The following is a 72,089-nucleotide window of genomic DNA, read 5'->3' as shown; positions in this document are numbered from 1 at the left end:
ATAAGGAGTTCATGATCTGAGCCACAGTTAGCTCCTGGTCTTGTTTTTGCTGACTCTCCATCTTTGGGTGCAAAGAATATAATCAATCTGATTTTGGTGTTGACCACCTGCTGATGTCCACGTGTAGACTCTTCTCTTGTGTTGTTGGAAGAGTGTATTTGTGACCACTTAAGGTCACAAAGCTACTAAATTGCAGCACTGGGGCTGAAGCCCTGGGCAGCTGCTGCCCAAGCACGTATCTAAGTATGCTATACCTATGGTGGGGAGAAGGCAATGGCACCCCACTCCAGTACTCTTGCCTGGAAAATCCCATGGACGGAGGAGCCTGGTGGGCAGCAGTCCATGGGGTCGCTAGGAGTTGGACATGACTGAGCGACTTCACATTCATTTTCACTTTCATAAATTGGAGAAGGAAATGGCAACCCACTCCAGTAATCTTGTCTGGAAAATCCCAGGGATGGGGGAGCCTGGTGGGCTGCCATCTATGGGGTCACACAGAGTCGGACACGACTGAAGTGACTTAGCAGCAGCAGCAGTAACATACCTATGGTGATAAAACTTCTTGTCCAAACTGAGACATTTTTGAGAGTGAAGGATCTCTAAAAATAGCTATAATTTTTGAAATATTAAGTTTTTTCACCAAATCGGGTTTAATTATCTACTGTGCAAAACTTACAGTCAAAAGTAAAATCCTTTGTTAAAAAATGAAAATTAAATCTACTTGTATATATTAAAGCAAGATATAAGTTACTTATATTGATTGTCTGAATATTTAAAAGTCACATAAGTAGAGTAATTTTTATTGGTACATATTCACATAGTCTGATCAGTTTCTTAGTCCTGCCTTTTACAGTGAATCATTAATACATCTTTGCGAAAAATGTATCTTTTTCAATATGGTATTCTTATTTTTAAATTTTTAAAATAAAATTGTCTGGAATAATTTTCAACCTTGAATTTGATGGCTAAGAAACTTCAAATTGTTCATGTCTTCAACTGGCACATTTCTGTAAACCACCCTATTTTTCTTTCTTTAACATATCATCTATTTATTCATTTTTGACCACACCATACAGCTTGTAGGGGCTTAGTTCCCCAACTAGGGATGAAACCCATGCCCCCTGTAGTGAAAGAGCTGAGTCTTAACCACTGAACCAGCAGGGAAATCTCTGCCTACTTTATTTTATTTTTTATTGAAGTATAGTTGATTTACAATATTATATTAGTTTCAAGTGTACAGCACACATAGTGATTCAGTATTTTTATAGGCTATACTCCACTAAAAGCTATTACAAAATAATGGCTATATTTCCCTGTGCTGTACAGTATATCCTTGTTGCTTACCTACTTTATATACAATCGTTTGTGTCTCTTAATCCCATCTCTCTCTTGCCCCTCCCCACCTCGGCTCTCCACTGGTTGGTTTTCTGTATCCATGAGTCTGTTTCTGTTTTGCCATATATATTCATTTATTTTTTACTTTCTGCATATAAGTGATATCATATAGTATTTATCTTTGTCTGAGTTATTTCACTAAGCATAATAATCTCTAGGTTCATCCATGTTGCTGCAAATGGCAGAATTTCATTCTTTTTATGGCTGAATAATATGACCTGCCTCTTGAGAAACCTATATGCAGGTCAGGAAGCAACAGTTAGAACTGGACATGGAACAACAGACTGGTTCCAAATAGGAAAAGGAGTACGTCAAGGCTGTATATTGTCACCCTGCTTATTTAACTTATATGCAGAGTACATCATGAGAAACACTGGGCTGGATTAAGCACAAGCTGGAATCAAGATTGTTGGGAGAAATCTCAATAACCTCAGATATGCAGATGACACCACCCTTATGGCAGAAAGTGAAGAGGAACTAAAAAGCCTCTTGATGAAAGTGAAAGAGAGAGTGAAAAAGTTGGCTTAAAGCTCAACATTCAGAAAATGAAGATCATGGCATCTAGTCCCATCACTTCATGGGAAATAGATGGGGAAACAGTGGAAACAGTGTCAGACTTTATTTTGGGGGGCTCCAAAATCACTGCAGATAGTGACTGCAGCCATGAAATTAAAAGACGCTTGCTCCTTGGAAGGAAAGTCATGACCAACCTAAACAGCATATATTAAAATGAAGAGACATTACTTAGCCAACAAAGGTCTATCTAGTCAAGGCTATGGTTTTCCCAGTAGTCATGTATGGATGTGAGAGTTGGACTATAAAGAAAGCTGAGCGCCAAAGAATTGATGCTTTTGAACTGTGGTGTTGGAGAAGATTCTTGAGAGTCCCTTGGACTGCAAGGAGATCCAACCAGTCCATCCTAAAGGGAGTCAGTCCTGAATATTCATTGGAAGAACTGATGCTGAAGCTGAAAGTCTAGTACTTTGGCCACCTGATGCGAAGAACTGACTCATTGGAAAAGACTCTGATGCTGGGAAAGATTGAAGGCAGGAGGAGAAGGGGACGACAGAGGATGAGATGGTTGGATGGCATCACCGACTCAATGGACATGAGTTTGAGTAAACTCCGGGAGTTGGTGATGGACAAGGAGGCTGGTGTGCTGTGGTCCATGAGGTTGCAAAGAGCCGGACATGAATGAGTGACTGAACTGAACTGAACTGAACTGATTTGCTGAGAGCTTCAAAAGCCAAAGGGATTTTTTTAGGACTCTATTTGTTGAATATTTGTATTAAACATTTCCAACTAATGTTGAGTAAAATAACCCCAAGTTCAGAGAACTCATTATAAAAAGCTCAGTACCACTGTAGGACACTTAGGTCGACTAATACAGGGTTTTCAAAAGCACAAACATTTCTAACACCTGACTGATGATGGAGGGCAAACAGAAAAAGCACATGCTGAGTTTGTCTTTCTTATTTTGGATATTCAGCATAAATTTTGTCACATACAAAAATAATAGTTCAGACCCTAATTGCGTTTATAGGAAAAATATATTTGTGAATTTGACACTATATAATCTCTTTCAATAAGCATCCAAACAGCTACTTTGGAGGCAGTCATCAATTGTATGTGAACTACAACCATCCCAAGGATCTTCCCGCTCTACAGATTTCTTAATCAAGTCAGAACACTATTTTTTACCATGACAATTTCCTCTGTTAAAATTTATGCTCATCTTATCACCAAAGAAACAAAAGTAATTTTATCTTCAATGTTAAACTGAACTTAAAATAGTATTTACAATGCCAGCAAATGTTTCACCTTCATCACAATTTACTTCCAAAACTGTTATTTGGGAAATTCCCTTGGTGGTCCAGTGGTTAGGACTCAGCACTTTTCACTGCCAAGGCCCAGGTTCAATCGCTGGCTGGGCAACTAAGATCCCATAAGCTGTGCAGCACAGCTAAAAAAGTGAAAAAGGCAAAATTGTTATTTGATTGCATGTGTTGGATGAAATAACTGAACCATTATTAATTTGAATAATTAAGAGAAGCTTCTCTTCTATTTGAAGCACCTGAAGGCACTAGTATAAAGTTGGCGTCATGGAACCATTCGTTTGGCTAATTCAGGCAACACCTTCATGGCTACTGTTTCACTTTTCATATGTGCACAAGGACATTTAGAGTAAAAAGTAAGCAAAATCATTTTAGGACAACCACTTGATATACTTGACAAGTCACACTGCACAGAGTTACATGTAAACCTTCTATACCCGAACATGGAAATCCTTGAGCCCTTCTGGAGTAGATGGTGATTCTTCTTCAGCAGATAGATGTCTTCTGGTTTCTGTGCGGTCAGTTACATCACTGTGGCCTCCATGAATAGTAAACAACAAAAGACATTACGTGTGAGCTACATATATGTCATCAACTTCAGTGCCTAGATTTTTATAAACACATGCTTTCATTTACTTGTGCTCCTTACTTCTAAGAGGATTTATTGCAAAATAGAAAAGCATTATCAATCAATAAAATATAGTTGTAGATTTCTACTGTGTAGAAATTATACAACCACAGTTGCAAGACTATTCAGACTGTTTGGAAGGACTGCTAGCTTCTGTTCCCGACACATCTTTCCCGTAGACCTAACCTTAATTTCCCACATCTCCCATTGACCCTTCTAACTAGAGACCTGACAGCTTCTACCACTCATATCTGGAACTCACAGGCAAGAAAACAACTGGCCAGTGTGCAGGTGGCGGGCAGCGGAACAGTGTCAAATCTGTCCTCCAACACCACCTGAAACCTGACATTGATAGCGGTCCCTGGCTGCCGTGATCTGAGCACATTTCCTTTTATCCCTCATGGGAAGGTTAACTATGTTTGTCTGAAAAGGGTTAGAAAAGGAGATGGATTATCACTGGTTGTTGTTCAGATATGCAGGGTTCTCAAACTGAAACTTGCAGAAGCAGTGTGGGCTGCTTTCGCCTTATGGGATGCTCCACACTCTCTGTGGAGTGTGCTTCTCTCTAAATAAATCCATTTCTTACCTATCACTTTGTCTCTGGCTGAATTCTTTCTTTGATGAGACATCAAGAACCTGAGAGTCCTGAGACAGGTGTGTGATCTCCATTAAAAGACTGTGGTGCTCCAGGGGCTAAGACTGTGCTCCCAATGCAGGGGACCTGGGTTCGATCCCTGGTCAGGGAAATAGATCCCATATACCACAACTAAGGACCCAGTTCAGTTGCTCAGTCATGTCCGACTCTTTGCAACCCCATGAATCACAGCACGCCAGGCCTCCCTGTCCATCACCAACTCCCGGAGTTTACCCAAACTCATGTCCATCAAGTCAGTGATGCCATCCAGCCATCTCATCCTCTGTCATCCCCTTCTCCTCCTGCCCCCAATCCCTCCCAGCATCAGGGTCTTTTCCAATGAGTCAACTCTTCGCATCAGATGGCCAAAGTACTGCAGTTTCAGCTTCAGCATCAGTCCTTCCAATGAACACCCAGGACCAATCTCCTTTAGGATGGACCGGTTGGATCTCCTTGCAGTCCAAGGGACTCTCAAGAGTCTTTTCCAACACCACAGTTCAAAAGCATCAATCCTTCGGTGCTCAGCTTTCTTCACAGTCCAACTCTCACATCCATACATGACCACAGGAAAAACCATAGCCTTGACTAGACGGACCTTGTTGGCAAAGTAATGTCTCTGCTTTTCAATATGCTATCTAGGTTGGTCATAACTTTCCTTCCAAGGAGTAAGCGTCTTTTAATTTCATGGCTGCAGTCACCATCTGCAGTGATTTTGGAGCCCAGAAAAGTAAAGTCAGCCACTGGTTCCACATCTATTTGTCGTGAAGTGATGGGACCAGATGCCATGATCTTCGTTTTCTGAATGTTGAGCTTTAAGCCAACTTTTTCACTCTCCTCTTTTATTTTCATCAGGAGGCTTTTTTAACTAAGGACTGGCACAGCCTAATTAATTAATTGATTGATTTTTTAAAAAAGCAGCAGCAGCAATATGGATGCCTATTAAACACGCTGATCCTGGATCTAACCTGAGAGATTCTAATCGGCTACAACAGTGTAGTGACCTGAATCTGGGAATTTAAGAAGCATCCCAAGCCATGAGAAACATTGTTATGAAGCCAGATTGATCTCCTGAGCAGCCCTGAGCTAAGAGTTACTCTGCCTCTAGCCCCTGGGCTTCCATGATAGCTCAGTTGGTAAAAAGTCTGCCTGCAATGCAGGAGACCCCTGTTCGATTCCTGGGCTTCTCTTGTGACTCAGCTGGTAAAGAATCCGTCTGCATTGCGGGAGACCTGGGTTTAATCCCTGGGTTGGGAAGATCCCCTGGAGAAGGGAAAGGCAACCCACTTCTGTATTCTGGCCTTGAGAATTCCATGGACTTATAGTCCATGCGGTCACAAAGAGTCAGACACAACCACGTGACTTTTATTTTCAGCCCCTGACCTCCTCTCATTCTAACTTCTGGTTTCCATGCTACAGAAAAGCCTACCAATCACATGGGGCCCATTTGGCAATAGCCTGCTCTCCTTTCCTCTTGGGAGAGCAAACTCTGCTCTTACATGTACAAGTGTCTGGAGCACAGACATTTCAACTCACTTTTCCTACTATCAAGGGAGGACTGCCAAGTCCTCTATCAAGCGAGCACTACCAATCTTCTTCCTTATCATGTTGAGATATGCTGGAATTCAGTCAGCAATTTGGTGTGTGTTTCTGCATCATTGGTTTACCCCCTAATCTGACTCCCGTTCAAGGAAGGACCTGATGCCCAGCTGTGGAGAATGTGCTCAGATCCCAGCGGTCAGCCTAGCCACTTTGGGGTCCGCTTCCACGTCAGGTCTCAAGGTCATGGGGGTAGCCTACTTCAGATGACTGAGAGAGAGGCAGATAAAGGCCTGGCCTTGTCAGCCCATCAGGGACAGTCTACCGGGCAATACTTGCTCCAGACCTCCCTGTGGGGTTTTCCACGGTTTGTAAGGCTGATACCACTGTTCCACGTTCCCCTCTGTCCAATCCTGCCTCCACGCTGCCCTTTCACAGATATTGATCTCTAAACATCTTGCACCCCCAATTCTACTTCAGCATCTGCTTCCGGAAAACCCAAGCCATGACACCCCATTTCTTGCCCTCACAGCAACTACACTAAAGTACATAAAGTCTAGGGCAGCACTTCAGTGCAAATGTAGATGATTCCCAGCAGTTCAGCACCAGGTGGCACACCCTGGGTCCCCCGGACGAGGCTTCCCTGTGTCCTGGCCCTTAGCCACGAGAAAGGCCGCAGACATTGCCTTGAAGGATGTGAAGCAGGGAAAGCTTCATGGAGTGGGCTGAATCTCAGGTGAACATTTCAAATCAGGGAGAGAAAAGAGGGAAGAGAACTAGCACCCACTGAGTATCTCTTTCATCTAGGGCTCTCTGCTAGCAACTTATTTTATTTCATTAATGAGGTACTCACAATACTATGGGGTAGGTAGTTCCCCCACCAGTAATAACAAAATAATAGGTATTTTGATCGAGGGAGTGCAGGACTTAAGAGTACCTGTCAGGTACATCAGATACTCTTCTGAGCCTTCACATTTCACTGTTATCTCATGCATGCCTTACGGGTCTTCAAGGCCTTGGAAGCTTTCAGATTTTGAAGACATTCCTTGGACTCCCAGCCTCTAGTACCAGAGTTCCATGGATTTCACTTCAGATCAACTTTTGTGATAGTCATTCTCCCAGCAATTCTGCAGGAATTTACTATGAGGAAGTGGTCCAGATTTGAGGCCCCTCTAGACTCGGGGCTCCAACTGAATGATGCCGCTGTCTGCTCCTCTTCTGCTGACCCTGATTCACTCAGGACTCTGTGAAGGAGTTGAGGCTTAGAGAAAATTAGGGACTCACTTCTGCGAGTACAGCTAGCAAGTAGCAGAGTTTGAGTTCAGACCTTGTTCAGCCTCACTCCTTAGCCTGATTCCTGACTCGTGTACCATCATCGCCTACTGGTCTGTGATATTTTCTTTTCTTTCTGTTCTTATTTGGTTTGGAGGCACACTGGCTTGGTGTTTTCTTAGCTGTCACAACCATTGTAAATAAAACACTAATGAAATAGCCTCCTCTGGGGAAAAAAAAAAGCTGCAAATAAAACCATGTGCTCACAATATTGTAAAGCAATTATCCTTCAATTAAAAATAAATGTTAAAAATCTGCTTATATTTACAGAAATCTAAAGCTTTAAAATAAGTAACAATTAACTCACCGAAAAGGGCAATCAATATAAATTTTTAAACCACTCAGTGACATAAATAAAAGAAATATATTTTTGCATTTTATCAGTTTCAAGCATATCTCATTTTATTGTACTTTTCACATATGGTGTTTTATTGGGGTTTTTTTGTTTTGTTTTACAAATTGAAGGTCTGTGGCAACCCTACATCAGGAAATTTATCAGTGCCATTTTTCCAACAGTAATTACTCACTTTGTGTTTTGTCACGTTTTGGCAGTTGTCACAATATTTCCATTTTTTTCATTATTATTGTATTTGTTACAGTGACATATGATCAGTGATCTTTGACATTCCTATTGTAATTGCTTGGGGGCACCACAACAGTACCCATATAGGACAGAGAACTTAATGGATTGTTGAAATGACAACAAAGGATTTAGAATTTTGTATAAATTTAGTTAATAAAGCAGCAGGGTTTGAGAGGACTGACTCTGTGGACAAACAATGTCATCTGCCATTTTAGTAAATAAAGGATGTTGTGGCCACAAAACCATCAGTCACTGCAGCTGCCCCCCACAACACACCCTGAGGGGATTCAGGATGGAGAAAAACTGGATACTGGTCCTAGATAGTTGCAGTTCCCATCAAAGGAATAATTTCAATGACTCTTGAATTTTCCAATAGATAGAAAAGCACTAAAATCATTCACTGGAGAGACCCAGTTTTTGGTGATTAGGAGTAATATCTTTTTCTGTTCCAACTACATGTTTTGTTTTGTTTTTCCCAGCAAAAACTCATATGGCTCCTCCCTTACCTCTTTAGAACAGTCCCTCAGAGCTATCTGAGAGGCTGTATCCTGGGCTATAGTCCTCAGTAAGTCTGCTGAATAAAACATAATTAATAAATAAATTTATTTATTTATAAATAAATATAAATAAATAAATAAAATAAATAAAAATAAAACTTTCAGATTGTGCTTTTTTTTTCTCAGTCGACAACTCCAATTCTGAAAGTTTTTTTTTTTAATTTTATTTTATTTTTAAACTTTACATAATTGTATTAGTTTTGCCAAATATCAAAATGAATCCGCCACAGGTATACATGTGTTCCCCATCCTGAACCCCCCTCCCTCCTCCCTCCCCATACCATCCCTCTGGGTCGTCCCAGTGCACTAGCCCCAAGCATCCAGTGTCGTGCATCGAACCTGGACTGGCAACTCGTTTCATACATGATTTTTTACGTTTCAATGCCACTCTCCCAAATCTTCCCACCCTCTCCTTCTCCCATAGAGTCCATAAGACTGTTCTATACATCAGTGTCTCTTTTGCTGTCTCGTACACAGGGTTATTGTTACCATCTTTCTAAATTCCATATATATGCGTTATTATACTGTATTGGTGTTTTTCCTTCTGGCTTACTTCACTCTGTATAATAGGCTCCAATTTCATCCACCTCATTAGAACATGTGGGTAAAATGCTATCAGTATATTACATGCTGTACAATATATTACCTGCAATACAGAATCATTCATGACAGGAAGAGTCCATTGACTTGGCAAACTTCATTTTTGTCTTATTTTAAGAAATTGCCACAGCCACCCCAGGCTTCGGCAAACACCACCCTGATCAGTCAGCAGTCATCAACATGGAAGGAAGACCCTCCAGCAGCAAAGACATTACCTCTTGCTGAAAGACATTACAACTTGCTGAAAGTTCTGATGATGGTTAGCATTTTTTAGCAACAAAGTAATTTTAAATAATGTATGTACATTGTTTTTTTCAGACAGAATGCGGCTGCACACTTAAGAGACTACAATATAATGTAAACAGAACTTTAATATGAACTGGGAAACCAAAGCATTCATGTCCCTCACTGTGTTGCCCTGGTCTGGAACTGAACCCCCTATATCTCCAAGGTATGCCCATACTTATATAGTATTGCTTAGCATTTATTAGTTAATCCACTGTGTTTCTTTTAAACAGCTTTACTGAAACACACTTGACATTCAACGGCAAAGAGTCCACTGCACTGAGGTACTTTCACTTTCAAACTACATACATTTGGTGTTTTGGCCACTGTTAAGACCCCATGCTTCCACTGCAAGGGTGTGTGTATGTGTTCTCAGTCCTCTGTGGCTCTTTGCGACCCCATGGACCGTTCCTCTGTCCACGGAATTTTCCAGGCAAGGGTACTGGAGTGGGTTGCCATTTCCTACTCCAGGGGTGGAGGAAATGGGTTCAATCCCTGGTAAGATCCCACATGCCATGCCACAGTGAAAGTCGCTCAGTTGTGTCTGACCCTTTGTGACCCCATGGACTGTGGTTCACTAGGTTCTTCTGTCCATGGAATTCTTCAGGCAAGAATACTGGAATGGGTTGCCATTCCCGTCTCCATGGGATCTTCCCGAACCAGGGCTCAAACCCAGGGCTCCTGCATTGCAGTCGGATTTTTTTTTTACCAACTGAACTGCAGAGCCAGAAACCAAACCAAATCAAAGAAAAAAGTATACATAGTTAAAAATGTACTGTTTGATGGGCTTTGACACAGGCACATTTACAAACCAGTTGTGGTGTCTTTCTAAGTCACGTGTAGCCAACCCAGCAGAGGCAGCAGGCTTTGGTGCAGATTCTTGCAGCCATAAAAAATACCAGGTGACTAAGTGCGCCAGAAAAAGACGTCAAAGCACCTACTGTCAGCGAACTTCTGAAAGCACCAACTTTAGAACCGTACTTTATTGTTCTTTTCTCCGAGAGGTCGTGATTACCTGCTAAGAATTACAGGCTACTCTTGGCGCCAAAGCCAAGACTAAAGCAGTATCACACTGCAAAAACAAACTGCGTTTAAAGGCCTCCAAAGGTAGAATGGTCCTGGAGGAATGCCTGGAAAGCGACAAAGCCTCCGGAGTCACTAGCTCAAAGTACAATTGTCGCTTTGCTGAGCAAGGTCGCCTTGACCGCTGGCAGCAAGCACGGCCGCCCACAGCTGCAGCCGGCCCTCCGAAGGTACCAAACGCAGGAGACACAAAAAGCCAATGTTTCGCCCAGATCGATGTGTTCCACCCGAAACGCTGACCCACGTGTCCAGAGGCGCGCCTAGCTGGCCCAGATCCCCCTCCTTCTGCCACCCTTCCCGCTCCGGCCCTCGGCGTGCCCGCCGAGATCCAAAGCATAGAATCCCACGCTCCCCGCTCGTGTAACACCACCAAGAGGGGGTGGAGTAGGAAGAGAGCCAACCACTTCTTAAGTTTCGTTTTTATTAAAAACTTCACGTGACTGCCCGACTCTTGACTCAGCGATTTCTCCAAACCGCCTCCTTTAATGTATTGGTTTGTCGTCACCGCCTTCACCTTTTTTTTATATAGTCCTACCTGCCAGTTTTGAATTTCTACAGGGAATTCTCCCATTCGGTACAAAGAACAAATAACTCACGGGTTAAATTCCTTTCACCAATTCATTTCAAGCCGGTAAAATGATGAGATAGGGGTTTTAAATAATCACTTAACATAGTTTCCTCCCTCATTTTCCACGGAAGCAACTGCCACGCATTTTCTTGAAAATATATTAAAAGGTGTTGATTTTTTCCCCCGGTTCCTCTCCCATAGTTACTGAATTATTATAGATTTATTTTTAAGCAAATAGGGGAATTAGCTGAAGACGATAAACGGATGTCCTGAAATTCCGACCCCCCTCCACAGGCACACCCCACCAGTGACAATTCTGAAAAGTTTTGCAAATTGAATTTTTAGAACTCAAACCTTGATTTTTGCTTTTAAAGGTTTACTTTAATCTCTGTGATAAAAATACTACACTTATTATAGAAAATATGGACAGTCAGACAACTCAAAAGACAAAATACTACACTTATTATAGAAAATATGGACAATCAGACAACTCAAAAGACAAAAAGGAAGTTGTTTACAATCTCAACATTCAAACAATCCCTGTTAATAATTTGATGTCTCTCCTTCCAGGCTTTTTACTATGGATTAAAAAATCATTATAATGATGGAATTTTGTTTCCAATTTATGTTCCCTCGTAACAAGGCTTGCATTTCCCCACTGTATGAAGAACATAACTTTTAATGATCCTTGGATAATCCCTTGTATGAATGTGACACGGTTCACTTAATCCTCCATTTTGAGACATTCAAGTCCAACATTTTCAATTGAGCAAACTATTTGAAATAGCCCTGTGGTAAAATCATCCTGTGAACTGAGGCATCCTTTGAAATGCAAATAGCCACTCCCAGGTCAAGTAAGTGTAAGGGCAGAAAATTTCTCTTCCCTTCTCGATTCTTTCGCTGAGTTGACATAAGACAAGTTAACAGGAGAAAAACAATTTAAATTACGTTTACTTACATATATACAGAAGCCCCACAGAGAAAATGAGGAGTCAGCAGCAGTCAGGTACTTGAGGTTTCTGAACATTCCAAAGCTGAGAAGGGGGTAGGGCTCTGGGGCTTCAAAGGAAAGGAAAACCATTCACAGGGAGATGGGAAGAGGAAATGTTTGGTAAACAAATGTTTGCCAGGACAGTAAAGGAAGTCTTTCTGATATAATAAAAGTTCTCTCTGTTAATAGCTCTCTTCCTGGTGCAGGCTGCCTACCTCAATTCTTCCAGGGAGTTAAGGGGGAGGGGAAGAGCTTTTCCTAAATCTGTTGGGGTTTGCCACAGTGGTACATTTCAGGGTGGTGTGTTGTACTCCCTGCTCATGAAGTTTCTCAGTTCTCATTTATTTGGTTTGTTTGAGGTAATACAGGCTTCCCAGGTGGCACAGTGGTTAAGAATTCGCCTGCAAGGCAGGAGATATGGGTTCGATCCCTGGGTCAGGAAGATCCCCAGGAGGAGGGCATGACAACCCGTTTCGGTATTCTTGTCTGGAGAATTCCGTGGACAGAAAAGCCTGGAGGGCTACAGTCCATAGGGGTGCAAAAGAGTCGGACACGATTTAGCGGCCAAACAACAAGCTAATATAGGGGCTGTTGTATGAGTTTTCTGTGTCTGCTTTAATGGATCACCACAGACTTGGTGACTTCAAACAACACAAACTTATCGTACAGTTCTGGAGGTCAGAAGTCCAAAAATCGAGATGTCACCAGGGCTGGATTCCTTCAGGAGACTCAAGGGGAGATTAGTTTCCTTGCCTTTTCTTTTTTTAAAAAAAGTATTTTAGTTTATTAATGTTTTTGCCTGCTCTGTGAAGCATTCAGGATCTTAGTTCCTTTACCAGGGGTGGAACCTGTGCCCCCTGCAGTGGAAGCAAGGAGTCTTAACCCCCGGGCCACCAGGGAGGTCTCTCCTGCCTTTTCTAGTTTCTACAGGCTGCCAGCATTCCTTATCACATAACATCACTGTCTTTTGTATTTTCATACATTTGTAAATTCCCTCCTCTAACAACAACTGAGGCACAAGGAATTTCAGGAAGCTGTGGGATCCAAGATGATAGTGCCTAAAGTCATTTTACCTAACTTTTCTTTTAATGCTGAAATGCATTCTTACATTGCCTGGATAAATACTCCTTCAGCTTCTTTGTAAACACTTCCCGTGACTCTGAACAAGTCACTATGAGTTATTTCTTTTTAAGGTCTTATTGTTAGAAAGTCTTCCTTCCTACTGACCTGAATTCTGGCTCCTTGTGACTTCAAGCTACTCTTCCTAGTTTCTCTCCAGAGTTCTACAGGACACTGCCCGCCCTCTTCCTTGTGCTCATCCTGTAGGACTTTAGAGACAGCTGCCCTGTTAGGACTTCGATTCTCCAGCCTGAGCAAGTCCCCAAGGGGAGATTTCTCAGTTCCTTTCCATTCTGGTCTCCCTTTCCTAGAGGCTCTCTAGTTTAATGTCCTGAAACTGTGGTACCCAGAACAGAAATCTTTTTTTTTTTTTGGCTGTGCCAGGTCTTAGGTGGGGTATGTGGGATCTAGTTTCCTAACTAGCAATCGAACCTGTCCCCCTGCATTGAGAGCATGGAGTCTTTGCCACTGGAGCACCAGGGACTGGATCTATGGCTCCAGGGCAAAGGGCACTGGAATATTATCGCCTTTGACTCAAGTTTTCTACCTAAGTGATCCAAGCTTGCACTTGATGCTTTTTTTTTTTTTTTTTTTGACTCACACTGTTGACTCACATTGAGTTTGTCTGTAATAAGAACCTGCAGATCTTTTTCATGTAAGTGTTCACCAAGTAGGGTCTCTTCCATCCTGTATTTGTGAAACAGATTAAAAACAAACATATGAAAAGTAAAGTATCTCTGTTTAATTTCACCTCACTGGTTTGGACCCATTATTTCAGCCTAGACCAAGTCCCTTGAGGAGTGTGCCTGCTGCTGCTGCTAAGTCACTTCAGTCGTGTCCGACTCTGTGCAACCCCATAGACAGCAGCCCACCAGGCCCCGCCATCCCTGCTACTAGGGTGTTTATCCTTAGCACTGCCCGCAGTGCTCAACAGGGTGCTGCAGTCATCTACCTTCCTTGTCTGAACACTAATGGTATCTGTAAACTATTGGAATGTTCAGCGCTGAATAAAAGGCACCTTGTTAGAAATATTGATTCATTTCAATCTCAGTCATCAGAATAGCTCAATCTCCTAGACTGGGATCATTTGCAAAGTTTCAGTCAGTTCAGTTCAGTCGCTCAGTCGTGTCCGACTCTTTCCGACCCCATGAATCATGGCACGCCAGGCCTCCCTGTCCATCACCAACTCCCGGTTCACTCAAACTCATGTCCATCGAGTCCATGATGCCATCCAGCCATCTCATCCTCTGTCATCCCCTTCTCCTCCTGCCCCCAATCCCTCCCAGCATCAGAGTCTTTTCCAATGAGTCAACTCTTCGCATGAGGTGGCCAAACTACTGGAGTTTCAGCTTTAGCATCATTCCTTCCAAAGAAATCCCAGGGCTGATCTCCTTCAGAATGGACTGGTTGGATCTCCTTGCAGTCCAAGGGACTCTCAAGAGTCTTCTCCAACACCACGGTTCAAAAGCATCAATTCTTCGGCGCTCAGCTTTCTTTGCAGTCCAACTCTCACATCAATACATGACCACAGGGAAAACCATAGCCTTGACTAGACGGACCTTTGTTGGCAAAGTAGTGTCTCTGTTTTGAATATGCTATCTAGGTTGGTAATAACTTTTCTCCCAAGGAGTAAGCGCCTTTTAATTTCATGGCTGCAGTCACCATCTGCAGTGATTTTGGAGCCCCCCAAAATAAAGTCTGACACTGTTTCCACTGTTTCCCCATCTATTTCCCATGAAGTGATGGGACCGGATGCCATGATCTTTGTTTTCTGAATGTTCAGCTTTAAGCCAACTTTTTCACTCTCCACTTTCACTTTCATCAAAAGGCTTTTTAGTTCCTCTTTACTTTCTGCCATAAGGGTGGTGTCATCTGCATATCTCAGGTTATTGATATTTCTCCCCGCACCCGCGCTCTTTGCAAAGTTTATGACCACTTAATTTTAGGGAAAATGTTTATATCGTTTAAAAAAATTTTTTTTTTCTTTTCCATACTTACAGTCAATTCTAATGCATTGGAAATTAACGTTGTCCTTCATTGTGAGTCATTAGTTTAACAATGAACAAATCTTTTTTTTTTCTTTTCTTTAGGGCAGAGAACCATAATTGCTTTTCCCGTATCTGGCTTATAACAGCTACAGATTCATTTTCTGCCAAAAGTATGTTTTTAAGCAAGTAAATTGACCACAGACTTTCCTAGATATATTTTCATTTAGAACAGAGTTTCTCAAAGTGTATCCCACAGACCTAGTACACCTGAATAACCTGGCTATTTTCTAAAAATGCAGGTCCCTGGGCCCCAACCAGACTCTTAGATTCTCTGGTAGTGAGGCTCAGAAAGTATCATTCGACATTAAGCACAGAATATTCTTATGGACACTAGAGTTTAAGAACCCTGCTTTAGGACTTCCACGAAGTGATCTAGAGCAGTGGGTCTGAACCCAAGCCATACAAGATAATTATGCAGAAATTGAAAGTCTCTCAGTGTCTGACTCTTTGTGACACCGTGGACTATACAGTCCATGGAATTCTCCAGGCCAGAGTACTGGAGTGGGTTGCCTTTCCCTTCTCCAGGGGAGCTTCCTGACTCAGGAGACAGGGGTCTCTCCTGCATTGCAGATGGATTCTTTACCAGCTGAGCCACCAGAGACCTCTTAAAACCTCTGCTATACAGATCACACCTGGTATGAAGTCAGAATCTCTCAGGAGGGACCCTGGCATTTATATGTTTTTAAAAGTTCCTGGTTTTTCAGGTAGTTATGTATGGATGTGAGAGTTGGACTATAAAGAAAGCTGAGTGCCAAAGAATTGATGCTTTTGAACTGTGGTGTTGGAGAAGACCTTTGAGAGTCCCTTGGACTGAAAGGAGAAACCAGGCAATCCTAAAGAAAATCAGTCCTGAATATTCATTGGAAGGACTGATGTTGAAGCTGAAAGTCCAATACTTTGGCCACCTGCTGCAAAGAACTGACTCATTGGAAAAGACCCCGATGCTGGGAAAGATTGAAGGCAGGAGAAGAAGGGGGCGCCAGAGGATGAGATGGTTGGATGGCATCACTGACTCAATGGACATAAGTTTGAGCAAGCTCTGGGAGTTGGTTATGGACAGGGAAGCCTGGTGTGATGCAGTCCATGGGGTTGCAAATAGTCAGACATGACTGAACGACTGAACTGAACTGAACTGGAAAGTTCCTGAAGTGATTCTAATGTGCAGTCATTGTTGAGAAACACTGATTTTTTTGAAGTACAGCTGACTGAGAAACACTGATTTATATGTTCCACAGTATAGTTTTTTTCACGTCTTCAGGTTAAAATCTATGTTTTATATACAAACTTGTATACCTAAAGTTCTTTTTTCTTTTTTAAAAAGTTGTATTGAAGTATAGTTGATTTACAATATTGTGTTAATTTCTGCTGTCCAGCACAGTGTTTCAATTATACATGTATATCCATTCTTTTGCATATTCTTGTCCACGATGATTTATCACAGGATACTGAATATACTTCTGTGCCATACGGTAGGATCTTGTTGTTTATCCATCCTATATATACTAGCTTGCATCTGCTACTCCCAAACTCCCCATCATCCCTGCCCCGCCCCATCCCTCTCTCCATTGGGAGCCACTAGTCTCTTTATGTCTGTGAATCTGTTTCATTCCACAAGATAGATTTCAGGGTTAAATAATATTTAAAAACTTGTGAAATCTCAAAACAAAAACCCTTTGAGCTCATAAAATGTCACCCGCTTACTTTGGACTTTGAATTACTTGTGCTGGAGTCAAAAAAGAACTTGTCTCTGTGAGGAGATATACAAGGTGCCTCTTATTCAACACTAAACATTCCAGTAGTTTACAGACACCATTATTATTCAGACAAGGAAGGTTGATGATTACAGCACCCTGTCAAGCACTGTGGGCAGTGCTGGGGATAAACACTCTAGCAGAAGGTATGCTCCTCAAGGGACTCAGTCTAGCTGTAGAATCAAAATGAACCTAGGAGGGACTTTCCTGGTGGTCCAATGGTTAAGACTCCGCACTTCTAATGCCAGGGGCATGAGTTTAATTCCTGGTAGGGGAAATAAGATCCCACAACCCATGTGGTGCAGCCAAAAAAAAAAGAGCCTGGAAAAAGAGTGAAGAGCAGCTATACAACACCTCATCGCAATGAAGTACCAAACTGCAGAACATATGTTAAATGCTAGTTTAGAAGCTCAGCAGAGAAGGAGGATTTGAGCTGCATCCTGCAAACATTTCAGGATTTGGATTGTTGGTGGGACACATGGACAGCTTCCTGGATGCAGGGTATTATAAGTTCAGATGACTTCAAGTGCCAGGCAACAAAGTTCTCCAACAGTGACTTAAGGTCATTTGGACTTTTATTATCCCATTTAACAAGAAGTTGGGGAGTGGACAGTTCCAGGATTTGTATAGCAACTCAACCATATCATCAATATTTTGTTCTTTTTTCTCTGACATCCTCAGATGTCTCCCCTCATGGTTCCAAGATAGCTGCCACAGCACCAGATGTCATATCCTAAGTCTGCTACTTAAGAGGTTGATGGAGTCCTTTTCCACATTTATCTCATTTTGGAAGAAGAAAGGGCTCTCCCAGAAGTGCCCTCAGAGTCCTCCTCGTGTCTCATTAGCCAGAACTAGGTTACTTAATTATCCCTATATCCATCGTTAGCAAAGGCTTATATCAATGATTTAGAGCGATTGTGATTCACCTCTTGGAGATGTGCATATTGTCACCTGTAACATAATCAAGGTTCTGTCACTTAGGAACTAGGGGGAATGACTCTTTGGTAGGCAATAGGCCATGCCTGTGTCAAGTGGGATGTCAATGAAAACTTATGCAGCAATAAGGAGACCAACCAGCCAGAGCAGATAATGTATAACGTATAGATAAGATTGGCTTGGTAGAGAGGAAGTAAATTTTGAATGCCTTAAAAGCCAAGCAGAAAAATCTAGGGTTAATATAGTTGGAAAGAGAGCTAGTAAAGGGTTTTGAGGAGGAAGAGTATATGATAAGAGCAGTCTTTGAAGGAGATCAACGTGACATTTGTGTGCAGGAACGGCTGGAGTCAGGGAGACCATCTAGGCAATGAGGGCCTGGTCTAGGGTGGGAATAGAAAGCTAAGGATGGATTCAAGAGAAATAGTGAAAGAAACATCAACAGAATTTGGTGAGTGGCTAGTTTGGGGTATGGAGGAGCTGGATTAAAGATAATGTCAAGATATTAAAAAGAATGTGTAGGGACTTCCTTTGTGGTTAAGACTCCACTCCATGCCTCTGCTGTCGGGGAAAGGGGGCACAAATTCAACCCATTGTTGGGGAACTGAGATCCTGTGCCTTGCAGCGCTGCCAAAAAATAAATAAATTTTTAAAATCGCATTAAAAAATAAAAACCATGTCTAGAAATCTTTGTGAGGACAAAGGGACTGAGGAACAAGAGAAATGATTAATTTGGTTTAGGAGAAATGAAGTTTGCGGTGACCATGAGCTGTGTAAATGGGTATGACCAATGGGCAAATGGATTTTCAAAGATCAGAAATAGGACCTAGTGTTAGAGATTTTGCACAGCAGTGTAATTGATAGAAACAGCGACACTGGAGCTAGACAGCTAGTGCTGGTGGTGGTTTAGTTGCTCAGTTGTGTCCAACTCTTTATGACTCCGTGGACTGAGGCCTGTCAGGCTCCTCTGTCCATGGGATGTTCCAGGCAAGAACACTGCAGTGGGTTGCTATTTTTTTCTCTAGGGAATCTTCCCAACCCAGGAATTGAACTTGGGTCTCCTGCACTGCTGGCAGATTCTTTACTGACTGAACCATCAGGGAAGACTGCTAGGTTTTGCACTTAATAGATACGTTGTCATAGGCAGTGCTATGATTTAATGTCTGTGTCCCCCACTAAATTCATATGTTGACGCATTAATGCCCAATGTAACGATGTTCGGAGGTAGAGCCTATGGGAGGTTATTAGGTCATGAGGGTGGAGCTTTCATGAATGGGATTAGTGCCTTATGAAGAGAAACATTAGACAGATGATGTCTCTACCATGGGAGGGCACAGAAAAAAGGTAGCTGTCAGCCAGCTCTGACTGTCACCAGACACTGAATCTGCCAGCACCTTGATCTTGGACTTCCCAGCCTCCAGAATTATGAGAAAGAAATATTTGTTGCTTACGCCACCCAGTCCATGGTGATTTGTTACAGGAGCCTGAGCTGACAAAGACAGGCAAGTTATTTAGCCTTTTTGTGCTTCTGTTTCCTTATCTGTAAAACAGAGACATTACCTACTTCATAGAGTTGTTGTGAGAATTACATATGATAAAGGCTTACAACAGTCCTTGGCATATAGGATGTGCAGCTGTTAGTATTTTTTTTGGTGTCACCAGCTTAGAGGTGACCCTAGAGGCCTGCCATGGGTGTGCTCTTCAAGTCTTCTCGTTTCCACTGTTCTTTTTAGAACAAAAGATACCAGAATCCTTCATTATCAGACAGGCTTATCTTGGAAACCCAGAAAGAACCCTGGGTTTTATTTATTTATTTGGCTGCACTGCGTCTCAGTTGCAGTAATATGAACTCGTAATTGTAGCACATGCGATCTATTAATAGTTCCCTGACCAGGGATCGAACCTGGGCCCCCTGCACTGGGAGCTTGGAGTCTTAGCCACTGGACCACCAGGGAGGTCCCAGAACCTAGGACTTTAGACTTTTATAGCTGAGAGTGATCATGGTGATTTTCCAGTCCAATGTTTCCTATAAATTTTTTAGCCAGGGAGCCCTTTGTTCAAAAGTTTCCCACAAATTCCACCATCTAAAGGAGAAAACTGGAGCCATTCCTGTTGGTGTGGGTAGGACATCCAGCATGCCTACTCTGAGATATGTCCTCTGAGCCTGTGGACTCCCTGGAATGCACTTTGGGAAACTCTGTTGTTGTTCAAACCCTAAGCAGCAGAGGAAAGTGTGATTAAGTGGGCCAAAGAGATAAGGTGCCTGAACAGGCCACAGAACGAGTAGCGGCCAAACTGGGCTCAGGAAGCAGCTTTCCTGGGTTTTATGTTGAGGAGCATGAGCGAGTATTAGGTACTAGCCCTGTGCTGGATGCCTCTAGATGGTCAGTATCACCATTCTGGTTCGCAGGGCTTCAGGTGGATATGCCTACCCCTGGAAGCCATCCTGGCTCACAGAAATCACTAAGTCTGGGGAGAAAGGGTGGGGAAATACGGATGGAAGGAAACGGATGAAATCAAGTGAAGTGAACTCATTTTTCTTGACTCCTATTACATCCCTAATGAAGGAGTTGGCCAGATGGACTGTTCCTCAAAGCCCATTGTAAAAGCAGCAAGGACTTCAATGAACAGTCAGCCAGAAAAAGGAATAAATAACATCTGGAAGGGTGAAGTTGCGGAGGGGTGGGTGGTGGGATGAATCGGGAGATTGGAACGGACATATATACACAACTATGTATAAAACATTGGCTTCCCTAGTGGCGCAGACGGTAAAGAATCTGCCTACAATGCAAGAGACCCGGGTTCGATCCCTGGGTGGGGAAGATCCCCTGGAGAAGGGAATGGCAATCCATTCCAGTATTCTTGCCTAGAGAATTCCATGGACAGACCATGGGGTCACAAAGAGTCAGACATGATTGAGTGACTAACACACACATGTATAAAACAGACAACAAGAACCTACTGTAAAAGAAAAAAAAAAAGAACCTACTGTATAGCACAGGGAACTCTACTCAATGCTCTGTGGTGACCTAAATGGGAAGGAAATGTAAAAAAAGAGGGGGTATATATATATACTTATAGCTGATTCACTTTGCTGTATAGCAGAAACTAACACAGCATTGTAAGGCAACTATGCTCCAATAAAAATTAATAATAAAAAAAGAATGAAGTTGCTAGGAAACTTACATATTTCAATTCACAAGAGTGCTAAAGTCTCCATGTAATAAATTCTGGAACTGAACAGGGCCCTCAGCATTTTCCTGGCCTTTCTCACTGACATGAAAATTTAACGAAGGGGGCCTTTTAGAGCACAGAGTTTGAGCCAACGGAGAATAGAGCACTAGGCAAGAAATACAGAGCTAAGACTTCTTCTCTCAGCTCTGCTGCCTATTTGGCCAAGTAACTCGACCTCCCTGGGCAAAATGAAGGGGTTGAAGCAGACAAGAGCTCTTATGATTTTAAATGACTGTCGTTCACCATCAGGAGCCTGCAGTTAGGGGCTGCCATCTTATGCCAAAGAGCTGGCAGCAGCCTTCTCGGTTACACTTGAAGCCCCGGGTGACTGTCACCATCAACAGTGTCATAACGGAGGGGGGTGGTAAGAATCTCTGGTTCTGAACCCTCTCCTCCAAACCCTGACTGCAAAGGAAGGGAGTGAGATGACATGATTGCTTGAGCAGCACACCATCTCACAGTTCCATGGGTCCTGATGTTCTGGGTTCCCTCTCCTTCATAATCTACTGAGTGCAAAGAGAATCTGGAGATTCCAGTGAAGAGCTAAGCGAGGAATGTATGAGTGTGTGTGTGAGAAAGAGAGAGAGACTCAGATAAAAAAAGAGAGTGCAACATAGAGACACATAGACAAAGAGAAAATGAGAAAGTGGTAGAAGGGGAAGTAAGAAGTGAGTTCACAGTCAGCTGGCTGGCCTAGTGGAAAGAAGGCATGTATGTGGCCACTTTCCCTGACGTGATGCAGATGGAAGAAACTTGGGAAATACCCTGCTGGGGAGACCATTCCACCAGCTCACCACCTAGGTCCTGCGATCTCCAAAAGCCAGAGCCTATTCTTAGATCTGCCATTCATTTGTGAATTCAACAAGCATTTACTGAGCACTTACTACGAACATAAGATTGGTGGAAAAAATGGCCATGTCTTCTGCCCTAAAGAAGCCTGAAGGCTCCTGTGGAGTCTAGGCCAGTGAACAGTCAATTAGAGTGTGCTGGATGTTATGATGAGGGAAGTGCAGGGTTTTAGGGAAGCAGTCAGTGGAACCCCCTTAATTCAGCCTTGACTGGTTAATGATTTCTTGGGAGAGGCTCATGTCACCTGAAAGAGAAGCAGAAGCCAGACTAGTGTTGCAGGAGGTAGGAGGAGAAGGAATGTTCTAGGCAGAAGTCAGATCACAGGTTATTTAATTTTCTTCTTTGTATTTAGCGGTATGTCAGAAATGTTCTTCATTGGCTATGTGTTCATTTATATAGAAAGAATTTTAGGGACTTCCCTGGTGGTTCAGTGGCAAAGACTCCAGGATCCCCAGGCAGGGGGCCTGGGTTCCATCCGTGGTCAGAGATCTAGATCCCACATGCCACAGCTAAAGATCCTACATGCAGCAACCAAGACCTGGTGCAGCCAAATTAATAAATATTAAAAAAACATTTAAATATGAAGGAAAGCAATGGCCCTCCCTCAAGCAGTGAGCACCACTGCCAACTTCTTTAGGTCTGTGACACACTGGCAGAGAAAGGAATGCGACAATCGCTACCACTAATAACAGTGACAGCAGTGTTTGTTGAGTGCACTACACGTCCGCGTTTTCCCCGTACCTCATGCAATCCTTACCATAATCCTACGTGATAAATATTCCTATCATTACCTCCATTTTAGGGATGTGGGAACTGAGGCCCAGAGGTCACACAGTTAGTAAGTAGCAGAGGAAGGACTCAAATCGTGGCAGTCCAATGCCAGAGCCAGCACTCAACCACTACACTATCCCAGCCCTCTCTAAATAATGAAGGTGACGTACACAAGAGACTGATTTGTATTTAAAGTTGGCCCTCTTCTAAGAAGCAACTTCCTGCCACCAGCTGAGTATGTTCCTTCTCCTCCAAGTCAGGAGCGGGTGTGTGAAGGGGAAGACCAGATGCACACAGAGCATGGACTGACCTTCCCAAGTTTGCATGATAATCTGATGGCTGAAAAGGGTGCCAAAAATCCACTTCAGCATCACAACGGTGGACCCCATTCCGCTCTGGCCACACTAGCAATGCTTAGCTCATGACAAGTTTCCACTTTGGAAAACAGCATAAAACTTAGGCTTATGAAAACACATAACCCTAAATGATTTATTCAAATTCCCTTATTATTCATGGTGGGCTTCCCTGGTAGCTCAGACGGTAAAGAATCTGCTTGCGGTGCAGGAGACCCAGGTTCAATCCCTGGGTTGGGAAGACCCCCTGGAGAAGGGAACAGCTACCACTCCAGTTTTGTGGCCTGGAGAATTCCATGGACTGTATAGTCCATGGGGTCGCAAAGAATCGGACGGGATTGAGAGACTTTCACTTTCTTGTGATGCAATTCCTATGCTAACCACAGGGTGGTGCTGCAGACAGATCTTGGGATTTGTTTGGGGGAACGGGTTTAACAATTTTTGGGTTTTTATACATCGAGATACAGCTACACAGTGAAAGCTAATTAGAAGAATGAGGTCAAGATATATGACTTTTAAGGACCATCTTCAAAATATGCCACTAAGTGAGAAAAGCAAGTCACTAAACAATATGAAGAGTATGCTTGTAATTATGAAAAATTTAAAATGTAAATATATATGCAGGTACGTGCATCATTTTTTCCTGAGAGTTTAAAAAAATGGATTCTTACCAGTTATTACTTTGAGGAGTGGGGCTAGAGTCCAGGGGAAGGTGAAAGTGCACTTCTTTTCAGTTTTATAAGTTAAAAAATTATTTGATTTTTAAAAATGATTTGCACTCACTAATTTAAAACCCATCGTTACAAAAACAATCTGATTACTATAAAAACTGAAATACTGCAGGAGTTAACAGAAGTCCCTTCTCTTCCGCCTTTAACCCCATTCCCCAGAGGACAGGTGACCTCTGTTTGGTTTCTGGATCAGCAGCATCAGAACCACATGAGAAGTTGCCAGAAATGCAGATTCTCAGGCCCCACCCCAGACTTGCTCGAACTCCACAGTGGGGCCCAGTAATCTGTGTTTCCAAAAGACTTTTTGGTGATTGTGATACACTCTCCAAGTTGAGAGCCATTAGCAGGAGAAGGCAATGGCACCCCACTCCAGTACTCTTGCCTGAAAAACCCCATGGACGGAGGAGCCTGGTGGGCTACAGTCCATGGGGTCGCTAAGAGTTGGACACGACTGAGCGACTTCACTTTCACTTTTCACTTTCATGCATTGGAGAAGGAAATGGCAAGCCACTCCAGTGTTCTTGCCTGGAGAATCCCAGGGACGGGGGAGCCTGGTGGGCTGCTGTCTATGGGGTCGCTCAGAGTCGGACACGACTGAAGCGACTTAGCAGCAGCAGCAGCAGGTTAGACCAGCTCTTTGGCGGGCAGGTGGAGAAGAATGCTGCTGCAGAAACGAATAACTCCAATGGCCTGCTTCCACTCGCCCAGTGCACTTTAGGTTGAGGTTGGCAGCCCTTTGAGTCCACTGTGACCTCTCTGTTGGGGCTGAGTGATGACCATCTTGTCACAGTTTGGAGGGGAAAGGAAAAGAGGAGTGGAGTAGAAACTTAAAAAAAAAAGGGGGGGTAAGGAAAGGGGGAAAATGGCAGAGAAAGAATGCAAATAAAATAATTACATGATTTGGAGGCAAAAATATGTTGCCCGCCATTTCACTAAACAAAGAATGTCCCCCCCCCCCACCCCATCAAGCCATCAGCCACTGCAGTGCACCTGCCCAAAGGGATTCAGGATGGAGAAAAACAGGATACTGCTCCTAAATCCTTAAGATGCATATCTAAGGAATAATTTCAATGAGCCTAGATTCTTGCATCTTCACATGCAGAGAAAAGCAGTAAAATCATTAACTTGAGATGTTTTCTGTGATTAGCAGTAATTTTTTTTGATGTTCAATTACTTGTTTCTTTTCCAGCAAAAACTCCTGGCTCCTGCCTTACCTCTTTGGAACAGTTCCTCAGCGCTATTTGAGAGGCTGTCTCATGGGCTATAGACCAGTAAGTTTCTCGAATAAAACCTAACTTTTAGACGGTGTTTTTCTTTAGTCAACAGATGGCAGGGAGATGAGATTAGAGCCTCAGGGCTGCTCATTCATTCATTTAATAAGCTTTATCATTTTTCTATTCTAAATCTATATATTGATGTTCATTTCCTCCCTCGGACCGATACATTTCATTGTCATCATTTACCAGATCTTAGAGGGTCATTGTCTCTTCCACCCTTCGGTGTGTCCACTTTTCGGGGAAGTGTTTACCAGCGATTCCTTGCTCTCAAAGCTGCTCAGAAAGAGTCAGAATCTACCTGGGGTGGTGTGGGGCTGGGGATAGGGGTGGGGGAAGGGGACTGAGGAGTTTTGCGCAGGCAGGTGGGCACGGGGTCCCCTAAGAGAGGAAGTGCATGTGAAAGCGCTCCCTTTCCTGGCAACAACAATCAAGTCCACAGCTGGGAAGCTCAGATGCCAGGGGAATCTCATAAAGTTCTTCAAACCACCGACCCCAGTCCCACTTAGGAATCCGCCTCTCCTGCAGAAGAGTCAGGGGCAAGTTCCTTCAACTGGCTAGGTGATGGGAGACAGTGCAGAAAAAAGCGAGTAGTTCTCGCGGCATCTCCGAGCGCGGAGACATTCAACAACTGCGTTTGAGTTGTTACATTAAATTAAGTTGTTAAATTAAACAAAGGTTTGAGAATTTTGAGCCTGTGTCCTCTGACAAAATAACCCAACCTTTACTCACCAATCCCCCACCCGCCATCCTCCAACAACAACAACAAAACACAAACACCGTTCTGTCTCCTGAAGAAGGCTGTCCCGGTCAAGAAACCAGCGTTTGTTTTGCGAGAATGGTGGTGATGGGGGCGGGGTGGGGGGTGGGTGGCGGATTTAGCTTGTAAGGCCGCTGATATCTCTCTCTGTTCCATTTTTTCATTTGATTGACATCTGCAAGAAGTTCAGTACAATTGGTTAAACGGAATTCTTGACTCAATGGGGCACTTTGTTTTCTTATATCTTATACAAATGAGCATTTACTTTCATAGAATCCTAGACTTGTAAAGCTGGGATTACCTGACAGTTCATCTCTGGCCGATTAATACTGTCTTGGGGAGTTCTAAGAAAAATACAGTGCCCAGGCCCCAGGCCTTATCTACTGAATCAGAGAATCTCAAGGGGTGGGACCGAGGGGCATCTCTAGTTTTTAAGCCCTACCAGTGATCCCAGAGTGCAGCCGGCGCTGAGAAACAGCTCTAGTCACACATTTCTATTTTATGGATGTAGAAGCTCAAAGAGATGAAGTGAAGGTCATGATGTCAGTCAGAGGTATCTCACGCCCAGCTCTTCTGAATGTCCGCCCACTGTTCTTTCCACTATGCTGTTTTATCTCTTCTTAGCATTTCGCTGAACATGAAATTTAGGCAGTTTATAGTTGAGGAAGAAGGGACAGAGTCCCTTCATTAAGGATTGAGCCGGGTGGGGTGGGGGGCAGTATGCTTCCCTGGAGGTCCAGGAGTTAAGATTCCATGCTTCCACTGCAGGGCTCACGGGTTCGATACCTGGTCGGGGAACTAAGATTCTGCATGCCTGCATGCCATGTGGCACAGCCAAAATAAATAAATAAAAATAATGGGGGGGGGGCGCACTTCTGAGCGCTCAACTCAGCTGCAGGTTATCCAGGACAGAGCTGCTTCCCAGCCTTATCAATGGGGCAGTCAGTTTCACTCATGACAGAACACATTCAGTGTTCTCACTTTCAGGAATTAATCACATTCAAGCGAAGGACAGTGGGGGAATAGATCTTAATATTGGAGCAGGGGTGGGTGTTAGGGTGAGAAGTCATAGGTCCTACTTGCTAAGCTGCTAAGTCGCTTCAGTCGTGCCCGACTCTGTGCGACCCCATAGACGGTAGCCCACCAGGCTCCCCTGTCCCTGGGATTCTCCAGGCAAGAACACTGGAGTGGGTTGCCATTTCCTCCTCCAATGCATGAAAGTGAAAAGTGAAAGTGAAGTCGCTCAGTCGTGTCCGACTCTCAGCGATCCCATGGACTACAGCCTACCAGGCTCCTCAGTCCATGGGATTTTCCAGGCAAGAGTACTGGAGTGGGGTGCCATTGCCTTCTCCAGTCCTACTTAAGAAATAGTAAAAACTACCAACTTCCTCAGAAAAATACACATATGTAAATTTTGCCTGTAATTTTGGGGGATTCACAGACACCTATCCCCGACCCCTAGTTCATCCATTGGAACGAGATTAAGATCTCCTGGGACTAGATGATTTTGAAGCTCTATTTTCTGATACTTGAAATGTAGTCTGGGAACCATAGGAATCAGAATCACTTGGAGTTCTTGTTAAAACAAAAGAACTGATTCCTAGGAGTGCCACAGACCTACTGTTTCAGAATCTCTGGGGAATGACGTGAGGATTCTGCTTGTTTTTAAAAATCCCCAGATGACACTTTTGGAAACTAACATTTGAGAATCAACACTTTGTCCCAATTTGAGATCTTTATAGTTTTTGAATGCTTTCATTTGTTGAAGAGTTTAGGTTTCATCTGTTCAATTGTCAACTATACCAAATAATGTGTTTAGAGTGAATTCTAATTAAAGAATATTAACATGTGTATAGATACAGGAAAAACAGCTTGTTGGATGGACAGGTAGATAATGGTGTCTCTTTCTGTGTGCTCGGAATATGGATGATCCTTTCTTCCCTTGTCCTATTTCTCTCTTCCTCATTGTCTTTCTTTCTATATTTAAATAAGACTCTTCCTCTTTCTGAGTTCAGTTTCCCCATCTGAAAAACAGGGTGTTGTAACTAGGTGAACTTCAAGGCCTGCTCTGGCGTTCACTGACTCCATATCACCCTCTAGCTCCCTTGTCCTTTTAATGACATGAGCTGCATAGGCAACAGTGTTTGGAGAATAATCATGTTTTATTTCTGTAGGTATAACGTTGCAATACCTAGCAACCATTTTAACTCCAGCAAAAGTATTCTCAAGGAGTCAGAACTGAAATAATCTATACTATCTACACCCCCCAAAAAAGTTCGTCTCTCTTTAAAAACCTCAGAAAGGGCCGTCCGCGCGCATCTCTTAGGAGCATAAAAATGACTGTGAACCAAAAAGCCAGGGCGTGGTCACCCCGCCCACTGGGCCCAAGCGTCACCACCCCTAGGGCCGCTTTCAAGCGCGCTGATTGGCTGAGGGCAAGAAAGAGCCCCGCCCCTGGTCTTATGACCCGCGCTGAAAGCGCCGAGTCCTGGCTTTTGCAGCGTTGTGGTCGGTGGTCATCGGCCCTCCTATCAGGTTTCCGCGAGCCTTTTCCCTGCTGTCGCTGCTCTTGTCGCCGCCGCCTGCTCTCCGGGATCATGGTGTGCTTCCGCCTCGCCCCGGTTCCGGGCTCTGGGTTCCTTCTCCTCTGCCTCGTCCTGGGTGAGTTGTCGGGCCCTTCTGCTTAGTCCCTGATCCTGGGCCCGGGGCTCCCAGTTTAGAGGCAGTAACCTGAAAGACTGGTCCGGGGGGGAGGGGGTTGAGAGGCTGAACGACAGACACTGGGCGTTGGCGCTGGCCCGAGGTGATGAGCAGTGACCTAGCGAAGGCCCGACCGAGGGATGGCGAGGGACAAGGGCCCATGAGAATAAAAAAGAGCAAGGGGTCCGGGTGGACGCCGAGGGAGTAGGTAGGGAAGAGCAGCAGAGGTGGAAAGAGTAACTTGGGGGAGATGCTAAGGAGAGGTGAGCGTGGGAGGGCGGTACGTGCGGATTCTGGGGTGGCACGGACAATTAGAGTCCTGGTCCTAGGATCAAGGAAGAGTTTTGAAGATGGTGGGAACCTGTGGGGCGGGAGAGAAAACTGAGGAGGGAAGGGGACTGCCTGCGTGGAGAAGCTTGGGTTAAGGAGGGGGGGCAGATAGGGGGAGATTCTGAGGGGCAGTGAGAGGCTTGGTGGGGTAGAAGTTTAACGCTGTGGAGGAAGGGTGATTCAAGAGATCATAAATTGGGGTTTGGTACTTGGAGTGTTGATGGGGAAGGGGGAGCTAAGGTGGCTGGGGCAATTTCCAGACGAGAAAACTTGTACCCAACCTCTGGAGACTAAAAGGGATGAATACAAACTTCGGTGGGGAGTGAATATCTGACTTGGAGGTGCTGAGGACATAGTTGTTTATCTTTTTTTAAACCAGTTTTGTTACTTCCTTCCAGCTAGACTGATTAAAAAAAGGTACCCATATACTGAGGTTTTGGGGGTGGTGTATCTGAGTCTTTTATGCTGCCACTTTGCGTTCAGAAGCTCCTTTTCTTCTCTCTCACACAACTGGCCTGTTACCGCCTGGTTTTCGGAGAAGGAGGGCAGGTCATTTTCTAAGGATCGGGTTTTTGCTAGGTCCTGGCTGCTGGCGCTCTGAGCGCCCCGCGCCCCACCTCCACCCCCACCCCCACCCTTCCACCCGCAAGCTTTAGGTCCCCGAGGCCTTTAAATACCTGAGAGGTGAACTTTGGCCAGAATGTTTCTTCCTGTCCTGATAAATTCTGAGCTTGTTTACTACCTGACCCTTGCCATTTGTGACCTAATAAAAGACCGGAAGGCGCAGACTCAGGTGGGAATAGAGAAGAAATAGATACAGTAGGGGCCCGGGAGGGGCAGTGAGAGGCACACATTTTGTAATTCACATTTCAGTAGAAGAATGAAGTCAACACGTGGAATGGGGGATTCTCACCCAGGGGGCATTTAGCAATGTCTGGAGACATTTTGGGTTGTCATCACTGGGGATTGCTTTTGGCATCTAGTGGGAAGAGGCCAGTGGTGTGTCTAAACATCCCACAAGGCACAGGACAGCACTCCCCCACCCCCGCCCCCATAAAGAATTACCCATCTCAGAATGTCAGTAGTGCCAAAAGATGATGAATCTGGCTCCAGAGCCATGGAGTTGGAAGGGGTCTGGATCATCTAGTGATTCTTAAGGATCTTTGAGGGTGGAGTTAGGGGGAAGTTCCTGTCAGATGAAAACTATCTCCAGACTGAAATTAAGATATTTGTCTTTTTCACACTTATCCTCTCCTCAGTACGGTGGAGTTTTCCAGAAGCTGTAGAATGTGTGATGACATCACCACTCTCATGGGTCTGATGTGTTTTAGTCCCTTTTTTAGTTTTAATTTGTAGTACAGCAAGTAGCAGTGGATATAAGTCACATAAACAAAGCCCTTTGAGGTCCTCAGTGGATAAGAGAGTAAAGGGGCCCTGATGCCAGAAGGGAATCTAGCTGTGCATTTAGTGCAGGAAAGCCTCTAGCCCTTTTGAAAGGGGCCGTGGAGCTTTGCTCAAATGTAATGTGCCGCCTTGACTCCCCTGTGAAGCACTTGGGGAGGCCAGATGACCCTGTGAGAGGATTGTTTACAGTGAGAAGCACCTTATCAGTGACTAGAACACATCTGACCAAGGCATCTGGTAATCAGTAGTTCTCTGCCAATTGGATCAGCACAAACAACACTTTTATTGTGCAGAGAAAGGGGGAAAAATTCATTGTCTTGTTGGCTTGCTTGTCATTTTTTTTCCTTTTAATGAAAGCTTTTTTGTGTGTTCTTTTTACAAAACCAGTGCTTGCTCATTGCAGAAAATAAACAGGCGAAAAGAAGCACGTTAAAAAAGCCATCAGCTCATCTGCTAGTTTGCCATTTATTGTTTGGGACTAACATCCTCTTGGAAGATTTTCAGACTCCTGTGTGTGTTTAAGAATTTAGCAATTCTTCAGTTGCTTGGTGGATTTTGCACCTTACCTTTATGTATCAAAATGGATACCAATAATAGTTTTTTGGAAAGTCAGTGAAGTATCTGCTGTGAAATTCAGGCTGTTCCTGAGCACTGCAGAGGGTCCCAGGGAGGAGGATTTGTTCCTGGATTTATGACCTTATGAACTGGTAGTGCACTGGTTTCACTTGGTAATTTTATAACTCTCTCCCAGCTCTACCAGGTAGCTCTTTAAAAATAGATGGCTTTAGAGTAAGTATAGAAAGGAATTCTTAGAGCCTGTGTGTTGGCCTTTTTCACAAAGATTAAATTATGCTAGTATTTATTGGAATGAATTAGACCTGCCTACTCTTGCCTGGAGAATCCCATGGACGGAGGAGCCTGGTGGGCTGAAGTCCATGGGGTCGCTAAGAGTTGGACATGACTGAGCGACTTCACTTTCACTTCTCACTTTCATGCATTGGAGAAGGAAATGGCAACCCACTCCAGTGTTCTTGCCTGGAGAATCCCAGGGACGGGGGAGCCTGGTGGGCTACTGTCTATGGGGTCGCACAGAGTCGGACACGACTGAAGCGACTCAGCAGCAGCAGCAGAGAGCGTCTGAAGAAAAGCTACCTAGAGGCGTTAGAGTAGTGGATGAAAAACTTTTCCTAGCATCATTGCTTATGTTTCCCCTGTGACATTATAGATTTCAGAGTTCTGTGGTTACTGATTCCCATAACTAATCTGACTTCTAGTTTTTATACGGTGGAGGCTATTCTGGGTGGGGGAAAACCTGATAGAAATTTCCCAAGTGTGTACTTCACTGGTAGAGCAGTCGCTCCTTCCCACAGTTGTTGATGGAAGCCACTAGGCGAAAGGTTCCTGCTCTCAGGGAGCTTACCTCTTAGTGGGGGAAGACAGCCCCTCAGGTCAAGAACAGAATTGCAGAGTGCCATAAGCAGGTGAAGGCAATGAGGCACGATATGAGGAAGAAGAAAGAGCCGGTAGGGAGGGAGTGGTGGGGTTGACCCTCTTTGACATTTGTGGTCAGAAGGCCTTCATTGTTGGGTGACATTTGAACAGAGACTTGAAGGAGGCCAGCCCACGTGACTTACTTGGAGGAATAGGAGTCAGTCTTATCTTGCCCAAATGCCTAGGTTGTTAGGCTAGCCTGTTTTCCACCCTTTTATTCCCCTTCCCCCTAGCCCCCCTACCTCACTAGGCAAATCTCTGTGGATTTATTTAGTCTCTGTGTGGAGACTGTCTGCTGTACCGTTAACTTCCCATTGCCTCCCTGGCACAGGGCCTGGGGGCACGGGGTTAACTCAGTAGGCTTTTGTTGAAGGTCTTCGTTGGTGAGCGCTGGGGAGACATCGGTGAACTAGATTAAGTTGGTTACCTTTTTCTTCTGTGAACCTTACATTGGGTTTTGCAAGATGGAGAACTTTAAGATCAGTGCTAAGCTGTACAGATGATTATAAACCAACTGATTAAAGTATAATCCCATATAATAATGCTGGTATCTTACCTGTTGTTCACTCGCTAAGTTGTGTCTGACTCTTTTTTTGACCCATGGATTGTAGCCTGCCAGGCTCCTCTGTCCAGGGGATTTCCAGATAAGAATGCTGGAGTGGGTTGCCATTTTTTCCTCCAGCTCCAGGGTATCTTTCCAACCCTGGGATTGAACACTCGTCTCCTGTGTTGGCAGGATTCTTTACCGCTAGGCCACCAGGGAAGCCCCATCTTACCTATATCCCTTCACATAAACCTAAACAGTAGTGAAGGTTCACCTGGGGAACCAGAACATCCTGGATGAGGAGAATAAATAAAATTTTCACAAAGAACCAGTTTATCTCTCTCGGAGGTGATTGAAAAGTGAGATTTTTCTGTAGCCTTACCACTGATAACTTTGGTTCACTGTTCTTCTGAAACTATTCTGGTTTTAATAAAGATACTCGAAAGGACAGGCTTATTATTCATCTGTTGTTCATTGGTTATCACATCTGATAGGATTTATAGATATTCACGTATTTCCCGTGAGTGCAGCTTTCTTCCACTGGATCCTTGAGTGGAATTTGTGATGAAGGATTATTTCACAGTATTATAGCTGAATTCAGTGATCCTTGGTGCAAGAAGACTGCTCTTCCTCCTGTAGTGATGAAAGCATTTCTATCATAATTTCAGATTAAAGTGAACAGAGATCCTGTCAGCTCCCAAAGTGTACTTTATAAGTACTTGTTGGTATCCTGCCTTGCATTGAAAAAGAATTCTGGAGGTCTGCCCAACACCACTCAGCAATAAGCACTTTCCATTAGTTGAATGGAAATCTTTTATTTCCTTACCCACTCTCTGACCTTAAAACAATATTTCATAGCTTGAAATCTTTTTTTTTTTTTTTAATTTTTAAGAGATTTACCAGAAATCCAGAGTATCAGGAACTACCACGTGGTAATTGTTACTTACATTAGGAACTGAGGAACAGTTGATTTGACTTGGTTGACTCAACAAACCTATGAGTTGAAAACAAAGTGTAAATAGATACTGTATGCCTATGTCCTGGTTTTTTTTCGTGTTTTTGTTTTTAAGATCCTTTGCTCAACCTCATTCTGAATTGATATCAGAGTTTGAGGACAAGAGTCCATCACTTAATACAATGAAAGTAGACAAACTGAAAATTTGGGAAGGGATCCCTTTAGGTGCTGTGCTTCTTAGAAGGGGAAAAAAAAAACTTTTAAGTTGGAATCTCTTAACTTGCATGGCAAAGGTCTTTTTGCTCTGAAGGGCTCTCGTGCTTTCGAAGAATGTGTTAGAGAAATACACTGTACAATTCTTAGCAAGGTTGACTTGCCCAGAATGTCACAACCAGTGTTTAAATTGGACTGCCTGATTTGAATTCTAGCTCTTCAGCTCCAGTGATGGGTCTCTTTAATTGTCTCATTATACTATTGCCTCTTAGATAATTGTTTTTCATTGGTTTTGTTTTACTACTGTTATAATGTTCCCCCCCCCACCCCCATATTGTTTACAAATGTATATTTTTCAACCACACTTTGGATCAAAAAGACTTAGGAAAACCTAGCCACATTTTGCTGTGTGTCATGCTTAGAGACCAGAGTTCTGAGTCCTAAAAGAACCTATAAATGCTTTCTTTGGAAACAAGAGGATATTTGCATTTGGGAAAGTTGATTTTGCCTCTCCCCCCCAGCCCCTTTGGAGAGTAAACTCAGGTCTATAATTACACACTCCAGGATATATTCAGCTGTGTTTTTTAGTGTCATAAAGTCTTTGACAAAAATGGCTGGCTAGTCTAAAATCAGACACTTCGATAGGATGCAAGTGGCTTGCTGAAGATTTTTTTTAACCAAAATGTAAATGTTTCATCTATAAACTTCTGGGAAAAGCAGTATTCCTAGCTTAAATCCATGTCAAAATGTATTGTGGAAAAAACCGACATGGGGGTTGAGGGGAGTATCCAGAAGACTGATGGGTTGGGTTCATGATTTGGAAGAGGTGAAGGCTTAGACTTCCTGTAATTAGATTAAGCTGTGTTCCAGGTCCTGATTGCATGGTATTTTCACCTGGATATAATCAATCAGTATTTATTGACAATGTAATATATTCAGCACTACTAGGGATGGGGGGAGATGGAAGTAATAGATATAGTCTCCCCTTCCCTGACACCTGTGATGGATGACATTCATAAAAAAGACACACTCCTAGGGGCTGTGCATAGATAAGATCATCTGCCTAAGGGAGAATATTAGAATTCAAATGAGTAGCAGAGACCTTATCAAAAGCGAATCTTGAATCTATTCGTGTGTATCATTCATTCACGGTCTTTGGTACTTTTTGTATTAGCTAACAACTTATTTGCTGTATACTATAATTCACCCTGGCACCTCAGTTTCTTGTGAAGTTACAGTTGAAAACTGTTGTTTTGGAGCTTACAGTAATAGAGACAGGATTAACAGGCATAAAGGAAGTGAATAATTCAGGGTAGTATAAAGTATATGGAAGTGTGGCAATACGCACTGTGACTGCTCCTTGAGGGCTGTTACAGTCAGGAAATCTTTAAGGAGAGAATGGTGGCTGAAAAACGGACAGCCTATCAGTCTGGGTTCTTAATTCTAAACAACAGAAATTAAATCTCATCAATTTTTAAGCAGAAAAGGAATTTCTTAAAAAGATATTGGGACATGTGCATACACTTAGACCCTGCAGTTTCATTCCTAAACATACACCCAATAGACACACCACACACACCTGTGTTCACTGATGCGTCCATTTGTAAAAGAACCAAACTGGAAACTCGCCCAATGTCCATAAGCAGTAGCATAGACATGCAGTGGAGTACTGACCTAATGCAGGAAGGCTGTACATACAGAATTAGAAATGACAAACGGCAACTACGCTCAACACCGTGGGTGAATCTCGAAAGACATAATGTTGCATAAAAGAAGCCAGATACAACAGAAAGTATAGTGAATGATTTCATTTACATCAGGTTGAACAACAGGCAAAAGTAAACTGTGCTGTTTGTTAGAAGTCAGGTTGTTGGCTGCCCTTGGAAGGGAATTGGTAACTGGAAGGGGAAGCGAGGGAACTTTCGGGGGAGCACTTGGAATGTTCTGCGTCCTGACACAAGTGGGTTCAGTTTGTGAAAATGCTTCAAGCACTTGCAATCCCTTCTGTATGTATGCTGTATACACTTTTCGGTATGTATGTTACACATCACACATTAAAAAAAAACTCACGTTGTGAGAAAGGTACAGTGGATTACTCAGAATTGAAGCCAAGTTCAGTGTCCCAACTCATGCCACTGAGCTGCACTGCCGCCGCCAGGCATTAAGCAGCAACATGCCCTGCTGGCTGGCCCCTGCGCATTTTCAGCTGTTACAGTGGGGGGAGGTGGGATTGGCCAGAAATTGTTTTTAAAAAAGGGCGGGGGTGTTGTAGATTTGGGGACAGCCAGAAATAGTGAAATCCCCTCCCAGGGAAACAAGTCTGTTTCAGATGGTAGGAACAGTAGAAGCCTGGGACAGAGGTTGACTGGAGCGCGGTAAATGGGTCCAGTGGAACGAGTTCAGCCGGATGGCAGGGTGTGTTCTGGGAACACGGCCTTGAGAGAAGTTGAGGAATAGGGTGGGGCAAGATTAAAGATTACTTTGAAAGTCAGGCAGAGGAATTAAATTCTAGCATGGGTATTTTGGAGCCCGTAAAAGGTTTTGAACAAGACAGTATCCTGAGAGGGAGAGGCGTTTAAGGACCATGAATCTGACAGCACCTCTAGGGGCTGCTAGGACGCATCTGTAGTAAGTTAGGGGTATGCTGGTGGGTTTGGAGTAGAAACTAAAGGCAGAGATTGGATTTCAGAGGGAATTGGAAGGGAAAAAAATCAATAGGACTCAACAAAGAGAATGAAGGAGAAGCCAATTCCCAAAACCTTTTGAGCCTGAGTGTCTGGACAGGGTGCTGCCTTTCCTTTCAAGCCAGTGAGGCTGAGAAGTGGGGAACGAGTTTGGTGATGGACAGAGAAGCGTGGTGTGCTGCAGTCCATGGGATCACAAAGAGTTGGACACAACTGAGCAACTGACATCAAAACTAACATCAAAACAGCCTACCCACCTACCCAAGGGCCCAGCACATTCTGTTCTCTGACTTCACAACCCAGCACCCTGGGAGAACTGTGCTTTCAGAGGGCTTCTTCCACCCCCAGCTGCCCAGGGGCCACTTTTACTCAATGCCTGTGACCTCAAACTCGACAGTTCCAAAACATCCATCACCAACTCCTGGAGCTTGCTCCGACTCGATGGACATACAGATGGACTAACGTCCATCGAGTCGGTGATGCCGTCCAACCATCTCATCCTCTGTCGTTTTGATGTTAATGTAGCGGCAAATACAGACAACTGCCTTTGCTTTCTGTTCCAGAGAGCCGAGTCCTCCACCCTTGATACTGATCTTTTGATACTGAGTGCTTTTTCACGTAGTTTTGTTTGCTACTCTGATTTCTTTGGAAAGAAAATGATTAACACATGGCAGGCTTTTTTGGTTGTTTCTTTTGAATGTTTTGGTGTGTTTTTTTTAATGAGTTTATTCAGAATCAACAAAGAATTTAAAAAAAAATTTATTTTTGGCTGTCTGGGTCTTTTTTGCTTTGCGTGGGCTTCTAGTTGCAATGAGTGGGGGCTACTCTCTAGTTGCGGCGCTCGGGCTTCTCATTGTGGTGGCTTCTCTGGTTGCGGAGCACCGGTCCTAGGGCTTGCAGGCTTCCGTAATTGTGGCACACGGGCTTAGTGGTCCTGCAGCATGTGGGATCTTTCCAGACCAGGGACCAAACCCATGTCCCCTGCATTGGCAGGCAGATTCTTAGCCGCTGCACCCCTAGGGAAGTCCTGAATACTTTGAATACAAGGAGAATGTGTTAAAATGGGGGACTTTAAACAGACCAAGAGAATGTGTATGGAAAGCAGGCTTCCAGCTGATCAGAATTCTGAGCTGCAGTTCTCACCACTACTGCAGGGTAGCCTTGGATCAGTGATGGTAGCTCCATTCCAGATTGTTCTGAGAAAAGAATGGCTGTAAAACCTACTTAGGCCTCACAGGTCTTTTGGAGCCTGTAGCCAGTACATTTAGGTATTGTCAGTGACCACGAGCTTAGGCGTATCAGATTCAGGCTTGGCGAGGCAGCTTGGTCTCCAGAGCATGACGCGGGCTTTGTGTACAGCTTGAAAGCTGTTGCTGAGGCACGCCTTCTTGGTATTCCTCTCGGGACTCGATTCTCTCTAGTTTAGAGCGTGTCCCCACTTGTAGGTGACGCTGGCATGCTTGGGTATCATTCAGGCTGTACAGCTATCTCAACAGGAAACAGTGCACCCCTTGGTGAGACAGTGAAGAAAATCCTTACATGGTGGTCCCTCATTTATGCTGCTGGTGTGTTTTCTGGCATATCGTGTTTTGAGTCTTTGGGCTCTTCAATGTAATAGGTGATGTCCCCCATTTAACCTAGTGTAGAAGATCAGAGTCGAGGTAGCTGAAAATCCCCAAAGCTTTTCTGTCCCTGAAAGGTTTCTCTGCTAAAAAAAGAGGTAGCAGGTTGAGAATGGAGGAAGGGACTTTGAGTCCACGTCAAAAGATGAATTAGGCTTTCTAATCGATTGGGTTTTAAAATGAAACTGAAATGATAAACATTGTGTTTATAAAAATTAACTTTTTGCTTGTGGATCTAACAACCTTTGTAATACTCTTCCTTTGATCACGTGATACACATGCTTAGACCTGGCCCACATTTTTACATCAGAATAAAAGGGTTTGCCAAGACTTCTCAGTGTCATAGGTCATGTAGTTTGACAGGATTTAAAGCACCAAGATCGCAGAAATCAGAGCTATCATTATTTTTATAGAGAAGGTTCCACCAGCTGGTTTGAGAAAACACCCCTTCCACATTTCCCCATCACCTCATTTACCTAAAAAAAATAAAAGTCTTAATAAGTAATAATTGCCTAAAACTAGCAAGGCACAGAGTGTGGAAATGATTATTAGGTTGAACTTTAGGGATGAATAGAGCTTACTTTTATTTTATATATGTTTCTGTAGTCCAATTTAAAAATCTTATTGTTTTTAATCTAGGCGCTGTCTCGTCTTATGCATTGGAACTTAATTTGACAGATTCATCAAACGCCACTTGCCTTTATGCAAAATGGCAGATGAATTTCACAATACGCTATGAGACCACAGACAAGCATAATGTAAGTGTTTTTATTTTTCTTTGGGTTTTATAGTAGGAATTTAATTATATTCTCTTTTTTTAATCCTTTGCATTCATTTATACAAATTTGATTTCATGTTAACTGACACCATGTACATTTTGTGGAGCTATTTAGCATGTACACTTGAAGGTATTCTATTTAGTTTTGAAGTGAACTTTTTTATTTATTTAGGAATGAATATTTTAATTCATCAGTTCTTTGGAGGTTTTTTGGAATTAGTTAAGGGAAAATGATCTGAAGACTATGGTGTTTCAGGTTTAACTATTTCTATAATTTTCAACATGTACTAACATCGAAGCTCTTTTAAATAGCTTGCTATTAAAGTCACCTTTGGGTGGAGGTGGGTTTATCCTCTCAATCCTTTTTGCCTTATTTCTTTTCGTTGAGATCCTGCCTGCTTACAGCCTGATATATATATATTTTTTAAGTCAATAGCTGAACTTCAGACTGGTTTTCCTTTTGTTTTTAGACATACATGAATTTGTCCAGAGGGACTGGTGTGTAGGTAAAGAATCGGAAACCCGTCAGCATAGACGGGCCAGGCTGGCTAGTGGGGTGTGATGTCAACTTCATAGTGGCACTCACGGTGGAAATGCTTGTTCTCATTGCTGCCTGTTTGGGACTAAGCCCCAGGTGTCTTTTTCTTTTAGAAAACTGTACCCATTTCAGACCTTGGTGCTGCAACCTACAATGGAAGCTTTTGTGGGGACGACCAGAATGGTCCTAAAATAGCAGTGCAGTTTGGGTCCGGTTTTTCCTGGATTGTGAATTTTACAAAAGAGGCAGCATCTCCATCTACTTATTTAGTCGACACCATCTCATTTTCCTACAACACTAATGATAACAAAACATTTCCTGATGCGAAGGAAAAAGGTAACCTTAAGAATTGGATTGTGTTTGTGTTCTCTTGCTCTTCATTAATAATGAACAATGTAAATAATTTAAAAGCCGTGCTTATGCATGTCTGTCTCCCTAATTGGAATGGAAATGTCATGTCTTTGGATTTTCTTGCACAGCATAGTATTTGATACAGTGAGGATGTTTGATGTCATTGCTTGATGCTTTACTGTGTACCATGTAGTACTCTAAGTATGTTGCCAGCAGCATCTCACTTTTAAGCCTTACAGCAACCCTGGGAAGTAGATTTTATCTCAGCTTTACAGGCCCGATGAGATGAGATATCTTTCCCAAAGGTCACACAGGCTAGTAAGTGGTAAGCTGGTGTTTGAACCAAAGTCTGTTGAACTTATGTGTCCGTGGCACATGACTACTGTTATTTACTTCATTCAATAGTGGGCAGTCAGTAAGTGTTGAATGAATGAGAAAATCCTTTACTGATAACTATTTTAAATGGGTACAAGTTTAGTAACCTGAGACCATCAGAAAAACTTCATCTTCGAATCTTGTTACCGTTTATATAGGATTTTGACTGTAAAGTAAAAAACGTAAGGGAAAAGAGTTGTTAAAAAAAAAGGTAAGGTGACTAAAGTCAGCATTTGCTGCTATTTTGAGACAATTTTAGGTCAAAATGAACTTGGGAAGGCATTGGGAATTAGACCATTCTGGTAACTCCAGAATACTGGAGTTGGGTAGCCTTTCTCTTCTGCAGGGGATCTTCCCAACCCCAGGGATTGAACCCAGGTCTCCTGCATTGCAGGCATAGTCTTTACCAGCTGAGCCACCAGGGAATCCCAAGAATACTGGGGTGGGTAGCCTTTCTCTTCTCTAGGGGATCTTCCTGACCCAGGAATCGAACTGAGGTCTCCTGCATTGCAGGTGGATTCTTTACCAACTGAGCTACCAGGAAAGCCGCTCTGGTAACTTACTAGAAGTGAAATGTGTTATTAAAATATTTTGAAGGCATGGATAATGGAGATTTTAGTCTTGCTAGGAATATAATTCTCTCCTTTCTTCCCCTTCCACTGAGATTGGGATATTAACATGGTGTTCCTAGTAGCTTAGCATTTCTCACAGATAGTATTTCATCCTGACCCCAGAAACACAAGTAGATGGGCTTCAGTTGCCTGGTCTGGGGGATGAGTAATTCATTTGGATTTATGGAGTATCAAAAGATTATATTTTTAAAGACCCAGAAGTGAGTGAGCTCATGTAAAACATGGGCAGTATCACTAACTGAGACTCAGAAATCAAATCCTAGTTTTTTTTTGTTGTTTTTTTTTTTGTTTTTTACTGATCTCTTAGTTTGAGAGGATAACTGAAGCAAGTTTGTTATTGGATATTTTGTATATTTAGCTTTCTGCTGTATATTGTCTTTCAGAACTAGGATTAGGATTTGGCCCTAACTTTCAAGGAGCTTAAGAACTAGTTGGAGAGACAAAGTGAGTGAAGTTGTTTTCCCAAGTATACATGGAAAAATTGGAAAGAACATTGAGATCTGTGTGGTTTTGTTATTGTTTGTGTTTTTGGGGTGGAGGGTTCATAAATCTTTTCTGACTTCTCAACGTACAGAGTGAACTTTACCTATGGTACATAGTCCCTGAGCTAATCAGTGGATACCTGTGGACAAGAGGGCCTGATGACAAGCAGAGGACGTCATGCATTGGAGGAGTGAGAAAGCTTGGTGTAGAGGAGGAGGGCCTGAGCTGAAACTTCGCCTAATGGTAGATTTTGAGTAAGCGGAGAATTTTGAGCAGAGTATTTCCAGCAGGGGCAAGCACAGTATGTGCAGTAGTGTTTGGAGAGCCGCCCAGTTAAATAGAGGCTATACATAGTAGAAGGAAAATCATGTTGGCCAGGTGCAGTGAGTCTAAATTAATAGGGGGCTTTGGAAGCCAAGGAACTGCTTTTAGCTTGATGGGGTAGGCACTGGGGAGCCATTTTAGATTTTTAAGCAGGAGAATGATGTAACAAAAGTAAGAGACAGTAGTTTATAAAGAATGTTCTGCAGGATTAATCGGGAAGTGAGGAGACTACAGGCAGAGATACTAGCTTAAGAGACTGTTACAGAGCTCAACGGATGATATAATAAGTACCTGGACCAAGGTGGGGTGGCAGTAAAAGCTGCTGCTGCTGCTGCTAAGTCGCTTCAATCGTGTCCGACTCTGTGTGACCCCATAGATGGCAGCCACCAGGCTCCCCCGTCCCTGGGATTCTCCAGGCAGGAACACTGGAGTGGGTTGCCATTTCCTTCTCCAATGCATGAAAGTGAAAAGTGAAAGTGAAGTCGCTCAGTCGTGTCTGACTCTTAGTGACCCCGTGGACTGCAGCCTACTAGGCTCCTCTGTCCATGGGATTTTCCAGGCAAGAGTACTGGAGTGGGGTGCCATTGCCTTCTCCGGCAGTAAAAGCAGATGGGGGTTAATCTGACAGATTTAGTGGGAAGACTGTGGACTTTGAAACGTTAACACCGATCTCTCTCCCCATTCATTTATTTATTTATTTTTGGCCGTGGGCCTCCCAGGTGGCTCAGATGGTAAAGAATCCTCCTGCCAAGTGGGAGATGTGGGTTCAAGCCTTGGATCAGGAAGATCCCCTGGAGAAGAGAATGGTTACCCACTCCTGTATTCTTGCCTGGGAAATCCCATGGACAGAAGAGCCTGGCGGGACACAGTCCATGAGGTCGCAAAGAGTGGGACGTGACTGAGCTACTAAACAGCATCAACAACATTTTTTTTTGCTGTACTGAAACTATTTGAAACTATTTGAGATTTTAAATGACTCCCTTAAACAAACTGTTGATAGTTTTTTGAAATAATTTAGCATCCTATTTTTAGGCATCTGGTAATTGAAGTGACTTTGAAGTTGTTTATTGTTTTTGGCTGTGCCACAGTTTCTCGGAGTTTAGTTCCCAACCAGCAATTAAACCCGCATCCTTGGCAGTGAAAGACCGGAGTCCTAACCACAGGGAATTACCTCCTGCTGTTTCCTTTAAATTTTTCTTTTTCATGATTAAAATACAGTGTACTCTGCTCAGTGTTATGTGCCAACTTGGATGGGAGGTTGGGGGGAGAATGTGCTTTGCCGCCCAGTCGTGTCTGACTCTCTGCAACCCCATGGACTGTAACCCGCCAGGCTCCTCTGTCCATGGGGATTCTCCAGGCAAGAATACTGGAGTGGGTTGCCACACTTTCCTCCAGGGATCTTCCGAGCCCAGGGATCGAACCCAGGTCTCCCTCATTGCAGGCAGATTCTGTACTGTCTAAGCCACAATGTATATGTATGGCTAAGTCCCTTCACTTAATCACCTATACCCCAATACAAAATGTATTTGGTGTTAAATGAAAAATTTTTTAAAATTACAGTGTAGAAATAGAAAAGTACAGGAAATAACAGAACCACACATAAACCCATTACCCAGAACTAATGTCGTTTTTTCCATATTTGCCTCATTGTTTTATTTCAAGAAATAAAAAACCTTACCAGGTAGTCTAGAGGTTTCCTTTGTACCCACTCCTCAGAGCCATTTTCCTCCCTGCCTCCCAAGAGGGGATCACTCTTGGGAGTTAGGAGTGTAGCCTTCCTGTCTATATGTTTGTATTTGACTAATATATATGTCAATATGTGTTCAGACACAATGCATCATTTTAAAAATGACAGTTTTATAACGTAACTCCGGTGTGTCTATGACTTGTTTTTGCACTCATTTGTATTTTGAGGTCTGTCTATGTACAGCCAGTTCAGACATCTGTTCACTTAGTTAACAGTGAAAAATGGTTTTGGAGGAAACTGTTCTGGTTCATTGGTTTAAATTTTTTTTCCCTTTGGCATTTCACTATAGGCATTATAATAACTGCACAGAAAGGCGGTAACTTGTTGCTTTCATATTGTGAGATTTTCCTAAATGGAATAGTCTCTAAATTCTATCCAGGAAGAGGTTTCAAAAACTCATTTTAGTTACTTTCACTTACTTTGGGATTGTAGCACAAAAATAATCCTTGATTATTCCATCTCTCTTGTTTGTTTTGTCGCTAAGTCATGTTGCTTCTACCTTAGATAAGTGTTTGCAATTTGCCTCTCTGTTCTCTTCTTGGGCTTCCCTGGTGGCTCCGTGTGGTAATGAACCCGCCTGCCAGTGCAAGAGATGTGGGTTCAATCCCTGGGTCGGGAAGATCCCCTGGAGGAGGAAATGGCAACTCAGTCCAGAATTCTTGGCTGGGAAATCCCATGGACAGAAGGAACTGGCAGGCTACAGTCCGTGGAGTCACAAAGAGTCAGCCGTGACTGAGCGCGCACGCATGCTCTCTTCTTACTGCCCCTCACTGTCTTGGTTTAGGCAACTCCTCCTCATCTCCCCTGCTTTTTTATACTTTTCTTTCTTTCTTTATTTTTGTGCTGGATCTTTGTTGCTTTCAGGTTTTCCTCTAGTTGTGACCAGTTGGCTTCTCTCTAGTGTGCTGGCTTCTCATTGAGGTGGTTTCTTGTTGTGGAGCATGGATGGTAGGGCGCATGGGCTTCGGTAGTTGTAGCACGTGGGCTCTGGAGCACAGGCTCGATAACTGTGGGCTTAGTTGCCCTGCGGCATATGGGATCTTCCCAGATTAGGGATCGAGTCCATGTCTGCTGCATTGGCAGGTGGGTTCTCTACCACTGAGCCGCCAGGGGAGCCCTCATCTTTCCTCTTAACCAGGTCATTAGCGTACTAGCTAGTTTACCTCTTAAATGACTTTGCTTACAAAGTTTTCTGCTCTGCCTGACGTCTACAGTTTTGCTGTCTTCCTTAAATGACATGTTTGTTATTTCCAGCTTTAAAAACTGAAACTTACCTTCTATTGCTAACAAAACAATGCCCAACCTGTCCTTAGGTCATAGAATATGCTGCAAAGTGTGACCACCTGCAACTTATCTTTCCTTCCTAATTCCATCACCCCTTTCCTCTTAACCCCTTGTGTTTTAGCCACAGTGAATTGGTCAGTCCCTGAACAGGCCTTGTCTGTTGTCACTTCAGGAGTGGGGTGGGGCATGCACACAGAAAAGGTGAAACTCTGTGTATTTATATGATCACTTTCCTCCTACCTTCTTGGAAATAGCTGTTGTTAAATCTTGTCTTACAGAAGTTTTTACTGTTAATAACCGTGTGGCACTCAAGATTCCATTGAATGACATCTTTAGATGCAATAGTTTGTCAACCTTAGAAAACCGTGACGTTGTCCAGCACTATTGGGACGTTCATGTACAAGCTTTTGTCCAGAATGGCACAGTGAGCACAACAGGTAAGACGTTTCTGTACTTGGGTCCTGACTTAAGATGACAGTATACCAAGAAGCTTTAGTTGAAGTACCATCTGAAGCATTTATATGTTAAGACTGACAGCTACATTGTACTGTAAAGTTTTATAAATAACAGCAATCCTGATTCTGGTAGAACTTGCACTTACAGGTTTCTGATGGACATGTGGCGGAATGATCTTCTGAAATACCTACCTCTAGTGCTCCCCGTGGATAAAACCTAATCTTGGTTGGAACAAATCCTCAAATAGCATTTGATCCTCAGCTTTTAAGCTTTTGAAGATCCCAGACAAAAGCTGAGAAGTTGGATTTGTGTTCTAATCTTGACTTTTATAAATTGATTTGGTAACTTTTATATGGCTTTATTGGAAATACATTAATTTCTCAGCCACCAGTTCTGGAAAACGACCAACACTTCCTGTGAAGAGGTTGAAATGCCTATGATTTGCTGTAGGGGCAACACAGAGAAAAGGTTCATTTGTATTTAAATCCTTCAGTAATTTTTAAACTTTTTTTTTTAGTTAAAAACACTTTTTTTTTTTTTTTTAATGTAGGGGTGAACTGTTTTCAAACTTAAATCTCTGATTTTCATCTCAGAAGCAGGTGATAATTTGGGGGGAACAAAGTGTATAAAAAGATGAGTGTGTGGCCACATGTGAGTAGATAAAGCATTTGGATGTGTCTGGAGCCCATGTGCTGTGTCGTAACTTTTTTAAGATTGTCTGCATATGAAGCAGCAGTTTGAGGACCTCTGCCTCATTTAGTTTAAAATACTAATAATACTTTCAAGACATTCCCTATCCCAAATATAATCCTTTTGGACTTCTGTTTTGAGAAGTATGTTGCTCTTCCCTGACCTTATGAATTAAACAGTTTATTTTGTCCTTTGTATGTCTTAGAGTTTTTGTGTGATAAAGATAAAACTGTAACCACTGCCGTGCCCATCGTTCCCACCACGCTGCCATCTCCAACAAAACCAGTGGTCGGATCCTATTCAGTTGTAAATAGCAATGGTACCTGTCTTCTGGCTACCATGGGGCTGCAGCTGAACATTACTCATGATAAGGTATAGTTGCCTGTTTTTATTGATACGTTCTTTTCTGTATCTCCTTTCCAATGTAGTGGGTCCAGCCTTCAGCCCAAGAGTAGTGTAATAGACTGATGCAGTTTTAAATACTGATCTGATGTTGTCTTGTAGAGTTGTAACTAATTTGAGTTAATACAACCGTAAAGAGTTAATGTCACTGTCAAAGGATTATCTTGGCCAGCAGGAAACCTATTAGTTTAAGGAACTCTGGGGTGTAGATTCTTTTCCCGTCAGCAGGTCACAATATGAGCAGTTTTTTTTTTTTTTAAGAGTAGTCTTTTTTAAAATGTTTATTTATTTTTACTTATTCTTCTCTGTGCTGGGTCTTCATTGCTTTGGGTGCGCTTTCTCTAGTTGCGGTGAGTGGGGGCTACTCATCGTTACTGTGCACAGGCTTCTCAGTGTGGTGGCTTCTCCATTGTGGAGCACGGGTTCTAGGCACATGGGCCTCAGTAGTTGCTACTCTCCAGCTCTAGAGCCTGGGCTCAGTGGTTGTGGCATACGGGCTTATTTGCTCTGTGGCATGTGGGATCTTCCTGGACCAGGGATGGAACCTGAGTCCCTTGCATTGGCAGGCAGATTCTTATTCACTGCACCACGAGGGAAGTCCAAGCAGTTGATCTTTGTTTCAGTTAGTTTAAAGTACAACTCCTTCACACTTTTATGTGAGGGCTTCCCTGGTGGCTCAGATGGTAAAAAAATCTGCCTGCAGTGCAGGAGACCCTGGCTTGATCCTGGGTCAGGAAGATCCCCTGGAGAAGGGAATAGCAACCCATTCCAGTATTCGTGCCTAGAGAATTCTGTGGTCAGACCATGGGGTTGCAAAGAGTCGGACACAACTGAGCGACTAACTCTGTAAACTTGGAACAGTGCAACTGTTTCTCCAGCTGTTTGATGATCTGAATGGTATAGGTAGGTAAATACAGAAAGGAGTACCTGATGGCACTTCTGCTTGCAAAGCTCTATTGGGCCTACAGAGGGCGTTCTGGCAAACCGATCCCATTTCCAGTGTCTTAGGACTTAAACAAGCTAGACAAATGGCTCTTGTGCACCATAAAAAATGTCTTTTCATTTGGCTCATTGTTTGAGGAAGCTTCCCTCTTGTCTTCCTTTTTTTTTTTTTTTTAAAGTCTGCTGAGTTACAGCTTGAGGGGCTTGTGCCAGCTTTGAAAGTAAGACATCATACATTTAAGTATCCAGGAGACAAAAGGAGTTTTTGTTTTCCATGAACTTGATCTTATTGGAATATAAGGTTTTGCTATAGATTTTTATGGTTAATCTATGCCTTTCTCCCCTCCTCTTCCCCTAAAGGTTGCTTCAGTTTTTAATATCAATCCCAACACAACCAACGCTACTGGCAGCTGCCAACCTCAAACTGCTCTGCTCAGGCTGAGCAGCAGCAACATCAAGTATCTCGACTTTGTCTTTGCTGTGGTGAGTAACTGGTTCATCAAGAATTAGGATCATTCTCTCAGAAACACATCTGAAAGTCTCTGTGTGAATGGGTGTGTTATGTTTATGTGTTGAGGGGGATAATTATCTCTCTTTTCCATTTCAACACTACTTAATTACACAGTGTAGTCCATTGATTCCTGTTAATTCTGCAGGGTCACTTCCATGTTCTGTGGACTGGGCTCATTCTCCTCTTCTGCTGTTATATAGACCTTAGGGTAGGAGTAAAAATTAACCCATATCAAAAAAAAATCTAATTTGTACAAATAGATATATGTAATAATAAAGTCTATTTATAAAAGACAAAGTACTTTCCATAGTTTTTTTCCATTATTGGTTAGAAAATTCTCCTGTTTATGTATTATAATATTTAGGCTTTTTCAGGGTTATACTACTTGTCAGAGTACCAGTAATGATGATAGCTAACACTTACTGAGTACTCAGTGAGTCCAAGGCTCTGCATGTACTGCGTCAGGATAGTTTATAATGGTGGCGTCCAGGTTTTCTTTGTTCATGGTCCTATCAAAGGCTGGACCCTAAACAGGAGTTTTCATGCATGTTCGACTTCTAGCTAGCAGAAATTAATCATTGGGGACCTTCATTTCCACCTTCTCAGAAGCAGTTGTTACCCTCGTAATTTTTTGAAGGGTGTGTGTGTGTGCGTGCATGTGCGTGCACAGGTTATGACAAATTGGAATGGGGAAGTGGGGCTAGCTACCCATGAGGGAACCTGTTGACCCACCAAAAGTTAATATATAAGTGGCTAAAAACAGTTGTGCTTTTAAATCAGATTACTCATATCTAGGGATGGGGAAATAGCTTCAACATCTGATATATGAGAAGTTAGGTATGCCTTTGTTTCTTGTCTAAACTTGGTATTTTGAGTATAAAGCCTTTTTCCTCTATGGAAAGTAAGTGGAGTAATTAATGATTATATTTTAGAAAGATTTATAAAAATCTTTTTCCAATATGTAAATAATTTCTCCATTACAGTACACATATGACCAGTGAACTGCTATTAAGAATGTATAGTTAAGCTTGTCATCTTCAATGTGGTAGAGCAAGCTTCCCAAGTTAACCTCATAGAGATTATATTCTAGTCAGTAAAAATGAAGGAAGCAATATTTTAGATTCATTCCTTTTTGAGTGATTAAGCTTGATCTTTCTAGCTGAGGTAGGATCCTAAAGGGAACATGGTTTTTTCTGACTCTCATGGGGAAATATGTAATACTTAATTCCAGAAGACTATTCTAAAATGTAGTTCAAAATAGTGACATTTTAACCCTGCTACAGGCACTTTGAAAAGTCTAGAAATATCTACAGTGTCACCAGAGTTCAGTGGAGCCCATCTCACCTTCAATCTTATCATGGCAGTTGCTTCTCAGGATAATTGATTCAGTGTATGTACAGGATGCTTTTTATAGTGTTCATGAGGTTCTAATGGCAAGTATACTGGGGTGGTTTGCCATTTACTCCTCCAGTGGATCACATTTTGTCAGAACTCTCCTATGACCCATCTGTCTTGGATGGCCTTACACAGCAAGGCTCGTAGCTTAATTGAGTTACCCAAGCCACTCGCCATGGCAAGGCGTGTGTTCCGCCCCCCCATTGGAAAAGACCTGATGCTGGGAAAGATTGAGGGCAAAAGGAAAAGAGGGTGTCAGAGGATGAGATGGCTGGATGGCATCACTATTGCAATGGACATGAACTTGGGTGAACTCCAGGAGGTGGTGAGGGACAGGGAGGCCTGACGTGCTGCAGTCCACAGGATCGCGAAGAGTTGGACACGACTGGGCGACTGAACAACAACACAGGATGCTATGGTGGGATACAAAGAAGAAGGCCTATATTCTTAAGATGCCCATGATTTATTGGTCAAGGTGTGTGCGTGCATGCGCTCAGTTGTATCCAACTTTTGTGACCGCATGAACTGTAGCCCACCAGTCTCCTCTGTCCATGGAATTTTCCAGGCAAGAGAACTGGAGCAAGTTGCTGTTTCCTTCTCCACGGGATCTTCCTGACTCAGGGATCGAGCCTGCATCTCCTGCGTTGGCAGGCGGATTCTTTACCACGGAGCCACTGGGGAAGCCCCCAAGTGATAAAGATAGCAGTGTACAAATAACCACCACTTTTATGGAAGGCCTTGAATGCCATGCTGGCTTTTGGATTTGATTCTGTGGAAAAGTAGACTGTGCTGTAGGAGGTGCATTCAAAGTGGGGTGAGTGTTAGACCAGAGGAAAGTACAAAGTGCTATGGGAGTAAAGGAGGGCTTCCCAGGTGAATCAGTGGTAAAGAATCTGCCTGCAATTGCAGGAGACACAAGAGTCCCAGGTTCGATCCTTGGATCAGGAAGGTCCTCTGGAGAAGGGAATGGCTGCTTCCAATATTCTTGCGTAGAGAGTTCCATGGACAGAGGAACCTGGCGCCCTACAGTCCATGGGGTCACAAAGAGTCAGACATGACTGAGTGCCCCAACACAACAATGGAAGTATAGAGGAGTGAGCCATTAATTCCGGCTGGAGGAGAGTCAGGAGGGCTTTACAGAAGAGATGACATAAAAGCTGGACATTCAAGAATGGGTCAGATGTGTACACATGGAGTATAAGAGGAGTAAGTGAAAAAGTACAGAATATCCCTGGATAAAGGAGCACAGTCAAGACCAGGTGGAAAATGAGGCATGGAGCGTGTTCAGTGAATGATAAGTTTGGAAGAGTGTTTGGGACAAATTGTGGAGAGCCTTGAATGGCAAACCAAGGAGAGATGGGGTGGCATTGTCAAGACTTCTGTGTGCTTTCTCCTGAAGTTCTCTTAGTCTGCCCCCTTGTTTTCATTCCCTACCGATCCCAGCCTCCATTACTGCTTACCTCCTAACTAGTTTCAGACCACCTAACTAGTCCCCCCCTTCTCCTCCCCTCCCCTAATGTACTTCGGCATCAGCTGAATCTTCTTGAAGCTCAGCTCTTTCTCAGAAACTGCAGTAGTTCTGTTTTGCCAACGAGAAAACATCTAAATTCCATGCCTGGGGCAGCTCAAGCCTCCTCTCCCCGCTGTGCAAAGTAACCTGCATATCCAGCTCTATGATTCCTTCTTTCCCTTGTCGTGAATCTCATGCTTCCGTCACCATGTTCCCTGTGCACATCCACTGTGGTAGGAGAGTGGCCAAGGAACCAACCCTCAGGCTCCACAGCCAGACTCCCTGGCGTCAAATCCCAGCTAACTCTGTAGCCTTGTGGAAGTTGCTCAACACCCTCCATGGATCAGTTATCCCATCTCAAAATGGGGTGTTGTAATTCTTCCATGAAGCCTCCTGGGTAAAGTTTTAGGAACAGTGCTTGGCACTTAAAGTTTTCAGATGCCAGTGTGCTTGCGGTAATGCTCATTTCTGACTTCTTTACTCAGGCTCTTCCCTTCTTGAATACTCATTTGTGCTTCTTTCCTAATTGAATCCTACCCCATTCAGATGGCCTGCCCCTAACCTTCGGTTGCCTTTGCTCCTTCCCTAGTTGGAATTCCTCTCCTTTTATTCATAATTTATCACTTTCTTTTTTGTAGTATGGTTATTTATTTTTCTTTGTCTTCTCTGGCAGAGTGTAAACACAATGGGGGCAGGATCCAAATGTGTCCATTTTGCTGGCTCCCTGGAACACTTTGATGTGTTACCTTGTACATAGTAAGCGGTGAAGTAATTAGAAGGATCGTTTGATCAGATTAATGCTTCAGAAAGAAAACAGCATTGGAGGAAAAACAGAGCTGGACAGGCAGAAAGGCAGGGAGCCTGTGAAGAGGCTGTTGTGATCCAGGCTAGAGGTGGTAAGGGCTTGGAAAGTGACAGATCAGAACGGAGGGAGTGAATTGCTGAGTGTCTGGGAACCAGGTGAGCACATCATCTCTGGTCCCAAAGTTGGAAACAAAAATGAAGAGGAAAAGGGTTTCAGTCACATTTTGAGTCTCTTGACTTATTTGCAATTTGTGCTACTGAACCAGGTCTAATCCCTGGTTGGATCTTCTGGGTAATAGTGTTAGATTGCTCTTCTTCCGTAGATGTTAACTGTGTCTGTAAACAGCTGTGATGCGTTGACTAACTGGATGCTTTTTTTCACACAGAAAAATGAAAACCGATTCTATCTGAAGGAGGTGAATGTCAGCATGATTTTGGTTAATGGCTCTGGTAAGCAAAACATTGGCCTGGGGGGTGGGGAAGAATATAGGTTTCACTGAAAGAATACAAACCATAATTAATGACAAGCGCCTTATTTTATGGAACAGAAGATTCTATGTCAAAATTGGGCTTTGACCGTAACTTAGAACCGGTTTTATCTTTTGCAATATCTTGTATTTTCAAAGCATAGTGAATAATAGTTAAGAATGTGACTGGGTTTTAGACTGTCGCAACATCCAAAGAGAGATAGGGAACCTAGTTAGTGATCTTAAGAATGGCTTTTTGTGGGCAGACCCTGTACCCTGAGCTCTCCCGTATTTCACAGAAAATTCCTCAGGATTGTCTTCCCCCTCCCCCCTTTTTAAAAAATATTGACAGGATAAGAAGTTACTAACATTTTTTTTTCCTTTAAAGTTTACAGCATTTCAAATACCAATCTCAGCTACTGGGATGCTCCCCTGGGAAGTTCTTATATGTGCAACAAAGAGCAGACCGTTTCCGTGTCTGGAGCATTTCAGATAAATACCTTTGATCTAAGGGTTCAGCCTTTCAGTGTGACAGAAGGAAAGTATTCTACTGGTAAGAGTCAAGCAAGTTTTATTAATAATTTATGCTCATAGGTTGACTGCTAGGTGGCTTTTATTTTGAGTTGTGGAAATTTAAGCCCTGGAATAGAGAAATAGGAATTCACCTCTTGACTCTTGTAGCCCTTGAGCAAGTAGTATGACTGTATTAGCTAATCATTTTGCTCAAATTAGGTGTGTTTTGTAATCTCAAAACCATTTGCAGCAAAATTCTTAAAGCTAAAAACTGATAGGTGCTTAAGTGAGCTTTACAATACTTTGGCCACCTCATGTGAAGAGTTGACTCATTGGAAAAGACTCTGATGCTGGGAGGGATTGGGGGCAGGAGGAGAAGGGGACAACAAAGGATGAGATGGCTGGATAGCATCACCGACTTGATGGACGTGAGTCTGAGTGAACTCCGGGAGTTGGTGATGGGCAGGGAGGCCTGGCGTGCTGCGATTCATGGGGTCGCAAAGAGTCGGACACGACTGAGCGACTGAACTGAACTGAACATAAGACGCAGACACTCCTCCATGGGTTGTCATTTGTGGGAAGGATGGCACTGGGGAACAGCAGTTTTTGAGCATCTTGACTGCCTTCTTGGGGCCATCTTCTCACTGGAAACATTTTCATACTCAAAGCAGTTTGGTCTCATTTTATTAAGACAAAAGATTGCGGTAGGAAAGCCTCAGATGTGGCCTATGTTTTGGCCAGCTAGAATGATCTGGAGAGTTTTGAAAGCATGTGCCAGTGTGAATGAGGCTCTTTGAAGGTCTACTCAGGGCTAATGGTGGTATTTAACAGATTTTTAGTGAAAGCTTTGTGAACGGCTCATTACACTGTGTTTATACGATTATGAAAGATGCATTTGGCATTACAAGATTAAAATCTGCATGAAGAGGGAAAAGTACATAAAATTCCTTAATTGACTCGTCTTTTAAACCCGATTATATAAAATGGATGATTTGTGGATCACAGCTCTGCTGAGCAGAGCCACACCAGTCATCCCCATCCTTTTCAACAATGAATTCAGTGGTTTAGAAAGAAATGTGGAAGCTGCATCTGAAAGTGAATATGCTGCGAGCTGCTCAGCGGTTTTGCAGTAGTGCTGAACACCTAGCCGGCCTTGGTTAGGCCAGAATAAATTAGGCTCTTGACCCTACCATTCTTGTGATTAGAGGGGTTGATCACAATTAAAACATAGTCTCAAGAATTCATTTTCCCCTTTGTCAGATTTTGCTTGTGTGCTCAGTCACTCAGTCGTGTCTGGCTCTCTGCGACCCCATGAACTGTAGCCCACCAGGCTCCTCTGTCCATGGGATTTTCCCTACTAGACTACTGGAGTGGGTTACCATTTCCTTCTCAATTATTTTGATCCTTTCATGGTTTTACTTTTGAGTCTTCATCAAACTCCTCCTCTGCATTATAACCTTCAAATTTTAAGTCCAGATTTGTGTTTAGAACTTCAGATTATTTGCAGTGTGCAGTCAGCTCAAGCCTGTTAATCTAGTCAGCTAAAATACAGATGAGCTGTATTTTTTCTCTTATTTTCCGCTTTGGTTTTCATATACATAGAATTAAAAATATCACCCAAAGGAGTATACAACATTTAGTACTGAGACTGAATGTATAATCTATTTGTGGAGCTAGGTTCTTGACTGGTAATACTTGACTGTATAGGAGGAGGAAATAGACTTTCAGTAAGGTAAGAGTGTTAATTGGATTTTACTGAATCAGACTGCTCTCTAGCAATGGAAAAGATAGCCCCTGTGAGCCCTGACTGGATTGATAAATGTGGTAAACACACTCAAATTAGTCAGAAGTCTCAGTTTCTGGGCTTTAGCAGCCACTAGAAGTGTTTCCTCAAAGTTGAGAATCTGCAGGCTTTTTTTGTAAAGGCTCACACAGCGTTTCAGCTTTGGAGGCCATATGGTCTCTGTCACAACTATTGAGCTCTGCCGTTGAGGCATGAAAAAGAGCCTCAGGCAATAAACAAGTGAACGTGGCTGTTTTCCAGTAAAACTTGCCTTGTGGATACTAGAAACTTGAATTTCATGTAATTCACATGAATCACAAAATCCTCTTTCTTTGTTTTTGGCCCCCCACCCCCACCAATCATTTAAAAATGTTCAAAAGGCACTTTTTTAGCCTTTGGGACAGATTTGGTTCACAGGCTATAGTGTGGCTCTTCTGATCCCGTGATGAAACCTTCCTAATCTGCTCCCAGTTTCCCTAAAGACATCACTCTGCCATGAAGAGTCTAAACTGGCTATGTAGAAATCTGGCTAGATTGGCTCCCTTCATTTCTGATAAAGTAATACTCCTATTTTGGAAAGCACTTGGAATATATAAACAAAGAAATATAGACACATGTATGTGTTTTACATAAATGAGTACACATGCATATATATCTAATATATACAAACACATGAATGAAAGGACAAATAAGTTTTTGGATTTTGATTCTAGAACAATCTATAATTTATGTAGCTTTATCATAAAAATAGACCTGTCTTAATTACTTAAAGTTGATCTTTTAAGAGCATTTTCTGACTTTTTAATGAACATCTTTTACTTTTGGAACATCATTTCTTTTTTTATTATACTCATTCTTTGTTACACACTTTTTCTCACCTACAGCCCAAGAGTGTTCGCTGGATGATGACACCATTCTAATACCAATTATAGTTGGTGCTGGTCTTTCAGGCTTGATTATCGTTATAGTGATTGCTTACCTAATTGGCAGAAGAAAAAGTTATGCTGGATATCAGACTCTGTAACACTAATCTACATGATAATAAAAGCAAGTACAAATTCCAACATGCAATACTATTCAACTTAAGGTGTATATAGTTTACAGTGCTGATCTTAAAACAGGTGGTATTGGGGGATTTCAAACTCAAATAGATAAAAACACCCCTAAAATGATCAACTATAAATTAATCACATGATTTTGGCTTTTCCAACTAAGGAATTTAAAACATTTTTATAGCGCCCCCCCCACACACACAAATGTGCAAAATCGCATGGATTATAAATTCTGTTTTACATTGCCTTGAATTAGTATTCCATTGTTGTCACTTTAGACATTCTGATTAGAAATACCCAGTTTAGGAAAAAGAGCTTAACTCCCTCCCCACCCTCGTATGTAGTCAAATTGAGACAACACATTCTGTGGTGGGTTTGTACTTGCTCATTTTGCATTTCTTAGTGATTTGGTTTGCAGGTTAACTTAGCTGCTTTGGCATTGCTGCATATTTGACTATGAGAGATATGCCAATAGATGTGAACAGGGTCTAATAGTATTATATTCTTAGCAATGCATGCTTTTCTAATGCCTTTTGAGTACACTTGTGCTTAATATGGCTGTAGTGACAAAAGATACAAAAGCTTTTAAAATTTTAGAATAGGTGTTAATCTTACCGTTGAATCCTTTCTTTAAAAAAAAACCTGGGTAATTCAGCCTTTTAAATGGTAAAATACAAGACTATTCCAACTGGGCATTTCAATCCATTTTCCAGATGCTTTAGAGATAATTGCTAGGCAGTGCCAATTTGCGGCGTTAGTTCTTTGTACCCATAAATTGGCCCCTAGGCACAGTGCTAATATTAATGTCACTAGATTTATGTAGATTTCTCTTTAGTCTTTGAATCTCTGTGTTGGTGGTAGTTTGTTTTATCTTTCCTTTTCCTTAAAGAAGAAATGCCAGTATGTCCTAGAACCTAGATAAAGAACTTGGACCCAACCCAAAAGTCTTGGTCTCCTCTTTGTTGACGAAAAAGCTGTTCTTCCTTTCCAGCTTGCATTGATGGCTACATTTACTAATGTGGCTTTCATATTTAAATAGTTCAGTGCTAATCAAAGCTTACGTTATTATTGTTCATTACAGTAGCATCATCAATTCATGTACTTTGTTAAGTTTTGTGCTCTGGGGAGAGGCACCAATTGTCCATTTCACCTGCACCACCTAATGTCTAGAGCCCCTCTCTAGAAAGCTTCTTGGAGCTGCTTTGCCAGCTTAAGGCACTTTTTAAAGGCTAAATAGAAATCTGATTTTTTTAAAAAATTTTATTTAAATAATGTTTTAGTGTAAGATTGTTACCCTTATAGGAATGGACAACGCTTCCAAGAGTATGAGCCTTAGATATTTCTCAAGAGTCAAAGCAAAGCAGCTTTTTTAAAAAATAAAAATTGGAAGCACAAGCAAGTGGCACTGGCTTAATGCTGTTAATGTTTCTAGAAGTTTCTACCTTGAGATTATATACCTGATTCATATTAAAATACCTCTAATTAGCACTGTTTTATAGAGAACCTGACTTAATTGATTATTTTCGGATTTTACATGGGCCAGTTTATATGCTGTTATTCACGCTATTAGTTCGTGTAGCCACGTGTTCTTTGCACCTTTTGTAGTTTGGTTTTACTGGGTTTACATCTTGATGGTCTAACACTCTAGTTGGTTTCTGGGTGTTTCTCATGGGTTAGCATTTGTATAAAGAATCTGGTCCATGTAAATGCTTTTCATGTTTTTTTCCTCAAATGTTTAAACCACTAGTTGATGTATGGTATTTCTCTTCGGTTATTTGACTGTCCACTTGCTCAACATATTGCTTCTAAAACAAACAATAAAGATTCTTTTATTTCTTAAGGAAATTTGCTCACATTTCTTTCCTGTTGGCTAAAGTCTAGATTTTGTCTACTATATAATGGCAATTTCTTCCAAAAGGAAAAACTTCAGAAATGCCTAGAACTAAGTTATTTCCAGAATGTTCTGTGTATTACTGTCTGGGAGAGTGGCGTGTGTGTGTGTGTGTGTGTGTGTGTGTGTGTGTATAGGTCCTTACTGATGTTGGGGTGGCTACAGAGTAAAAATCAGGTCGGGGATGAGATGTGTATGGGATGTATGTATGTGTGTGTGTAAGTTCCCCAGTTGAATCTTATGTGTAGCCAGTTAGAAAACCAATGATTTAGAATATTTTATAGTAAAAGCAACAGAATATCTCTGTATACTTTTCTCAACACCTAAATTGAGGCTGATATTTAATATCTACATTGCAGCCTCACAAAGCAAGCTATTGATCCAAGCCAAAACAGGATTGTATGTAATCTTTCTCTCAGATCACCTTAAAATGCATGAAACTTCCAATTTCTAGATGACTTCCCAGTCTACCTTAGTGTATCACACACAACCATTTAGCAGCCTGGCTGGCTTTCCTCTGGCTCAGCCAGTTAAGCCTGTGACCACCAGTTAATCATCACAGCTCTGAACGCTACTAGCAGCCATGTGCCTTCGGTCAGGCTACTCAGTTGGGGTCTCTCAGGTTTTTCATCTGGGGGTTGAGGGTTTTCAAGTCTTGTTACTTTTATTTCTTTGAGTGAAATTTTTCATTTCAGTGAAGAAAAATATACATCTGAGTATTTTTAGAAGAAACCTGATAAGCTACTTGTTAGGGATAAAAAGCATATTTTCATCAAGTGTAAAACATACCGTCTGAAGTTTATTGCAACTTTTTAGGAGGAATTCTTAAAAGAATCAAGATAATTTTAGGATTATAGCATTTTTATTTCTTTTTATTTAAGTAGATAATATTATACTGTCTTAGGCTCACCTTTCTCCTACTTATCTCCTGATCTTTTATCCTAGTACCTAATTTTCTGCATCAATAATTATCATATTTTTGAAACTAGTATAGAGTAGCTTCAAGTATCTTTTCAGATCCGTATAATAAACTTCAAGTGGTTTGACTGTATATCTAAAAGATATGTGATAAATGTCACATAAGAATGTGCTTCTTAATGTTGATTCTTCCAAAGAGAAATTGACTCATTGGTTTTAAAGAGGTGTTTGTTTTCTATTTTATTATAAATGTACATCTTGACTTTTCAACCCTCACCCTGAAAAGTGTATCTGACAAATTTCTGAACTAACAGAAAATTGAAGATTAACAGCATTTTTAAAATCTCCATGAACATTTTCCTTGAGATTTCAATGGCCATGAAATTTTACCTCTAAAATTCTTCACTGCTTCTGTGATCATTAAACTCTTCCACTTTTCCATTCTCCAGAAATATTTTCAGTATGGTCTCAAGTGTACATTAGGCAGATAGAGCAGGTCAGAATGACTTACAAAAGGAGGTTTTTCTTCAAGATGTGATTTTATTAAAATTTCTGTTTACCAAAACATCTTTCCATTACCTGAAGAACTTTTGCAGGTTGATTTCATAAAATCAATAGTTATTATAAATTAATACTTCACATACTAGTTGAGAACATTTTAGGTAAATGACAGCATCTAGAAAGATCTTTGTATTAGTGGAATTGCTTTTTTGATCTAAGAATATTTGTCTTACATGAAAGCCTTATTGGCAGTATTTATTAAAGTCGTTTCACTAGTTTCAAATTGGGTCAAATACCCAATTTGGGAAAGAGAGGAGTTTGAATTTGTTTCCAGAATAAATTAATCTACTAATAAATTTTTTAAAAACCAAGTTATATAAAATCCAAAGCATGATACTTTATGGTACATGTCACCCAAGTGTTTATATGCTGGCTGGTAATTTGGGAAATTGAAGGGGAGGAGCTCACTGGGTGATCTTAACACCATAAATCCACAAAAGCCACATCTGGCAATCTTAGCTATCCTGATTGTTAACAAAACCAAGAAGCAAGTGAAAAAGATCATTGAGCTGGCAGCCAAAGTTGATGTCACAAAGTCCATAAACTCTAGGATTGCATATTGTTCCCAGTTATTGCTCCAGAGACTAGTGAAAGGCTGGCACATTTCTTACTTGAAAATACAGATTTGCCTTGCAGCTATTCATTCTTTTGGGCACAATTCTAATAAGCATAATTATCTGATTTATCAATCCCTGGTAAATTGCAAGTGAGGAGGAGAATTAGGGCAGTAAGAGGCAAAGAAATGGAAAACAGAAGTTGTGGTTCAACATACTAGCTGCTTCATGTCTCTGCAAACATACCACCATCTACACTGTTCCTTTCTTCTAGAGTCTCAGTAGGTTTTCTTCTGGTCAGTGCTTCTAGAATTGCATTTCTCCTGCCTTCCAGGAGGCATCTTCAACCTGTAAAAAACTCATGGCTTTTTCCTTGATCGTGTAACCACTTAAGTCCCTCCCACCCTGAAGATACCCTTTCTTAACCCCGTGTCCCCCTGCTGTCTACCTTTCTTTGGTCCCTCTAAACTTCTCATAACAAATACTGTGTTCCTCATCCCAAGTTCTTGATCTCCTAAGCAATCACTTCCCACTCACTCTTAAACCTGCAACAATATGACTCCTAGCCCCCACCCTCTGTATTGCTTCAACCAGTGGACATTTCTCAGGCATCTCTAGTAATTGACACTATTCTCCTATGATAATGGAAACTGTTTCCTTGGCTTCTGAGGCACCATTTTCTACCTACCTTTCCTACTTTTCCCTACTCCTTTATGCTTCAAAGGGTTTTGTCCCTGACCCTCTTACTTCGTCTGCCCTTGCTGAGAAATACCTCTGTCCCTGGTTTGACCTATCACTTAAGTACATCAACCACTTGGTTAAGACGCAGGTATCTGAAACTTGAATGTCTCCCTCTTACACAGATCCCTCTTTACCCTCTCCCAACACACAGGTTTTAAAGATTAAAAAATTAACCCTCACAAAATAATTACATATAAAACTGAAATGCATATTATTCCTCTGTATTCCTTATCACCATGAAGGGCACCAGCATCTACCTAATTACCAAAGCGTGGAATTGGGAGCCATTCTATTATCTCCTACCACACCGCCTACATCCATTTGGTCAGTTCTGTCTTCTCGTTGGATCTCTAGTCTATTCCTTCTACATCTGCACATTGCTAACTGAGTTCAGGATCAAATTATTGGTCATCTGGCTTCTAGCAGTAGAGTTGCTTCCTAATAATACCTCCAGCCTTCCATCTCCCATAACTTCTGAAACAAATATCCTGCTTAAAATTCTGCACATTTTTTTTTTTGCTATCAGTATAAGGCCAGACTACCTAGAGCATACAATGCCTTTGTAAGCTGGTCCTAACATCCTATTTCCACCTCTTTTCCAAGAGTATTTCTTAATCCATTGTTTTAGCTATGCCAGCCTGCTTACATTTCACCCAAAGCCCTGTGTTTTGTTACCATCCATGGGTCCGTATTTTTGTCTATGCTGTTTTCTATACCCGGAATGCCCTTGACCCGGTACCTGCACAGCTAATTCCTACTCATTCTTAACATCTCGGCTCTCGTGTCACCTTTTTCAAACTATGTCTTGGGTAACAAGGCTGAGTTGAGTGCGCCTCTGAAAAATTTCGATGTGTGTTCCCTGCCCTTGTTACAGGACATTTTGAAATTGTAACCACTGATTCTCTTGTCTGACTCCTATACCAGACTGAAATCTTGAGGCTAACAGTTATTTAATCTGGGCCGGTTGATACCTTTCCTTACTACTAAGTGACCCCGTATTGCTCTGCATTGAGTCTTCTATCTGCTTTGTATAGTTGGTTATTTGGCTCATTTCATTATTGCTTCCCAATCTGTGGGGCACCTGGCACTATGCTGCTTCAACTTCATAACAGTTTGCTTCCGAAAGCTCACAGCTTGATCATCAAGGAAAGGCTAAATATATTTATCCATTATCTTCCATTTAAGAAATCTGGGAAGTAGGTGATCGTTTTATGTCTCATCCAAAATGACTGCATTTGGGGGGGGCGGTACTTAAAAGTATGTTTTGGTTATTTGGAAAATCACTTTCGTGGGACATCTCATCTGCTGGTAATGAGTGCCAGTGATTTGTTGCCTGGGTGTGAAAAACGAATGTGTGTGTTGGGAAGAACTGTCATTTTAACTTAAAGTGTACACATTAGAAATGTTGTCACTGTTTTTGTTCTCAATTGTCCTTTCTCCACATCTAGCTCAAGACTGCAGTGCAGATGACGACAACTTCCTTGTGCCCATAGCGGTGGGAGCAGCCTTGGCAGGAGTGCTTATTCTAGTGTTGCTGGCTTACTTTATTGGTCTCAAGCGCCATCATGCTGGATATGAGCAATTTTAGAAACCTGCATTCTGATTGATTATATAAAAATACATGCACATAACAAGATTTTCTTCCTTTGCAGTTTTGAAATATTTTGTGAAGATAGCAAAACTTTAAGTCTTAAATCAGTCCCAGCATTTGAGATCATTCTTTATTAGTAAAAACTGTAAATAGAACAGCTTAAAACTGAAAAAGCGTCGTGTTAACTGGTCCTGAAGACAAATTTGTTGGAAAGAACGTGGGTGTGCAGTGTTTCAAGGTCTATCTTAAGAAGCCTTGGCCAAATTTGGATTCTAACCTAAGATGCCTGAAACTTATTAACATGACCATTATGGAGGTTGAATGTGTAGTTGTGTCTTCATGGAATTAATAAATATTGTTTCACTACCGGTGTTCTGTTTTCAGTGTATAAGAACTATCCTGATTTAAACTCATCACAGTGCCTTTGCATATAGTTAATTAAATAAATGTTGATGTGGCATAAATGCCCATCATATGCTTAAACTTGGTTTTCGGTTGAATGTCCTCAGGTGTCAGCATTTTATGTGACTTTTGCTGACTTCTTTGAAGCTGAAGTCAGTATCTTAGGCTTGTGATTTTTCCCTAGGTATAAAACAGACCCAAGAGACTACAACAGAGCTTAAACTGGCTTCAGAATTAAGAGCTTTTTAAAAAAATGTTTCTTTTTCAGCAGTATAGACTGAAAAGATTCAAACATGTTTAACCACTTGCCTTTTTTTTTTAGTGTTTTTCTCTTCCTTGGATGCCCAATTAGCATTGAAAGATAGAAATATTCTATGAACTAATTGGGAGAGATTGTGTTGTGTTTCTCTACCTCATCTTGTTGATCTCTGGAGCATTAAAATCTATTTAGTGTTGTCATCAGACTGGTACTTAGGAAATGTAAGCTAACAGCAATCTCAAAAGTCAGGCAGTGAGGCATAGCAACTAGGCTCTTAGTTTTTCCAAGACAGCCCCTGTGGGGCAGAGCATAGATGGGGGGATAGAGAGAAGCTGTTGGCATTAAAATGAACTAGAGAATCAGCGCCTATCGAAGCATGCTCCATGTTAGAAGCGCAGCACAGATACTGAATGTACAGACAAGCAAAAAGGAAGCTTGAGAATTTCACATTGAAGTGATTATTTTATTAATTCATTCTATGTATATATTGACTTGTTCAGAATTTTTATAACTCACTAATCAGTATTTTGGCACCCAGCTATCAGTCTCAGAAAGCTTTCAGTAAAATACAGTAAATCCTTTTAATAAAAGCTATTGTTATTGCTGAAATTCATATTATATATTCAGAATGATAGCAACTTTTTATGCATGACAAAAATTCAAGAGGAGAAAAAGATTATAGTAAAAAAGCAAGTTATTGTTTGATCATAAATCACACCAAATACCACATTTGTTATGTGCACGAGATTTATAAAGGATTTTTAAAGACTATTTACTCTATACCCCGTAATTTTTACAGAAGAAGAGAAGTGACTTCACTGAGGTTATATATCTAGTGGACAACAAAAGCACTATTAGCATTTTTATTTAAAAGAGTCCCAATGAAATCTAATCACTCAATAGTAAAACTGGTTTAAACTTGAAACTATGAGATCAGCATTGGACACTTTGAGTTTCTGTACTAATTACTTCCAATAAATGATATATGACACCAACTTTGCTTAAATATTTTTGAAGGTAATGTTGGCTTTTTGAATGCCTCCTATTTTGATCTGTTCGCTACTTCAAAGCCTAAAATCTCCTTGGATGAGATCACAAACATGGGAGGAGAAGAGAAGGGAGTAAACACTTGTTGACCTTCTGATGTGTATCAGATATTTTAGAAATATAATTGTTTTTAATCCTTAGATACCTTATAATGTAAGTATCATCCCCCTTTTATAGATGAGGAAAGTGAAGCTCAGTTTAAATTACTTGACCAAGGTCCTTTAGCTAGTACTTGAAGGAGTCAAGATTTAAACTCAGTTCTGTCTCAATCCAGAGCTCAGAATCTACACTGCGTGTGTGCACAGCCTTCTTGGTGGTCCAGTGGTGTCCACTGGATTCTGCTTTTATTCCAGGCCACTGCTCAGTGAAAAATAATATAACCTGACAGTTACCTAATGCTTGTATGAAAAACATTACACTGCATTTTCTGGATCGTAAATCTTTTTAACTTGAATTTTATTACTCATTCAGAATTTTTATTTATATTTTCACAACAGTTGTGGCAAGGTAGGAAGGGAGTGGGGAAATACACAGGTGGTGGTTTTGTTCTCTTCTCCCGTGGCGCTATTAGACAATTCAGCATAAAGTCTTCCCATATTAGGCAAGCACACTTCTTTGTTTCAGACCCTTTCCCGTTGTCCCCTTAACTTATGGTTTTGTACTGAGGAATTAGGTGTGGTTAAAGATGAAGTGACAGTGAGATACAGGAGGATTGGTTAGTTGGAAATGTTAATATTTGGGTGGGTATAGTAAAAATAGAAGATGGGGGTAATGCTCTAAAAGACTAACCTATGTATACATTCAAAATGCTTGTTTCTTGTTTGCTTGTTTCTGCTTAATTGCATTCCTTACTAATTTCCTTTCCTTGCTTTCTGTCTGTTCTTTTCTGACAGCTGAAGAATGTTCTGCTGACTCTGACCTCAACTTTCTTATTCCTGTTGCAGTGGGTGTGGCCTTGGGCTTCCTTATAATTGTTGTCTTTATCTCTTATATGATTGGAAGAAGGAAAAGTCGTACTGGTTATCAATCTGTGTAATCAATTAAATCTAGTAGGTTCTTTTATTTTTATTTTTTGGCTATCAGAAGTTATGTCTTCCATTGGCTAAAAGCCAGGAAATGCTGTGCAATTGTTTGGGATATGCAGATTAACCTCAGTGAGTTGCTAGCTAACTTGGGCATGAGTAGCACTCTTAGGACCAATTTCTGTTTTTTATTTTTCTATGTTTTGTTCCTTTGTAAAAGTGTAATTGAAAGAAAAATTGTGGCTTACAGTATCTTTTTTAGTAAATAATGATTTTAAGCCTCTGACTCCAATTATGAAAGCATTGCTATTGAAGGGTAATTTTATATGTTGCAGTTACTTGTATTTTGCCTCTTTGACATTATTTGCAAAATCAAAGCTGTTGGAGAATTTAACTTGCTTCAGAAAATAAATTCAAGAGCGTAATGGAATTCATTTTCATTGGTGGCAAACATAAAATTTGGTTTGTCATCAGACTTAGTTTTCCCAAGATTATTTAAATCTTGATTTTTCTGCTAGTTAGAAAGAAAGGAATGTTTTCCCAATATTGTATTTAATAGCAAAAGTCTGGCTGTTTTCTTAATTACAATTAGTGGCTACTCTATTTTAACAAGGACGTCTTTTTTTTCCTACTAGAGTTTGGAATATATTGACTATCTCAGACTTACCATTTATGCTGAAGGTTGAAATAAGATCTACAACCCCTTTTTTTTTAAGGTGTTCATACCAAAATTTTTTGCCATACTGCACAACACACCACGCGCGATCTTAGTTCTTCCACCAGGCATTGAACCCTTGACCCCTGCAGTGGAAGTGCAGGGTCTTAACCACTGGACCACCAGGGAATTCCCTGGGTTATAATTTTTTTTTTTTTAGAGTTATGAATTAGAATTTTTTTTCCCCCATGGAGGCTTGCCTTGTTCAGAAAGTTACTTCATCCTCCACTAAAAAAGAACAAGATGAAGCTTTATTTTGTGTGCCGTCTGCACTCTCTCGTCCCCTGTATGAATAAGTTCTAATTGATAAATTTTTAATGTGTTGGTTTCTTTTTCTTATAACAGCAAGTGCTAACTCTAGAAACTAGTGGGCCCTGAAGTATCATCAGTCAAATGGCTGCCTGGCCAAAGCTGGACCAGGAATATTCTGTAAATTTGTTGATCTTTATAACAGACTCGTATCCCTGTAGGGACCTCTAATGGCTCTGGCTGCTGGAGTCAGATACTAGAGGCCTCTCCTCCCAGTGTCTGCTTGACTGGCCAGGCTGTTGAATCACCCTGTGATTTGGAAGCACAGTGCTGTATCTCTCTAGTGTGCAGCTTTGCACACATGTGATTTGCATGATTCCCATGAAGGCAGATGCCGAGTTTATCAAGCTATTTTCTCTCTATGTAACTAAAAAACAAGCGTCTTCCAAAGATCTGTCTTCACTTTAAAAACTTTCTTGGATTAAAAAATTAGGCTTAAACCTTAAATAAAGTTTGTTATTAAACCCAAGGATAAGATCCCCATCTACCTCTCAGCACAGTGCAGATGCTGTCCACTGTATTGCTGCCATTAAGTGATGCCAGAACTCTGCCAATAATTGGGACTGGAAACTTTCATTAAAAAAAAAATCATCAACATCTTTCTTTACTATCTTTATATGTGCACCTCAAAAGCATATATTCCAAACTGGAGTAGAAAGTCAGAATGCTCAACTATACTTCCCTTAGAACTTTCTAGTTCTGACTTGCAGACTTGAGCTCTCCTCGATTTGCTAAGTATATAAAGAATGTTTTATTTAAAAATTTTTTGTGTGTGTGTGAAAACAGTTGATTAGCTGTTATTTAGTCTGAGTGATGGCACCATGAAGAACAGTGGCTTCGTTTCAATAAATATTTTTGAGATGATTGTCTGAAAGCCAGGTTATTTAAATCAGCTTGTGACCTTGCCAGGTATATGGGTTGGAAAATTCAGATACATTTAGAAGTATGGGTTCATTTAAAAGTTTTCTACCTGTTGGGTAGGAGATTAACATTAATTCTTCAATGAGTATCATGGTTTTATCTTAGATAATTAGCAAACATGTTTAATTCTTGAGAATTAAGATTAACTAAAATATAAAATTATCAGATGGTTAGAACAAAAACTGCTTCAATTCCAATAAAATACAGGAAGCCCCAAATTTATGAACTGAGTGTTCAATAAGCTTTGCTCACTGGGTTCATTTTTATGTCAGTACAACAGTGGATCAGATAGTGGGGCTTTGAACTCATGAATATAAAGAATTATTTTCACCTGAGCTTCTTAGGAAGAACTGATGCTTGCTGCTACCTAAAGTTTTGGATATATCAATATAGTGAACTAATTAATACCTACAAAATAAAGCATACTGTGGCACTCCTGTTTCATCTGATATGTGTGAATTTTAGATTGGTGGATTAAAATATAATAAAGATCATTCAATCTATATTACTATGGATAACTTCATTTTTATTCCATGATCTCAGTATTTAGAGGTTGGATTGGTTTGTATAACTGAGTTCCTCAAATTTTTGTCTCTTGAATTGTCAATAGGACTTACATAATCTCATAGGTCTGCACATTTACACAGGGCAGTCATTAAGGCATTAGAACCTTTAATGTAGACATCTCAAATATGGGGGCCTATATGGTCATGAAAATTCCAAGAAGATATTGAAAATATAAAAATCAAATTTAAGAGCTTCATAATAATTGTACTTTTAATATATATATCTATCTGCATTGATAAACTGTACTCACTGTTGAAATTGGTTCCATTCTGAGCAAGATAAACACCTCAGGGATCTGACAGGGGCAGAAGAAGAGCTATCCATTTTCTGAAAATTCCTCTGAATTCCTGATAACCCAGTCTAATGCTCAAATGTTACATGACTGGATTAAATGGCGCACATTCCTTTTTACTTGAGACATTTTTGGTGGGAGAAGGGATTGAACTTTGGATCTCTCCATAGTTCTGAATAACGGGGTTTCATTTTCTGATTGTTAAATGTTTAATGGGCTTTAATTCAGTCAAAAAATGGCCTTACCTTGCATTTGTGGGACTGAGGGGAGGGGGTCGTCTGTCTTCTCTCAGCTGAATATATTTCATAACTCTGCACCTCACAAAACCTCTGAAAGAAGCACTTTATAGATAGCAAGTAGAGTGTTTGCATATATGTTGCTCTCTATCTAAAAAGTCAACGTGGAGGTCCATCTTTTTTAAGTTCAGTGTGTATACTGTAAGTGCTAGAACTGCCTTTAGAATTCTAAGGAAACGTTTTGCTTTCTCTTTACTGTTATTGTCTTTTTTATTGTCTTTTGATGGCAGTGTAAATTTGAGTCCCTCTATTTCAAGAGAGCGTGAACAGGAAAAATCTTGGCACCCAATTCATTTTTAGTGGGAAAATGCAGCTATAGTTGTATTGAGCAGTTACAGTGCTGTGCACTGTGTACACGCATTTCATTCACTTAATCCTCACAGCAACTCTCTGAGGTTGGGTGGTATCATTCCCAGTTTACAGAGGAGATAACTGAGGTTTGAGCTGTTATTTAACAAAAGTCCCACAAAGAGTAAGTGATGAAACTGACATTTGAACCCAGTTCTGTCTGCCTTCAAAGACCGTGCTCTTCACCACCATGCATCTTGGCTTCTAAGAAAGAATAGATTAAAAAGAAACATATACCTTACATTAAATGGTTACAGAAATCTGACTTCTATACTCTTGTGTCCTGCATGAAGTCACCCTATAAATGTTCTTCAGTATTCTTAAAATAACTTGAGTTTAGTTCAGCCCAGTTGACGCAAGAGTGAATGTGGTGGCAGTGTGCGTTGTGAAAGATCAAACCAAGGCCAGTTTGTGCTGCACCTCGTTAGAGATGTTAAGCCCTGAATGTCACTGTTCTTCAGAGTAGCTTCATCTAGTTATTCTGATCACGTATCATTATCATTCTGTCCTCAAAGTGTTCTGCACCATGAATCATTCTGACCGTGCATTAGTGTGTTTAAGAGACTAAATGGATCTGTCTCCTCACTTTACCTAAATTAATGTCATCCCTACCCCCCAGCCATCCCCTAACTTTAAGTGCAGTGTAGCCATGACACTTGGCAGTCCTTGCTGGGTGGTTCTGAGCCCCAGTATGCAGTTCCTCGTACTATCTAGAGCCTTTCTGAGAGGGCATTGAAACATATATATCACCATAGGTAAAACAGATAACCAGTACAAGTTTGATACATGAAGCAGGGCACTCAGAGCTGGTGCTCTGGGACAACCCAGAGGGATGGGGTGGGGAGGGAGGTGGGAGGGGGAGTTCAGGATGGGGGGAACACATGTATACCCGTGGCTGATTCATGTCGATGTATGGCAAAAACCACCACAATATTGTAATTAGCCTCCAATTAAATAAACAATTTTTTTAAAAAAGAAATCCTGATTGACATTTGTTGTTGGTTGCTCAGTCATGTCCAAGTCCTTGTGACCCCATGGGCTGTAGCCTGCCAGGTGCCTCTGTCCATGGGATTTTCCAGGTAAGAATACTGGAGTGGGTTGCCATTTCCTTCTCCAAGGGATCTTCCAGATCAGGGATCGAACCCACGTCTTCTGCATTGCAGGCATGTTCTTTACTGCTGAGCCAACAGGGAAGCCCTTATTCGCCTACTTATTTTCCAGCCATAATGTGCAACTCTTCCACTCCCACCTTATCTGCTCTCCTGTACTCCCTCCTCTCCAGCCATACTGGCCCTCTTGCTACTCCTCAAAGACCCTCAAGGGTGTCTTCCCTTCAAGGCCCTTGTGTTTGCTCCGCCTTCTACCTGGAAAGATCCCCTAGCTAGCCTCACGGTTCATCCTCTAGTCCCATTTGCTGCTGCTGCCGCTAAGTCACTTCAGTCGTGTCCGACTCTGTGCGACCCCACAGACAGCAGCCCACCAGGCTTCCCCATCCCTGGGATTCTCCAGGCAAGAACACTGGATTGGGTTGCCATTTCTTTCTCCAATGCGTGAAAGTGAAAAGTGAAAGTGAAGACGCTCAGTCGTGTCTGACTCTTAGCGACCCAGTGGACTGCAGCCCACCAGGTTCCTCCGTCCGTGGGATTTCCCAGGCAAGAGTACTGGAGTGGGGTGCCATTGCCTTCTCCACTAGTCCCATTTAGGTCTCTTCAAATGTCACCTTCAAGGGAAGCATTCCTTGACCACTCTATAACTCCAGTGTTCCCCCCTACACCACTTCCCATCCCCTTTAGTCTGTTTCACTTATATTACTTACCAGCCGTTACCAGCTGACATACTATTTTACTTGCTAATCTGTATTTCATGTATGCTTCCCACTAGAAGGTAAACTTCATGAAAGCAGGAATCTGCAATGTTTACTAGGCTGTTCCAGTCTCTAGTGCCTGACACACGGTTCACACTGAATAAATATTTGCTGATGGATAAGTGGTCATGTTTTGTAGTAATAGCTAAACATTAACTCCTCAATACCTGTTTTATCAAATCTAAGATGCTATCAGTTGTAAGATAAATACTTGTTAAACTGTGAGAGGCCTACTGTTTTCAAAAATGTGAAAAAAATGTACATCTTAGAGTTGATATCCATCAGGCACTGTGGAGAGTACTATTCCTGCATTATAACACCTACCATTAATCCATTGAATGCATCTGGGATTCAGAGCCAAGCCATAAGCATGCTACCATTACAGCCTCCCTTCAGTATGACATACTGCTTCTTGTGTCCTCTTCAATTGCAAAAACAAAAGTCTGGCGGCTATGATTTTCCACTTTATGGCAGACAGTATTTAATATTCATGTTTCCTTCTTTTTAAATGCTACATAGCATAGCATGGCAGGTATATCAGAGAAGAATGTGCATCCTTGCTCTTGACACACATCAGGGTGATAAGTAACTTGGACAAGTTATTCAACCCCTCTAAGCCTAGCTTTCTCCATTTGTAAGATGGAGATGGTACTGCCTTCTACTTACTATCTTGTAGGGTTTTAAAGGGAATTAAATAAGATAATGCCACCAAATTTACAAAGTAAGCTCACATAAACATGAGCTTTTAAAAAATCATATAGGTTGGAATCTTCTTCCTTTTAGATGATAGATGTCAAATGTTTAGACAAGATCATGGAAAGAGGAAGTGAAGAGAGACTAGGGCTGAGATAAAGCCTTAAGGAGCAGAAATCCACTCAAATTAGGTTATAAAAAGAGCAACAAATTATGAAGTGATTGTATAAGTCTCACAGAATCCAGTTGAAGAAGTACATTTGAGACTCAGGAATAGAGTTAAATTATAAAGCTTCAACTGAGAATAAACAGGTGATAACTACCAAGAAAATTTAGAAAAAAAATGAGTGATAACTTTACTGCATTTATTAAGATGTGTTATAAAGCTCAGATCAAGTGTTAGATGGATATAATAATAGACCAACAATTTAATGGACAACATATATACACACACTGTATTTGGTATTTGATAAAGATGGTCCTTTCAGATCAGTGGGAAAAGACTGGAACATTGAAAAATGATGCTGAACTACTAGGTTGATTATTTTTGGGAAAAATACATTGAGACCTACCTCATAAGTACCAATACTTCTATCAAAATGCCACCACACACAAAGATAATCTACAAACAAGGGAAAATACTTGGCATCCTAATTATGACAAAGGGTTAGGTTAATATCCTTACTATGAAATAAAAGCAAGGTGAGTATTCCATGAGTACACTTAGGACATGAATAAATCATGACAGAAGAAATACAAATGGATAAGTGATTTCAAAAAATACTCCATCTTTCTATGTAAGCAAAGAAATGCAAATCAAACTAAGATCTTTCAAACTGGTTAAGATTTTTTAAATGATTATATTTACTATTAGGTTTTCTTCTTGTAGCTCAGCTGGTAAAGAATCCACCTGCAATGCAGGAGACCCATTGGGAAGATGGAGAAGGGATGGGCTACCCACTCCAGTACTCTTGGGCTTCTCTGGTGGCTCAGCTGGTAAAGAATCTACCTGCAATGTGGGGGACCTGGGTTTGATCCCTGGGTTGGGAAGATCCCCTGGAGAAGGGAAAGGCTACCCACCCCAGTATTCTGATCTGGAGAACTGCAGGAACGGTATAGTCCATGGGCTCGCAAAGAGTCGGACATGACTGACTTTCACATTCATATTTATTCTTGGGCATGGTACAGAAGACTCTGCACACTAATATTGTTGAGAGTGAAGTGAAAATTTGAAAACAATCTAAATGCCCAGTGAGAACTCCTTAAGTACAATAAATTGAAACACTGACATGACAGCATTTTACATGACCATTTAAAGTTACATCCTCAAATAATTCAGATATGAGACAGTGTACCCTACTGCTAAGTGAGAAACAGATGCAGGAAAGGAATATGTACTGAGTTAATCTGTTTTGGTAAATCTCTATGTAATCTGTAACTGCTCTGCCACCCAAAAAGTACTTCTCTCAATTCCTATACCTTCTTGCATATGGGGTGCAGAGCCCACCATAGAAAGGATCCAAATTTGAGTCACTACTTTTACAGTTGAGGAGGCTTCAAAAAAATATGTACCATACTGTGTCTTGGTGTATATAAATATGTGGTTCTATATATACCTAAGTGTGTGTATGTAAAGTAAATACATTATAAACAGTAGTTACCTCCAGGTTTGGGGATTGTACATGGTTTCAATTGCTTTTCCTGCTTCTGTTTTGGTGAATCCAGTTTCCTTTGATAGTCAGAAAGGGCCTCAGGAAAATAATTTCCCAAGAGAGTGAGTTATGAATCTCCTTGGTTCTCTCTTGCATCTTGCTCATAAATAAGGGTTGACTCGGTGAGAGGACAAAGCCTCCACTCCTGCCAGGTATCAGGGCTCTGCCCTCATTTGAAACTTGTTTTTATTAGAGAAAACTTGAACATTGCTCACTAGTCTGGCTAGCTGGCATTTGCCATGCACTGGGCACAGCTCTCACCTGCAGAGGGATGCAGCACACCTATCACGGAGCAGTCTTCTGTTGCCTCCTGCGACACCTGATGGAGAAGGCAATGCACCCACTCCAGTGCTCTTGCCTGGAAAATCCCATGGATGGAGGAGCCTGGTGGGCTGCAGTCCGTGGGGTTGCTAAGAGGCGGACACGACTGAGCGACTTCACTTTCACTTTTCATGAATTGGAGAAGGAAATGGCAACTCAATCCAGTGTTCTTGCCTGGAGAATCCCAGGGACAGGGGAGCCTGGTGGGCTGCCGTCTATGCGGTCACACAGAGTC

General features: G+C 41.8%; 1 protein-coding gene across 3 annotated transcripts; it reads left to right on the top strand.

Annotated features, from left to right (window-relative positions):
• The first annotated feature begins 28,314 nt into the window (after nt 1-28,314).
• On the top strand, nt 28,315-66,264 carry LAMP2 (lysosomal associated membrane protein 2). 3 transcript variants are annotated; one of them, NM_001113244.1, is made up of 9 exons: nt 28,315-28,511; nt 38,433-38,551; nt 39,223-39,445; nt 44,584-44,742; nt 45,657-45,823; nt 47,156-47,278; nt 51,402-51,465; nt 51,871-52,035; nt 60,944-61,452. In NM_001113244.1, exons 1-9 carry the CDS (start codon nt 28,448-28,450, stop codon nt 61,081-61,083), a joined length of 1,224 nt encoding a protein of 407 aa, NP_001106715.1. In that variant the 5' UTR covers nt 28,315-28,447; the 3' UTR covers nt 61,084-61,452.
• The last annotated feature ends 5,825 nt before the right edge of the window (nt 66,265-72,089 follow it).

Source organism: Bos taurus, chromosome X, assembly GCF_002263795.3.
Source record: "Bos taurus isolate L1 Dominette 01449 registration number 42190680 breed Hereford chromosome X, ARS-UCD2.0, whole genome shotgun sequence".
NCBI lineage: Eukaryota > Metazoa > Chordata > Mammalia > Artiodactyla > Bovidae > Bos > Bos taurus.
The sequence above is the reverse complement of the archived record's forward strand: the minus strand, read 5'-3'. Positions and strand labels throughout refer to the sequence as shown.

Bases quoted from the DNA above. Each gene is read 5' to 3' on its own strand.
- LAMP2 (XM_005227463.5), top strand. From the start codon at position 28,448: ATGGTGTGCTTCCGCCTCGCCCCGGTTCCGGGCTCTGGGTTCCTTCTC. The intron at 28,512-38,432 runs GTGAGTTGTCGG...TTTTTAATCTAG, and splicing joins TCTCCTCTGCCTCGTCCTGG to GCGCTGTCTCGTCTTATGCA. The intron at 51,466-51,870 runs GTAAGCAAAACA...TTTCCTTTAAAG, and splicing joins GATTTTGGTTAATGGCTCTG to TTTACAGCATTTCAAATACC.